This window comes from Saccostrea echinata, unplaced genomic scaffold (genome assembly GCF_033153115.1).
Source record: "Saccostrea echinata isolate AGI-Se365-2 ecotype Australia unplaced genomic scaffold, CSIRO_AGI_Sech_v1 ptg000023l, whole genome shotgun sequence".
Lineage (NCBI taxonomy): Eukaryota > Metazoa > Mollusca > Bivalvia > Ostreida > Ostreidae > Saccostrea > Saccostrea echinata.
Window position 1 is genome coordinate 5,493,105 of NW_026889772.1, and position 72,089 is coordinate 5,565,193.

A 72,089-nucleotide genomic window follows, 5' to 3' on the forward strand; every position below is an offset into this window, starting at 1 on the left:
ATCTTATATAAAATTTTGTGCGGTCATCATGACACAAGTCATGTTTCTTATTGCTCTATACTTTAAAGATGGACTTGCAGACAGCTTTCAAACTCATTTAAATTCAGAAAACCCGACGTCTTCTCTGTAACATGGTTTTTTTTTTTAATAAAAATCTCATTTGATAAGAAAAGTAGGGTGAAACAAAATTATTAGCAAACTTATCATAATCAATTAATGAGAGCTGATGCTTTCCAAACAACTGATTACCCTCTAAACTCTGAAATTCTACTCACAATGGTGCAAAATATTTCAGTAGTCTCATTTTTCAGATAATCGTCCAGGCAAGCTTTTTAAAAAGTTTCTTGTAGATAGTAAGAATTAAGACCACGCGTTTGTTACAATTTATTTAGACTCTCATTCCGCTTGCAGTCTTTTGTGCGTATGCTTTTCTTTTATCCATGGACCTGAAGCTTTCTGGTCGTGTATGTATTTTTTTACCTCAACCCATTGAGCTATATACAGATTAGCAGCTAATGCTTCGACTGAAGTGAGCGCACTGTAGAATAATTTAACTTTGTAAAATGATCTAGAATTATGTTTCGGGGCATTTAAAATTGGAATTTATAAAAAGAAAATCAAAGTATTTATATATACATGCATACATGTATTTGAAACATCTTATCCTTTAGTCAATCTTGGATTGTTGGATTAAAAGTGTTTTTTTTTTCAATTTACAATGTTTATCAAATAATAGCAGTGGTGTTTTTTTTTTTCAGTTTGTGGATTTTTATATACATGTATTCATTATATAAACGTATTTATGATAAATAGTCTTTCTTATTTTTTAATCAAGAAACAAAAAAAAATAGGCATTGAAAAACTAAATAGTTTAAAAGTAGCAATACTTAGCTTATCTACAAGTATTTCATTTTTTTAACGTAGAGTTCCGGTCATTTACCCTCAGATAAAATTAATATGAAAGACAAAAAAGTTCTGAAGAACAGAAATCACTGTTTCTTCCTTTAAAGAGGAAAATAATGCAAGTAAAGTGTTTAATTAATTTATCTTGGCCTACTTTAATGCTGAGAATACTTAAATTGATTGCAAATTAAGTAAAGATTATAATTTAATCTAAGGGCAGATCACTCTAACTGCTTAAAATTCTTTAGTGTGCAATGTAGGCCTTAAAGGTCACCTGAACATATTGAGTTACATACGGGAATAAGTTCATATGAGCTGGTAAAATAAGACTGAAATTGTTTTTTGGATTTTTTACGCAAGATAGCTACAACACAGTCGATCAAAATTACTCAGTCGTGAAAATTTACTTTGACTAACGTTGCTTATCTCCCTTAGCATATGACGTCAGTAAGGCCCAATCGCTGTTCAAAGCTATGCAATGTTTACAAACTATCATGTCATTTTGCAGCTTAATTTTGAAGAATATCATAATCATGGCTAAAACCTAGTATAAATATACGATCTTCAAACAAGCAAGCATTTCTTTTTTAAAAATTCCATTGCATATTTGCAAGATGTTTGCATGTTTTATCAATCAAAATGTGATCATTTTCATCGTTTGACACTTCGATCTTTTGAGAGAAAAATAAAGCAATCGGAAGACATTTTTTTTAATTTAGTAAAATTTAAGAGGCAGTCCACCAAAAAACCAGGCAATGGGTGGCACATCGCATGTCATGGATTTTAATTATTTTTTGCATGTAGACTTATTTAAGCCAATGTTTACACATGGCAACATCAAAATTTTTTTTAGTGTTCCTCTAGTCCTATTTTTGGTAAGTGCTTAATTTTAAGTGCAAAAAGGTCAACATGTTGGTTAAAAATTTACTAGGTTTTTGTTTTGATTTATTTGAAACAGATACTCAAAAACTGGATATGTCAATAAATATTTTTTTATAGTATTAACCCTTATCTTTTATAATATCAATGAATAAGACACCAATTTATATTTCTTTAGAAAAAATTATGTGGTCTATACTTGAGTTAAGCAAATGACTTAATGAATTCACTATCCAATTTCATTACGTTCTAAAATCCAATACATTTAAATGTCAAAACTTTCTCCTCATGTTATTATGAAAACAAAGTACAAATTGTTGAATCAATTTAAAAAATTAGTGGGAACAGGTATATTGAGAGAAATAAGAGGCGTCAAATTATCTACTTTTTATAAATTTATCCAAATTGAACCGATCCCGACCGGAATTATATAAAGAAGAAAACTACTATGATTTCATCAAGAAATTCGGTTGTTTTGTTTTAATATGGTTTACAAATTACTTGATTTATTTCTAAACATGTTTTCTAGGTGGCAATTACCATTAATTTGATTACTTAATAATTTTGCATTAATTTCGATCGGGATCGGTTGTATTTCAATCGGGATTGGTTTCTGTATTAAAAATTAGAAATATTTTCTAAAATTGAATCTTCGTTGTATTTTATCATAAGAATATGTCTGTATTTTATTTCTTTCCTGTGAGTTACATGTTTTTAGATGATTTTATCCATAGATTACATATATCTTAATTACTAAATATTTTTCAGGTCCATGAAAGTCTTTTTAATTACTTGTAAAACATCTGTTTGATTTCTTGATATACACCTATTTAATAAAATATTTATTTCATGTAACTATTAAAAGCAAATTTTAAGCTTAATAAAATATCTCATTTTCCAAGAAAAATAACTTTTTTAATTATCTGGAATAAAAAGAAAATCTTTTTAAAAAAAAAAGTCCTGCAGTGGCGAAATTATACATGCACGTACTTTAATCCAGCTAGTATTTTTTATGTGTACAGCCTCGGCTTTAATCCATTTTTTTTTTCATCCATTCATCATATTAAGGAATATTTTCCTGCTCTAAGAAATATAATTTGAAATAAATAAGAAAAAAAAAATAACACTTACATACATATAATCATGATAATAGAGCCCAGAAATGATCGCATGAAAAAAAGCGGGGGGGGGGGGGGGGTTCGTCTGGGCGGCATCCGTTTTGTAACTGGTTTGATAATAATGAGCTATTTGGAAATTTACTGACTTGTTGTAACTCCATATAAAAGTATAAGGATATGTGGAACAATTGTCAAATTATAAAAACGAAAATAAAAAAATGTTCCATTGAATCATCTGCCGTTTTAGTGTCAGCTTGAAGTGCATGGGGCGTCCAGCAGTAGTATTGGCAATATTTTCCTCATTAAGTAGTAAATTTATAGATTTCTATAACTTTTTTTCTATTTCAGTTTTAATTAAAGTCTAAACAGAATCTGAACCACCGACACTAATTGTAATCAACTATTGCTAATTAGTGAAGTGGGATGTGACGAGTACTTCCGTTCTAACAACTGCTAAAACTTATTCGGTCCGACAGTCGATCGTGAGCAATCGTATAATGCTGACTGCCGGCATATTTGATATTACTGCATACAAGTTAACATATTCAAGTATTAACAACACTTCATGAAGTGCACATCTCGACTTTGCTGAATATAATGTTGCGTAAGTCTGGAATATTCATCATTACTGAATACAAAGAAATAATTCTTAATCTTTTCACATCCCAGTTTTATCAGAAATGTTCATAGTAAATTACACTAGAAAAATTATTTTTAGGAATTATAAAATACCAGTATATCCATGTGCTATTAACTCATTTAAAAAATAAAACAATTTAATCCTATTATGATTACTGTAAAGACGTTTTGTACATGTATAGAATTATTTATCAATACTGACTTGTTTTAAAACATCTATAGCTGAGGCACCGCCCTTGAATAAAATAAATTCTGGATTACGATATTATTTAATGCACTCGGAAAAGTAATTGTACAGAAAAGAGAAATTATTTAACTTAACTTTTTTAAAAATCTTTTTCTTTGCACGTTTACATAAATTTACCAATTTCCGCGGAATATTTGCAACTATTGTGACGCAATATTAGATAGGTATTTGACGTCACCTATACATCAATGGAAACGTGGATTCAACTTGAATAATAAAGCAAATTTTAAACTAAATATTATGTTTGGAGGTGAAAATTAATTCCGTTTTTGAAAATAAACCAATTATTTTTGGTTGAACGATATTCTTTAGCGTATCAGTTCTAAATATCTCACAGGGGTTCTGATAGTAAGATGTTTAGCCAATTTCCCGATGCTACGGGAGATAACCCTTGCATCACAGAATTTCATAAAAATGACTGTCTACTTTGCAAGAAAACCACTATTAAAAATATTTTTCCCACTGATTTTATTTTTTAAATTGAAAGATGAAATATTTCTTGATTTAGTTTAGAGTGAATTATAGATCTGTTGAAAATGTATTAGAATTTACAGTTCTTTGTGTCCGACCTACATTCAATGGTTTATATAGGGGAATTCAAAAACACAAAACAAAAAGATATTTTAGTAAAAAAGCTATTTTCAAACAAATCTTTACTTACATTATTCCATATGGACTACATTAATATCGTTTTCAATAAAATATCAAATTTTCGTCACATTCGATGTGCCGCCTATTAATACAATACTGCCTGGTTTTCTGGTGGACTGCCTCTTAATACATAAAATACGAAAAAGGTAGGTATCTTTCCAGTCAATTTGTTAAAATATTTATCAAAGATCAATACTTATCATCGTATACAAACCTGTTTATTTTTCCAGTGTGTATTATATTTATGTTTTTTTTCTGTAAAGGATATAATTTCAAAAGTTTTATCATCTGTTAAAAAGGACATTAATGTTAAAATTGTAGTCTCGCAAATGATGGATGGATTTGCAAACTGATCACGGACTGTACTGTTTACTACTACATACCGATTATTTCAAAATTCGATATTGTAGAATCAAGCCGTGTCTGCACAAAGTATCGGCATCGTAACAATCTCATTTGGTCTAGGCTCAACATTTCTTCTTTATATATATATTTTTTTATAGAAGAATAAGATCATGTCATAAACTAAGGGATTCTATTTCTATATCGTTTTTACAGCAATATGTGTGTTTCGGATCGGGGAAAACGAAACTTCAAAGACGCTGACATTTTCAGTGGTTCACGCTTATCATGGACTTCAATACCACCGGCCTCGTGTTTATTTTGGGGATTCACATTAGGGATATTCCCCATATAAGTGTCATATTCTTCTTTAACAGAATATTATAGGCTCAATCAAAATTTTTATTCATATCAGAAAAGGTCACTTTTAATAAATTATTCTATTTTATGTTGCATTATGCGATTTTTCTTGGAATAAAAAACGACTTATTAACTTTTTTTTAATGACGATGGAATCCTTTTGGAATGTCGTATATGTGTATTAAACAGGGAAATATTTTTTTGTTTCTAAAGGTTTGATGCAGAGTAAGTAATCGAAGTTGTAGCTTAATTTAAGCGTATCCATCAGGATCATCCTCCGATAAAAAGCCCCCGTTTTGAGTTGCCGTGCCTTATTAACGACTCATTCAAACTGAATTGACTGAACTACGAAATCAGATAACTCACCTGAAAACATAGACACATTTACATTTACAAAAATAGCTTAAATTAACTAGATAAAAATATGGTAGAAATACATTAGTCTAATGCTCTGTTTACGTCAGTGGGCTCTTGTGACGTCATAAAACCACAAAATCAAGAACGATAAGCGGGTAAGAAAAGCAACAAGTGGAAAAGTTTTCACCTTTATTTTTCAGTAGAACAAAGGCCAAAAAATATTACTACTCGTAATTTATCATTCTTTCATAAGGGATGACTTCCGAATAGGATTTTTTATCGCCAACTTCTTACATGTATTTATGTAGCAAAATTTCCACTATCGCCTGCATATAGCGTTTTAGTCTCCTAACGTATTTGGTACACTAGAGCATGAGTAGATCAACTTTTAAACATGAGAGGCAGGAGAAAGTAGATCAAGTTGTTTTTGATCGGAATTGTCCGACGAACTGGATACATGTGTTTGCTAGGACAAATTAGCGAATTACATACCTGTATTTGTTCGAACAGATTTGGTGTGTTTTCTTTATATAAGACTTATCATTCCTCTGATAAAGGAGAGCAGCCAGAAAATCAGGAACGGTACATATATATTATTATAACAGTAACTTGATCCGAGGAGCCGTATCACGTTGAGTTGACAGGCGCGGATCATCAGATCAAACGAGACGCGAAGCGTCGAGTTTGATCTGATGATCCGCGCCTGTCAACGAGACGTGATACGGCTCTTCGGATCAAGTTACTGTTATAATGATAAATTTATTATATACCCCTTTACAACTAGCAAAGTATAATAAAAGGAAAACTTTTTTGTATCAATTACATAACTTTTATCCATTAAACAAACCATTTTGTCAAGGAACTTTTTGATGCGCGAGAATAAAAACGTCATATATCTGTGTACTACGTCATCAGTTTCAGAGAGGGGTGATATGGATTCAGAAAACCACAGTGTGGTGATCTGGAAAGTCGGATCACACTCTGTAAAATTAACAGTAACAAAAACAAGGAAATTGATGGGTATATAATAAATGTATAAAGCACACTGATGTTTTGCACTTTGGGACGAGATATGGATATCTGCATGATCAATTTTTTTTTTTTTACTCCATTCCTTTTAGGTTTCTGGGGTTTCGTGAAAGTTTTACTTGCAGTTTAGGTTCAAATTGCTTGCATCTCCATTTTTGCTTCCAATATGCAATGGATACTAGTAGTTAATTAATGCTTTTTCTTTCGGTTTTAATGAAAATATACCAAAAGTATCTTCAGCATACCACAATTCTTCTGATTCAAATTGTAAGATACCTTTGCTGTATGTCCGAAAATCACAAGCATGTACACGTTTAAAATCATTGACTTAAAAATATAGGCACTGAAACGCAACTTGCTTAACCGGTAGATAGACAATATAAACAATTCTCTCTCTCTCTCTCTCTCTCTCTCTCTCTCTCTCTCTCTCTCTCTGTAGAATATAAAAGGGAAAATTTAATTTAAAAAAATCTACATTTGCCAAATCCGTCGAATCAAATTGGAAGCATTTTCACATAGTGTAGATTGAAGTCGATTAATGTTGTCAATTTATCATATAGATACATCATTTTATTCGAAAATTTTTATGAGACCCACATATCATCCATGTATCTTCATCAGGTGAACATTTTCGCCCACAAACCTTTTGATTTATAATTCTTTAGTCTTTTTAAGCAAAAAGAAAAATATATCTCTAATAAAATCTACAAGTGGTCGTTATTCCAAGGGGATCATTTTTCTTCACGTAGGGTACCATATGCAGGTTTTAATTTTCTACAGACAAAAGGGGGGTCATTATTCGTCTTTACATCGGCGACAATACATGCAGTGAAGATATGTGCATATTGTTGCTGACGACAATACGTTCAACGACAATACATGTACGTACAGAAAGAGACTTAAGTACCGTCACAAACAGGGCCTTGATGTGGCTTCCACAGGCCCGTAGGAAGCAATTCCAGTTTGGGGGGGGGGGGGGGGGCACAGCCATACATTTTCAGTTGAGGGGGCACTATCAACTACCAAAAATTCCTTGACAAGCAAAAAAAAAAAAAAAAAAAGAAGAAGAAAAAAAGGTCATCAGACGTTTTTATTGAGGGGGCACAAGCATATAGTAACTATGTTTTCTATAGTAATCTATATATCGGCAAAATTATTGGAGGGGGGCGCCCCCCCCCCCCCGGTTCCTACGGCCATGTTCCAAACTCCCTAAATTAGCATATATCATGCATTTGACTACACTTCAGTTTTGAATTATTGACAAACTATACTCTTCCATGTACATGCATAGTGCAGTAATTAAGAGTCTGTTGAATAGAACTTGAATAATAAAGATGCCGTACCGCCTTAATTTATAATTAAATGGAAAACAAAAGGTTATGAATTATAAATGTTTTCCCTTCGCACCTTCCATGGACACGGTATACTTTCTGATAGCGCCCATCTACCTGGAAAAATCTTATGCCTCCTCGTCGTGTGATCGATTTCGGAACAAGCAACACAGCTGTCGACTTCTGATCGTATTTTTACCATATTTTCATACTTTTTACGACATACACGAGGGTATAATTGTTTTCTTACTGAATGGACGAAATTATCGGGTGTCTTCAGAAAATCATCTTCTCTGTCATCTTTGCTGTCGTTTTCAATGGAGAACATTCTTTAAATTTTCCTCATATTTCACAGAGTTTCATGGACGTTTATTTCCGGTGAAAATATTGATAACAGCGATTGAAAATTCTTTTGCCTGCGAGAGACAATTATCAAAGGTATCCTACTTCTATATTAAGAAATCAATATTCTTTTTCGGGTGTTTGATAAACCACGGGACAAGACGAAGCATGCAACATTTTAGGGCATCATAAATGTTAATATCGGACGACCAAGGTGTCATTCTACTAAGTGCTATACACTATCTGAAACACACATGTGAGGACTCCACGTGTTAGTACTGGGTATCAGAATATTTGGTCGGTTCTGGGCTACAGGTCGCCCATGATTGTGAAAAATAAACGGCGAATTCCATTTTATTTTCGCATGGGCTTCGGCATCAGTAAACAGGTGACGATTAACGAACGTCAGAAAGAAAGATACAGGTAGGTAATCAGAATATATAGACATCCATTAATGTCTTCTGTAAATATGGAAAGCTCTATTAGATATATCTTAAGAATTATCTGGAAACTTTGCCTTTTTTTTAATATCCTTCAAAATGGCAGAATATTCTCTCAGCCATTTTTTCTGCCACGCCCATCGTGATAGCACTAAGCGTCGTACTTTCTTCATAAAATCCAAATCAATTACTGTACCAGATCATTGTATGAATCATATCAGCTGTTACTTCTAGCTATTCTTCTGATAAATCTTCCTATATCGATTAACAATTCAAAAAGAATACATCTTCGCCTCATGTGCATATGACCATGGTAGTTAACAAACAGCCTTTAATGCCTCAAATGGAGATACAGACTCGTATTCGTAAATATCAACCTTCCAATTAAAAGTCTCAAAATCTGACAAAGTTTGAATTTTATCTGTCGGTCCTCAGACCGTACCCTATCGACCATTTAATGCCCAGCAATTAAATTAAATCTACTTGCTGATATGTTTATTTACCCGAGCCTTATTTCCTGAATAAAATTTGGCACTTGAATATTGGTCTATGTCCTTATCTCTAGCTTGTCCTTCTGCACTAAGAGGGTAAAGATCATTTTGTATAAAGAATATGGAGTAATGAAATGCTATTGGTGATTACATGGCGTATATCTCGTTAGAATTTGGATCCTGTCGAGGTGCAATTCCTATAAGACGATATTCTGTAAATTCTTTGCGCAAAATCTATAAGGAAGTAAGGTATGTTAGATATAAGTACATCAACCACAAGTTATAGGTTAGTCCTCTCTCTCTCTCTCTCTCTCTCTCTCTCTCTCTCTGATCGTTGAAAGTTGAGCTAGTTTGTGATTAAAGATATGAAATGAAATCTGGTTCAATATATGTGCATGTATTCTATTGATTTTTACTTACAACAAACACTGATGCTACATGACGAAGTTTTGAATTTTTCATGTAATAGATTCCTTTCTATATAGAATAAAAGCTAACGTGGGTTTCATTTCCACATACAATATAAGGTTGTTTTGAAATTAATATAAATTGCATAATATTATATGCACTTATTTTATTTTGGAAAGCAATATGTACATTAATATTGATGAAACAGAGTCTGTAAAAACGGAGAATTTTTTTTTTTTTTTAAATACGTCTGTGGGTTTTTTTTTCTTCTATCTGTTGTACGTGTTTTCTCTGATTTTAATTTTTTTTTTTTCTGAAAAAGGTAAAATCAATGGCGTATAATTGTTGTTGCATTAATCCTTGTATCAACTATAAATATGATCAAATGGCCCCTTCATCCACCCTGTTCATCACTTAACAAGTACACTGTATACCTGTACACGTGTTCAATAAGAAATTATCTCTAGAAAAATGTAATATGGAATACAAGGAAACGCCTCTGCTGACCCTGCCTGTTATTTACTCTGATCATCTATCTGGATTTAAACTTCATTTGTCTTAAAACCCAGTGTTGGTGTATTTACACATGCATCATTTTTCATATTGCTGTCCTTTGTAAATCATTTCACAGTGCCAGAGTCAAGAGGTTCATTAAAAAATAAACCTGGTTATCAGAACAGGAAATTGACGTACCAGTATTGTCCTTTAACCTTTGCTAGCATATGTTTTTGTTTGTTTGTTCGATTGTTTGTTTTTTGGTTTTTTTTTCAAAGGAGTTTGATTTAAGGTAAATGCGGGCGAGATTTATCATAATATGCATTAAAAAGTAAAATTTGAAGGAAAAAATGCCAAAACATGTATATATCCAACAAATCAGTACAATCTTGCTAACAAAATGCTCTAAAATATTTAATCTAACCAATATTTTATCATGTAAAAATACTTTTATTGGATTGGACATCAGGCACCATCCCTATATATATCTCCTCTCAAAGAGGGTCAAGCTTACAAGTGCATAGTATAATTATTAAATGTAAGGATTGACAAAAATGAGTACAACATAATCAAATACTAGTTTAAAAAATACTTTTGAATGTTTTCGTTACTAATGAAAAAGTTTTATAATCCATTTTTTTTATTTGAAGCTAAAAATAATGAATAAAGAGAGTCTACAATCTTTCATGTTTCTCGTCATTTTGTTGCTCACATTTTCCACAAAAGCCTCGTTTCAACCGAGGCTAGAAAAATCAAAAAAGTCATCTGACGAGAAATTACTTGTACAGGAGAACATATTTACCAAGAAAGAGATTAGGTACAAATAAAATTACGGAGCTCAGCAGTTTTGTGAGTGTGTGTGTTTGAAGAAATATACAAAGAAATGGCAATTCCATTTGGTAATGGCACCTGAGTACAGATTTTCTAGCTGTTGAACACCTGTATTTAAATTAAGAACTTGTCATTTCAGATCTTCGGCTATCGTATTCAGTCGTGTGGATGCTGAGGGTGTCCTGAAGTTTGAGTTGGTGGGGACGTATTTACTGTATCGGGACTATGAGAGCGACCATTTGTATTTATCCGTGAGGTAATCTCCCTTTTTCTTGTTTGATTCTAAGAACACTTATTAATTTAAATATACTCCCAACAAATCTGTCTTACAATTTATAGTAAAACAACTGCGACATCAAATTTATTTCATGTCAATTTCCAATTATTGTTTAACTGAACCGTCAATGATTTTACTGTTGAATTTGTATATAATGAAATGTGAAAAAATGTACCATATTACACAGATCCAGTGACATGGTGGAACATCACAGGATAAACTTTGAGGATAATTTGTATTACATGGATAACCAGCCTTATCCATATCTAGATTCCATCATTCTTTATCACCAACGACACAAACTGAACGGAACCAAACTCACTCATCATGTAAGTTAATGTTTCAAACTCATTTATCATGTAAGTAATTGTATCACACTCACTCATCATAAATATTTCTTGTATCACACTCATTCATCATGTAAGTAATTGTATCACACTCACTCGTCATATTATTTCTTGTATCACACTCCCTCATCATGTAAGTAATTGTATCACACTCGCCATTTAATGTTTCAAACTCATTTGTCAAGTAAATTCTTGTAGCAGATTCACTCATCATTTAACTTCTTGTATCAAACTCACTCATCATTTAATTTCTTGTATCAAATTCACTCCTTATGTAAGTTCCTGAACAAAACTCACTCATCCAATAAGTTCCTGCATCAAACTCACTCATTATGTAAGTTTCTGAAAAAAAAATGCTCATTATGGGAGTTCATATGCAACATTTACTCATCAAGTGAGTTTCTGTATCAAAATCACTCATCGTTCAAGTTCATGAAGCAAACTCATTCATCATGTAAGTTCTTGAATAAAAGTCAGTCATTATGTAAGTTCCTGAATAAAACTCTCTCATCATGATATGTGAAGATAACAAACAGTGAAAATACTCAAAAGTCCACTTAAACAATACAAATTATGAGCAGAGCCATTGCTGATCTATGAAAACAGGGGTTTGATCAGGTGCCATGGAGGAGTAAGCATCCCTTGTCGATCGGTCACACCCGGGTGTGGCCGCCATGTGCTCCTTGTCATGGTTGGGCAAAGGGAAAATCTGTATAGACAATTCAGTGTGAAAGCAACGGCCCAAAAATTTGTACGAAAGACATCAGTCAACTTTCACCAAATGATAAATTGTATCTACAATCAAGGTCACCGTATTGTCCATAGAATATGCGAAATATTGACGTCAAACGAGATTCTTGACACCCCTACATCATCAACCCACTGTCAACAGCCTGTATCGTTTTAGAAATTGTTCGTGTGTAAAACATGCTCTTGTGTATTGAATCAACTGCGAGACATAAACACCACACGCAGGTGATATCGGCACACTGCTACTTAAACAAGATAAGTCAATGATACTAAAGCTAAAGTCGTCTCGTTTATCATAAGTTTTACTTGTTACTTAGTTGGCACAATTTCTTTTTCTAGTAAAACATCCAAATATTAAACAGATGTGGTGTCCTTTATTTCAAGTTCAATGGGATTTATCGAATTAGCGTAAGAATGAAACTGAATACTGTGAATTGTTAATAGTAATTGACAAAACGTCCATGATATATATAAATATCGAATAGAAGGCCACAGCAAGAGCCTTCTTCTTTTCATGTAGAAGCATTGGAACAAGCTCCGCCCCATATGAACACAAAAGTAGGTCTGTCAATAATGGGGCACAATAAGTACCCATGGGAATATTCTAACAGATTGTTGGAGGACCTGAAATCCATAAACGACATATATATTAGAGTCAGAATGTTTTTAACGAAGTAAGTTTGCAGATTACCAATGACAAGATGTGCAAATGTATGAATTCCATTTTTATGGAAGAAACATTTTTATGTTGTCAAAAATTCTGGTAATCATAAAAGTTCTTTTACAACATTCACTCATCATATAAGTTCTTGTGTCAAACCCACTCAAATTATAAGTACCTGCATCAGACTCACTCATTAATTAAGTTCCTGGATAAATCTAACTCAATCATATTACCGTAAATCTGGAAATTTTTACTGTAGATAATTTTTTAGCAAATTTGCGCGTGCAATGCATTCGCAAAAATATATTTCTTAAAAATAAATCAACAACAAAAAAATAGAAAACAAAAAATATTTGCTATTTTTAACAAGATGAACAGGTGTTCGTAAGCAGTGGTGATTTTAAGAAACCTTTTTATACTACAAGCTAATTATCCGTGATAATTCGTGCGTGAGAATGCCTTCACTACATTCAATATCGTTCGATGGTTTTTACAGACAGTATGTCTCTTTTAAATTATTTCTCTAAGAAAGAAAGGCAAACAAACGTTATTATTTGATGGTTAGTTAAAGCTGACATCGTTTTATATATTTTATGCACAAGCGTGATTTATTAAAATGTAATGAAAAATTTAAATAGTTTAGATGTTTTATCTCTTGTAATATTTTTGTCTGATTATTGAACATTAGCATTGTTTAGTATTGTATGTACAAAATTTTTACTGTATGTACATGCGTAATTTATTGTATATACATGCGTAATTTATAATCCGATTATTGAATGTTGGCATCGTTTAATATTGTGTGTACAAGCGTACCATGTGCGTAACTTATAAATTGCTATGAAAATTTTAAGCGCTTTTTAATGTTAGCACCAATGTCAATTCGCAAAATTTTGAAACGTAAAAATTAATGTACAGCTTTTTGACCCAGATTCGCAAAAATAAATCGACGTAAAAATTTCCAGATTTACGGTAGTCCTTACAAAACTCACTCATTATGTAAGTTCCTGTACAAACTCACTAATCTGTATCAAACTCAACCAGCATATGAATTCTTGTATCAAGCTCACTCATCATATAAGGTCTTGTGTGGATTTCCTTCATCATCTGATTCACTAATCATTTGATTCACTAATCATGTAAGTTCTTATAATCTTGTAAGTTCTTGTATCAAACTTATTCATCATGTAAGTTCCTCTACAAACTAACTCATCTGTATCAAACTAATTCATCATGTTAGTTCTTGTATCAAACTCACTTATCAAGTACGGTCTCTATAAGATTCACTCATCATGTATGTTCCTGTACAAACTCACTCATCATATGACTTCTTGTATCAAACTCACTCATCATGTAAGTTTCTGTAACAAACTCAATCATCATGTACGTTCCTGTACAAACTTACTCATCATGTAATTTCTTGTATCAAACTCACTCATCATGTACTAAGTTTTTGTATCAGATTCACTCATCATTTAGGTTTTTGTATCAAACTATTTCATCCTGATAATTACAGTATCAAACTAATGTAAATTCTTGTGTCAAACTAACTCATCAAAATTCTAGTACAATAAAAAGCATTTCAATTCTTGTTTGAAACTCACTTATTATATTAATTTCTGTATGAAATATGAAGAGAAAGAACAGTAATCAAGCTCAAAAGTCCATTGAAACAATACAGATTTGAAGCAAAGCAAACACGAACCATTAAAAACATCAGAGGTGGGATCAGGTGCCATCGAGGAGTAAGCATCCCCTGTCGACCGGGAAATTGTTTCCTCCCTCGGGGAACCATAAATTTGCTATTTCCCTCATACCCATTCCATAACTGTATACTATTTCCGTTTCAGGCCCCTCTCAGTGCTCGCACTGTGAAGGCGTTTACAACAAAGGTTATGCGTCACAATGGAAATCTGTCACAAATGGAAAATGACCCAAATGTCCACAATATCCATGATAAATCTCATTACATTGCCAGTATAGAACATACTAACGATGACGTCATCAAAACCCGGATATCCAAATCTAGTGGTAGGTTATGGATTTCTGGTACAATGCAACATTCTCTCAAGCGTATATCTATGCCGATTCCGGAAGTTTATCATCATCTTGGAGATAACGACAGTAGACTGAAACAGAGTTACAGAGGAAGTACAAATTTCTTATCAAAAGCTGATAGTTTTGGTGATCTGAACGGAGACATATTTGATTCTTCGGTATCCGCTAGAAAGCGGTCTGATGTCACGGACAGTGATTGTGATTCAGTAAACATCGATGACGAAGACGTCATACATGACGATGAAAATATCAGAAACTTTGACGATGAGGAAGATGACGGTGTTTTGGTTTACGATACACACTTATGATATCCGAAGTTTTTTTCTTACCCCCAAAAATCCTATTATTTTATGTATGTTTAAGAATGTCATAATCATATATTTATAAAAGAATGTATTATGTTTTATGTTTTCAAATAATGTTTTTCCTTCTTTTTTTTTAATGTTTCCACTTCTATTTCATTCTCCCAGCAGTTGTTTTTACGAGTTGAAAGTCATTTTCTAAAAAAAAACAATTCTTGATGATTTAGCTCTAATTCCTAAATAATGCATTTAATATGTAAATTTTTATTTTACTAGATGGACAGTTTACAACATGTTACATATATATAATACCACATTAACATACCTTCTTTACCCAAGCATTATGAGGCAAGCCGAACCATATTCCAGATGTTAATTAATACTCTAATATTTACAAATTTAATGAAATATTAAATCTTTTAAGTTAACAACCTATATTCAGATAATTATATGTAAAGTTCTCTTTAACATGTACATGTATTTGGATTGTGATTAAAGTTTTATATATTAAGTACATGTATTTGTTTTTTATTTTCCTGGTTGCTGTATCATCAATAAGCTTTAAACAAAACCCAATAAGGTTTGTCATTTCCTTGGCACTGCAGCCTAAGAATCCCGATACGTCGGCAAATGAAAAGGTGCCTAAGATGTAAATATGATAATTTCCTAGAAGGTATATTGTATATCTGGATGCTTTATGTCCTAAGACGCCAGGCAAGAGAATAAAATTGTAATAAAACACATAATAGCAGCAGAAATACGGATGGAAATCAGAAAACAATTGCAGTAGATTTCAGGAGACGCGCTTTAAAGCTTTCTCACTTAAAATGGATAGTTTGCTGGTGTTAATTGTCATCATGTTTAAAGTTTTCGGTAAGTATAAGTTCCTTTATCTACAATGTATCAATCATGAAGGCCGAAGAACATGAAGAATGTGAAAGTAAAGAAAATCCAGTCGAATGTACGTAAAGCTCCCAATTTCGGGTTTCATATGGCTTACATCTGATGACAGAGATTAAACTAAATGTTGCAAATTCAAAATTGTGATTGACTTCCTATGTATGATGGTTTAAATGACTTACCTGACTGTAAAAGTTAATCTGCGTTAACTATAAAACTGTGAAAGAATTTAATCAGTAGGGTTTTTATTTTGTTTTATTTTTGCTTTGTTTTTTGTATATTTTTCTCTAGAAGTCTACTCGTAGTTTTCAAAATGAAATATATGAAGATAACGAACAGTATTCAAGCTCAAAGTCCATTAACTAATACAAAATAGGAGCAGAGCAAACACGGACCTCCAAAACATCAGAGGTGGGATCACGTGCCATGGAGGAGTGAGCATCCCCTGCCGACCGGTCACACCCGCCGTGTGCTCCTTGTCATGATCGGTAAATAACGGAAAAATCCTTCGACAATTCAGTGTGTAAATAATGGCCTAACAATTAGTATGAAAAACGTCAGTCAACATTTGACTCAGTGATAAATTGTATTTGCTGACAAGGTCATTGTATCGACCATAGAACTTATGAAATGATGACTTTAAAAGAGACTGCTGAAATTCTTGTTTCATCAACTTGTTTGTCAATAATATACCTCGTTTTAGAAATTGTACATACGAAGAGCATGCTCTTGCGTATCGAATCAACTGAGAGATATATACCCCGTATGCAGGTGGTAAAGGTATATTGCCGCATAAGTAAGGTAAGTTGACGATTGAAAAGTTAAAGTCATCAAGTTTATCATAAAGCTTGGTTGTTAGATTGTTAGATTTTTCAAGTAAAATATCCAAATATGAAACAGATGTGTCAGACTCTGTGGTATCTTTTATCTAAAGCTCACCGGGATATATCGTATCGACATAAGAATGGAAATAACCATTGTTAATTGACAATACGTCGTCGATATATCTAAATGTCGAGTTGAACGCCACAGCAAGTGTTTTCTTCTTTTTACGTATAAGATTTTGGACAAATTCTGCTTCATATGAATACAAAAAAAGGTCTGCTAATAACGGGGCGCAATTGGTACCCATGGGAATTCCAATAGATTATTGGAAGACCTGGCCCCAAGACCATAAACTAATTATAGACTTAAGTCAAAATTTTGATTTTTATTTAATGTTTTTGCTTAAAAAATTGCAATTTTATATAAAATTCAAATTCAAATATATGATGAAAATTTTGTTTCATTTTCAAAATTATTTCAAAAGTTATATTGGTTTGAAATTTTAACTTAAGTCTGTTCTTTAGTTTATGGTCTTGGGGCCTGGTCTCCAAAAACCACATAGACATTGTCAATCAGAAACTCAAGCATCTTTTTAATGTCAACTTCAGAGTACTTTTGTGCACAGTCAGAATGTTTTTTAACAAAATAATTTTGCAAATGACCAGTGACAAGGTAAGTAAATTTATGAGTTCCATTTTTATTGAAAAAGCAGCTGTCAAAGATATCAAAAAGCCTGGACATTAATTTATCGTGGGGAATGGTTGTGTATAAAGTTGAAAAGTCGTAAGTTTTTAAGCTGTTGATTTTGGTGGATTCTTGTGATTTCAAATTTTCCAAAAGTTCCTTGGTATTTTTAAGTATCCACATCTGATTTACACCACTTCTCGAATATATTGTTGCACAGTACTCTTGAAGTTTCTCCTTCACTACTGTTAATATCTTAGTGAGGAGTAAAGAAAGAGGCTTGGTAGAACATTTACTGGAACCCACTATGTATCTTTGTTTGTAAGGATTAAAATAGTATTTTTTGAAATAATTTATAATTTTATAAATGTACTTACACACGATATTGTCCCTCTAGTGGTTGAAACATGTATTAAAAACTACTAAAATATACATGTTTTGGAATTAGTAAGCTTCAGAACTATTTGGGAGTAATGAGCTACAGACCTTTAATATTTTGAGGTGTAGTGATCTACAGATGTATTTGAGATTAGTGAGCTACATACCGGTATTTTTTAAATTGGTGAGCTAAAGAATCTTGAGATAATATAGCTAAATGATAGCATCCGGTAAAGTATTGATTTGATTTCTTCAGTTTTGTCCAAATCAGACGGTCAATGGGTGTGTCGAGAGATCTACTGTTACTCTCTTTTCACGAAATATGGGGGAATAAGCTTTCATGACGCAATGATCAGATGCAAGGAAAACAACTCATCCGTGGCTAGTATCCACAGTGAGGAGGAAAAGAAGTTTGTGGAAAATATCAGGTAGTCACCGTAATCCCCCGTCTCTCGCTGCTCTTGTCTTCATCCCGATAATTTTTGAAACGTTTCAACTTTTTAAGTAAAGAAATTTAAAAGAGAGCTGATATTAAGAAAATGTAACTCTTTAATTGGTTGCGGGGGCTTTTTTATTAATGGTAATTAAGTAAGGTGTTAATAAACAAAATACATATATTTGTTTAAAAGGAGATCAGCGATCTTTTAAAAGCGTGATTTTAAAACCATAATGTTGCATTTTTTCCAAGACATCTAGGTTGAGTTGTTTAACCTATGTAAACTTTCTTCCACAATTAGTTCGAGCAGGTCGTTATTACAAACAAAACTGGTAAAAGGATGCAGCTGCTATTCCTCAATTTTGAATATAATGACCGTTAGCATACTTGATTCTGACCATCCGGCGCGCCCGGGTAAACCGGCGATGACCGGCGACACACTTGATTCTGAGCCGGGTGAGCTGATTGAGCCGGAAAAATTTGATAGGCTCGGACGGCTTCAACATGGCGTCCTTGGGGATAGTAGTGTTGAAAGTTATATGTTTTAAGACGTGACTGAAGCTTTTGATCGAGGTACGCATGTGAAATGAACATATTTGCAAGAAGTGTAGTCCTTTTCTATGCTAGATAATGTTTTACGATAGAAATACAATATTTCTATTACTTTACATGAGCCTTTTCGCTTTATTCTAAGAGCGTACCGGGGTTTACCCGGCTTGGTTCGGCTCAGCCGAATTCTATCACAATCAAGTATGCTACATTATTCTGTCTTGCAGGATGGAGTCTGTGGGCATGCCAGTGTGGATTGGTATGAGGAGATTCTTAAAGGAAAAGAGATGGGTAGATGGGTCGCCTGTAGACTTTTTACCAAGCCCTGGGGGTTACCATTCTGCTAGAAACTTAAGTATGAATGCCCTTAACAAGCTACTTTCTAAGAATTTGATTGGAAAAATTATTAAGAACCATTCGGCTCTTTAAATCTCCCTATTCACGTGATTTACTCCGTCCTTCCGTTTTTGGGCTTTAACAAGCCTGAGGGTATGAGTTGCAACTTAAATTATTAATATATATGCCATCATTATCTCTAAGCAAAATCGACCTTAATTTAGTTTGAAGGGGAGATAAAATTATCGTTTGCATGTTTTATACTATATTTTCCAGATATGTATTGTATCAAGTCTAGGATCTATTTACGCCGTTCTAACATACATTAGTTCTATGTTCTGAAATTGTGATACTTTTTAAAATCCTATTCTGTTCTAGACACGTGTATTTACATCAGTAGTGACTGGTACGAGGGAACGTGCGACAACAATTTGTACTTCATCTGCAAACGTGAAGGTTGGGAGATATATCATTCATAACACAAATCTCACGAATATAAAGATAGAAGTACATTGTAATCCGATACCAAAAGCCATCAATGATCAACAGTTTATTGCAATACATACAGGTTTTACAAGTACTTCTCTACACAGTCATTTATCTTCTACATCACTGCTGTGAACAAGTTTCCTTGCGTCCAAAAGCATCCCTTCCCGACGTTGGTACCCAATTCAAAGAGTATCATTTTGAATTTCCGATTTACATTTGCGCTACAGTGATGCTAGATAGCTAGAGAGAAACTATTTCCAGAATCAAAACCTTCAGGTCAAGGTCAAAGAAAGTGATAGTGTGACAGGTGTTCACACAATTCAAAGAGTAAATCGGTCCTACACTTACTATATAGAGACGCTTGGTGGCCAGAAAATGTTAAGGACAGTAATGAGTGTTAACCTTATTGTAAACAAAATATAAAGAGGACCACTTGAGCTTACAGTTTTGTTCCAGATATGTTTAACTTGTAACTATAGACAGAAGCAATGTTAGGACCAAAAAGATCAGAGGTCAAGAGAAAAGGAAGTGACGAAAGTTTGCTTGTAAATTAGACACAGTTTATTTATTGCTATTAGACCATAGTGTCGTATATTACATGTTGTTAAAGAGATTTTAAATAGCAGGAAAACAGAGACATTGAAGAGGTCAAACATTTGAGAAAGGTATCGGAAATAAAGCGCCGTTTCTTATCTAAGAAACAGAGTTCGAATGAAATCCATTTGTGGGGAATGTTCATGCTCTGCTTTGCGGTACCCTTCTTTCTGACATCATAAATAACCATTGATTTCTAAACTTCCGTTATTTATATACAATTAGATTAATGTATGTGTTTCCAATTCACAAGCACACATTTACATTTACTTGTATCTATATTAGATAGATAGATAGATAGATCAAAAACCCCGTTATATTTTACAATTTCTATATAGTTGATGAGAATTCAAGCCACTTGACAAATCAATCGATGTCGGGATCCTCTACCATCGTCATCGAGAGATGGTCAAGTGAGCATAGCCTGGCAGTATCTGCGTCAGATACCATGACAACAGCTTCCGTATCTGACGGACAACGCAGTGCAGAATCAAGAAACAACAGAAGCCATGCAGATTCGTATGACAAACGACAATTTGAAGAAATACTGGAGAGTCTAAAAGTGAAGAGGAAGAAAGCCAGTACACATAGTACAAAAGAAGCTCCCGGAAGTCAAGCCATTGGGGCAGTCGCCATGTTAATTCTGTTGTTGATGTTCACGGGGGTTATTTTACTAGACTTGAACACCTTCCAGCAGAACTGGAGAATGTTTCGTAGGAATGTGTCTGATGTACGTTATCACTCTCAGTGAGAAAAGTCTCAGTACATAAATATTTTATTACACATACATTTGTAATTTACATGTAATTAAAACATGCACACACCTCAATCATTCATAATTACATGTATATAGTTGGTACACAATAAACTAGTGCACACTTCCTTAAACAAAAATCACTGATGATATACTCTCATACAATTTCACATAAGAAGTGTTGATAGTAAGACTGTATGACTATGAAATTGTATCACATCTGACAACACAATGCCCTTGCACCCTGCATTTAATTGTTCCTGCAGCTTGACTGAGTAGACAAGTACATCTTAAAAGATAATATCTGTACTTATTTTTAATTTGAGCATTAAAGACATTACAGTCATATTTACAAAGTAATTTGTTAAAGTAATATTAATGCTACAATTCAGTGAACTACATTGCACAAATTATTCCTGCTTTTTATAGGAACATTTACATATTTGATGTTTCATATGCTTCTATGGTAACTTTTAAATTTTTAAAGCATTCACAAAAATTTTAATTTATCTTCACAAAATAAATTTCTGTAACATCATGTAATTAGCAAGGTTGTACAAAAACCCTTGATAACAAGTATACAATGGTTCTTCCTGAACATTGAAATTGCGAAAGATGATCACATTATCTCAATTCTCTCCAGAAAATTTGAAGAGAAAAAAAGTCTGAGATTTATAGAATCTAGAGAATTTTAAAAAAGCATTATTTGCATCTAATAATAAAATGTACATTCATACACCAAATCTATAAACCCAAAACTTTACAATCGACAAGAAAATGAACTGATCAATGTCCTACTTGAAACACTTGGCATAATGTCCTACATGAAACACTTGGCAGATGAAGCCATGGCATTAAAACAGTATCAAAGCACTTATAAATAAAAAAAAAAACTCACAATATTGTACTTAATATGGCAGATTAATGAGGGATTCTGCATATTTCTCTTCATGTCTTTCAGACATTTCTTAGAGTAGTCCTCAGCAGTTGGTGAAACATGATCTTAAAAGTGAAAGCCATTTAGCTAAGACACAAACAACCAAATTACTAAGTCAATTAAATTGACAATATTCACTTCCTAATATACTAAATAGAAAGTACCACATTAGTGGACCTGGCAAGCAGAAATCTCTCAGTGAGTTCTTTCGTAGCAAAGAGTTTTTGAAAAAGAACAACTCAAATATGCGTACTGTGCAATCTGTGCTACATCAAAATTTCAAATGAAAATTTTATTGTAAAAGCCTATCCTTAAGTGAACAAAATTGTACCATGTACCTTTGTAAAAAACATGAAATTTTTTTCAATGTTTTGCATGTTCTGAAGAAAATAATAAATGTTTAAACCAAGACTGATGTACAAAAATTGTAAAGGATACATGTAGTTCAATTAATTTGTGGGTCTAACTTGATTGAATTTCGTTAAAACTGATCATTTTCATGATTTTATCATTGTTTACATCCAGATTTTACAAGAAAAAAGTTACAGTTACACTGAATACATGTACATGAACAAAAAAAATTATTATAAAGTTCCACCTTCTAATGTTTTTCCTGTTTATTTAAACTGCTTCCAGAGGTACAGACCAGCACACACACCCACTCCTAGGAAAGCTATTCCATAAAACTGATTCTGAGGAGTCCCAAAGTATTCCACAATAGCATCCTATTGGAAGAAATTAAAGACAAAATACTTAATGTTGATATAACATCTTCATCGTGAAATTATACACAGTATACTTATATATTTTATATGGTATATCAAGTATATAATTATAACAAAGTATCCATTGTTTACCTACCCAGCCTCCCCTTTCTATGATCCAACCAGCCACGTAGTCTGTGATAAAATTTACCACCCAATTCACTATGGACCTGATCAGATTTATTTTGCTTAGAGCCTGAAAAAAAATTATTTATTAATTCATTTGATAGAAAAATTCTACTTGAGTCTTCATCATTTAAATGAAAGAAAACTTCTAATCGGCTTAATGTGCCAATAACATGATGCAAGGCTCTATAACAAAGATGGATATTCTCTTAAAAGGTGAAGATATGTGACAGATTCAAGGAAAAAAAATTGCTGCGAGTTAAATAGGAGACAATCAGAATTTATTTTAAATCAATGAATTAATTTGGTTCTCTACACAAGGTGCTTCTTCTCCTCTGTGTGAAATACAATCAAAGGGATAAAACTAAACAATTCTAAGCCTAAAATGTTTTGCAGTTATCTCCCTTATCATGCACAAGACACAAGTTTTCCAGATCATCTGATGGGCACTAATTGTGCTTCTTTATCAGCTGCTTTTTATATTCCTATGAGGCAGAATTTATTCAAAAACTTCTACATGAGAAGAAGACACTTGCTGTGACCTTCAAGTTGACAATCAGATGAATCGACAATGTTTTATCAATTCAAAATACAATAAATCACTTTTTATTTGCAAGAATTTTATTTTTGTGTAATTACATGAGACTCTTCTTGCAAAAATTTCATTCTTGTATTGATTTGTATTACATGTATTAAAGATTAAATACAACAATAACTGAAATTCATGAATTTTTTTCCTCCCTTATCAATACCAAATAACTATCTAAAAAATATAGTGATCCACAGTGGTTACTTCCATTCATATGTAGACTCAGTATATTCTAAATACATCCCAGTGAACTCAAAATAAAAGATCCCACAAAGACTGGCATGTCTGTTACATTTTTGGATATTTTACCAACTATAGTTGATAGGGCCAACTAACAGCTAAACTGCATGACAAACAAGCTTTTCAATTTTCCCTTGTTATCTTTCCTTATTTATGTAGTAATATTCCACACCCTCCTTTAAAATCAGCATTTTGTAATTCTATGGTCATTTTAATGACCTTGGTAGCAAATACGTCAACCTACAAATATCACTGGGTCATATTTTGACTGACATATTTCATTCCAATTGTTAGGCCTTTGTTTTAACTATGGCTATTTCTTCTACCTGATCAATACAAAGGGCTCAAGGCAGATATGACTGGTCTACAGGGGATACTTACTCCTCCTAGGCACCTGATCCCACCTCTGGAATTTCCAGAGGTCCCTGTTTTACGTCCTGTTCACAGATTTGTATTGTTTGTAGGTTTTTTGAGATCGATCACTGTTTGTTATCTTCATGCACCTATTTCATTTTCTTTGTATTCATTTAAATCATGTATTGGCAACAGATATAGATGTGGATTTCAGTTCTGGATTTTTTTTCTCTCTCAATTTTTTTCACTTTACTGGATTTGAAAAATCTTGGTTTACACCTCCATAAGAAAAAATCACTTGCAAAGTCTTTATATAGTGTAAATTTTTCAATGCATTTCAGTGAGTTAATCAAAAATCACATGGAAATTGTATGGTGTATATGATGTAAATATTTACAGTTTTCAGTGACTATACACTTGTACATGCTGTATGATATGACATAAATATTTACAGTTGTCAGTGATTGTACATGCTGTATGATATGATGTATATATATACAGTTGTCAGTGATTACACATGCTGTATGATATGATGTAAATATTTACAGTTGACAGTGATTACACATGCTGTATGATAATACGTAAATGAAGTTTTTAGTGAATACACCTGTGATTACCTTGACAGCCATTTTATAGGCAAAGTAAAACAGACATCCAACTCGACCCCAGTTGTACACACCATCCGCAAAAAAACTATTGGCCACATTTAAGAAAGTTTCATGGTTTGCACTTGGATTTACTTGGTCACACAGACTGAAAGGAACCAATTCACATGGAAATACATGTGTAACTTGACAAATCTATATCACAATAACTTTTCATTCAATAAGTAATGACAAACTATTTGCTGGATCATAAACATGTATCAAATAAAAGTATTTAGAACTTGTTGTTTCAAACTGTTTTTTTTTTATAAGAAATTGAGTTTCAGCATACATGTATTAACTTAGAAATATATGCCACGCAGTGGAAAGACAATTATACAGTTGAGCCTTAGTAATCCAGATGTCAATAGTATGGATACCTTACTTTATGGGGAACAGAATTTACATTCAAAATTGCTAATTATAAATTTACTCAAGAAAACAAGCATCTGAATTACTGAGCCTCAGCTCTATATGGATTTACATACTTCTGAATTTGTTCATTTCTGTCCAGCTCATCTCCTATACAACGTAGAGCTCGACCAATTTCTCGAACATATTCTAAGGGAGGGCCTAATAATGATAAAACAAAATCTCATAAATACATAATTGTTTAATTTTTTCATCACAATGGATTCAAACCACAGTACATCATTTAACTCATTTAAGTAAAGGTTGGTAGCATTTTTTTTTTCTTTAATCAAAACATGGTACATAAATTCTTCAATCATAGAGAGAGACATACGTACAGAACCATTGTATATAAAGGATTGGTAGAGTTATTGGCCCTTCATGTTTTTAAAAATAAGGCATATAACACCTCAAGTTATTGTAAATGCCTTCAAAACCCAACCAATTAGAAATACTTCGTAGTTTATCTCTATTTAGGCAGCAAATCTTTTATGAACATAGAATATCATATGGCAAATCTTTCCCCTGTGCAATTATAACACTGAATCAATGTAAAGCACTTGCCAGGTTACTTTTGATATCTTTATTGATATATGCACTTTAGCCATTTCATCCAAATAAAATAAACCTAAACATGTTTTAAACCATGGTAATATTGAGGCCTCAACCAAAAGTATGGAAATTCACAGAGCACTTCAACATTTTGATTCCTACACAGTTTGTACATACCAGCTCAAAAAAATAAAATGACTTTGTAACTTGGTGCCCAGAGAAGTTACAATAACCTACTCCATCATCAAGAGAGGGTGGCAGGAGATGATGGTTTTCTTAGCTGTTGGGAGGGACCCCTCTCCACATAAAAGAAGAATTAAGTACCTTTCATTTATTTGAGAGAGTTTGGAGAGCTCTGAAAATATTTTCATGGAAACTCTAAGCTTTTCAAAAGGGACTTTGTCTATCAATGTAACATTGTGTGCATGAAACAAGAGGCCTATGGGCCACATCGCTCACATGAGCACTTTGGTTACAGAAAGCAGAAATCAGTTCAAAACTGAAAAGTTTAAAAATATAAATAGCCCCACCCTACCCCCAATGGTTGATGATTGGAACAAATTTACTTCCATATTAATATGACTAATTAAAGCTTAGCTGTTCTTGAGAGGATTTTTAAAGATTTTTTCTACATATCCCCATGTAAAACTTTGACTGCATACCCGAGGGGTCATGTTTGAAGAAACTTGAGTCTACAGAACCTGACAATGCTTCTGAATAAATATGACTCATCATGGCTCTGCATTCCTTGAGAAGAAAATTTTCAAAGATATTTCCTACACCTTCCTATGTACAACTTTAATTCCCTGTTTTTGCTCCACCTTAACCCAAGGTCATAATTTGAACAAACTAGAATACACTACCTGAGGATGCTTCTGTTGCTAGTCATGAAAAGAAGATTTTTACAGAAATTTACTACATATCCCTATGTATAACTTTGTTCCCCTGTTGTGGCCCCACCCTAACCTAGGGGATCATGACTTGAACAAATTATATAATGATGCTTTCACATAACTTTCATCTTTTCTGGCCCAGTGGTTCTTGAGAAGAAGATTTTAAAAAGCTGCCATTAAATACACACCAATTCTTAATTATCTCCCCTTGAAAGAGGGTGTGATTCTTCTGTGAACAGCTTGAATCCCCTTAATCCATGGATGCTTTGTGACAAGTTTGGTTGAAATTGACCTAGTGGTTTTGGAGAGAAAGATTAAATTGTGAAAATTTTATACCAACAACAATAGACAAACATCACTCCAGTTTTTTGCTAAAAAGTACCAACAGCATGTACAATGCATTAAATGCTACCTTTTTCTGCATTTTATGGTTTAAAAACTTCTTACAGGCCTAATTTTATATAATGGATTGTAGAAATCAAGGCTACATGGGAGAATCATTAAAAACATTAACTGAATGGGTGTACCTCGGTGTTAACATTGACTGACTTATTGTTGTTATTGGGTCCTGTTGGTACAATGGGAGAATTGTGGAAATATTGACTGAACTGTTGATGTGATGGGGTCCTGAATGTATAATAAGAGAGTTATAGAAAACAATAAGAGAACCTGTTGGTATAAAGGGGACCTGTCAGTGTTATGGGATATAGAATCATGACTGACCTGTTGGTGTGCCGGGGTCCTGCAGATCCTCCATGTGTAAAACTTGCTCCTCCTCCCTCTCACTTGCCAGGCGGTCCTGTATAAACTGATTGAGAAGAACTCGTGCTTGCTGCCCCACCTCATCCTTACTAAGCTGCCGTGACACTCCTGAGGGTTCTTTACAAATAAAAACATTATTTATGCTTGTAATCATAAATTAATCATAAGTCAAAGCAGATAAAAGAGGAGCAAATCAGTTATAAAATGTCAGAAAGAATGAAAATTTCTGACACATATTATATGTTTACAAGAAATACATGTAGTAGGAAAACACACACAGTATATGTAAAAGTCTTCATTCTGCACCAAAAAAGAATACATGTAAGTTGTTGGTAATCAATACAGGATAAGATAAGGAAAATTTATTGATGTTGCTACACTGAGACAGCTTTCATATGAATTAATCCTTATTCTTTCAATCCCAATAGTAATCTGTCTGACATACTTTAGATATATCAATATAATTTTAATATTATTTGCAGCTATGGGCACAAAGTGTTGCTCTAGTAACAAACTGTGTTGGCCAACACAAAAAAGGATAAAATTTGCGATGAATGGCATACTGATCAAAACTTTTTGTTGGCAAAGTTCTGAGATTCAGATGCTGCCTCAAGTATTAGAACACTGAAAATGGCAGACAAAACACAAAAAACTTGATTCATTGCACTTCCTCCTCTTGAAGATATATCTGAGGAATAATGTCAAACAGTCAACCAAATTAATCTTAGATGATGACAATTTTTGACAACCCAATGGGATATAAATTAAGAAATGTAGAAAGGTGCTCTGGTGTGTATTAATGTTCACCTAACAGAAATACTGCTGCTACACCACCATCCAAACCCTTCCCTCCTCTGATCCACCCCATTACAAATAACAAATTAGTGATAATAAAAGATTGTTTTAAAATAAACTAGCTTAGCAAGATAAATTATGAAATGATGCTAATCTGAATGTCTCCATTTTCTTTTTTTTTTTAATAAATGGACCTTTTGAAGAATTAAAATAAAAAATCAATTGGATGCAACACCTCTTACTGACATGCCTACATTTTATTTATCCACTTGCATATAAGTTCATGAAATTGTGTTAATGAGTATTTTTCCAGTTTAGATTTTAAATTTATGCTAAGCACACTCTTTTGAATAACAACTCCTAAAATGCATCATCGTGTTCAGGGATCAAAATCAGCTTTTTTCATCACAGGATAAGTTTGGTCTGTAGATATAATCTACAGTTAACGTTAAATGAATGAATTAATGCCATTTTCTGTGCTTTATTTTGATCAATTTCTGGGCCATGTGAGAAATTTCAATTGGGCCTATCCGTTAGGACTAAAGAGAGCTCTTACAAACTGTTGTTGTCAAATAACAACATCTCTGAAATAATTTGTAATCATAATCATGTGTTACATTCAAAGCATTTATTTGATACAGATTTTTGACTGAATGTAAAAAAAAAAGGAAGAATAATTTTTTTTTTAAAAGGCTGTTGACACACAAAGCATTTGTGAGATTCTGTGTAATTTTAAAATTACAAATAACACATAACTGAGAAAAAACAGGTTATCAGAAAATCGTGGTTTACAAATCACCACTTGCTAGGATTATTGAGTGTAAAATTACTTCACTCGCATTTTTTAAAAATCACTTGTAAATGGTGAGTCAATTTTCAACCTTGCATATAAATCATACAGTGTGGGAAGCATTCTCTTGTGTCTTTAGTTTTAGTGTAAACTAAGGATGAACACTAAGAATTAAGTAACTTGCAGGTCCTTGGTACATTTTTTCCCCTTTTCTTTGCCAATGATTGGCATCAAAATAATTTAAAAAAAACATTTCTTGAATATAAAAGGATTCATACTTCAAACACTGACTATACTTCTTCACTGGAACATTGCATATATCAACTTACACAGCATCACAATTGATTTAAATAAAAATGAAACTGAAAGACGTGTACAAATACAAAACTTAACAATGAGGATACACAGAAGTACAAACTTTTTACAAAAGGTCGAAAGCTGTCAGATGAAGTCATGCTAAAATTTATTATGGTGCGAAGAAGTTAAATTAGATTAGTATAACGGGATTACTAGCTTTCTAATCTAAACCTCTTTCAATCAACCTTTCTGGATCTCCATTTCCGGTTTAGGGAAGTGAATAAGTTGTACCATGAATTCTTTCTGTACATACAATCTCGAGCCCGACCGTATAATATACCAGAGAGCCCGAGAAAGTAAGCACCGCCAATCCTAGAAATTGCTTGACATTTCGCTAGTAGTCCCTTTATATACTTTTTTTTTTACCTTGTTTGGGGTATGTAGCGGTTGTCAAATTATTTTATATCTTTCGATGCTTACAGAATACATTGATATGTAGAGCGTTATTGTATGGATCTGAAATTTTTTTTAGCTTATACAGATTTGTACACGTATACTAAACTGAGTATTCTTATCAAAAGATAAAAATTATTTTAATATGAATATATCCTTATGAAATATTTTTAAAAGTAAATAAAAATTAACAGTTATTAATTGCTAAATCATAATTATATACATACTTAACTAGATATATTATGCTTATGAGCTAGAAAGTCACAGTGTCGAATTTCATTGTAAACGCCATGTAATCATGCATCGTTATATTTCTCAATCTTTTTTAATTACTAGTTTTTCAAAATGCGCCATTAAAATACTGGCATAACTAGGTTGGTTTTGTTTGTTTGTTTATTTCTTTAAGCCAAAAAGCTCATCAGATTTTATACACAATATAGAGCATACAAAATAAAACATTTTTCCAACTGTATGATATACAAAACAATGTTGAAAATCTAATTAACATGGTGGTCGGGGCGGGGGGGGGGGGGGTGCATATAGCACCACGAAAGTTCGGTAAACCTATGGGAAGAGACAATATTAATCATAACAGTTACATGTATAAATTAAGGCCTTTTTCCTGCGTATAATATTTGGGATTAGGATCCCAAGAATAGAGTTGGAATCCTGCTTCAGTACCCAATGAACAACGTGAATAATCCAATGCTATAAAAACAGCGCCACGAGATCCCCCCTCCCCCCTAAATTTTTGTGTTCATGAATTTTATGTAGAAAAACGCAATAAATACTTTTGTTAATAACTATGTATAATTGCTCAACATTTAAAACTGAAATATATATATATGAAATGATTTTACTCACATGACATGACCAGTCCGCTGCCTGTATATATCTCATTGATAGGGACACTAGAATAACCATATCTGTTCAGTGATATTAACAAATCAACAAAACTTTGGGCTGGAACCTTATTTATTAATCTTAATTAAGAAAATTTGAGAAAAGGAAGACTTTAACGAAATTTCGAATTTCTTTTCACAATCTGATGATTGAAAAAAAGTAGACATAATGGAATACCAAGAGGAGAGAATATGCCCCCATTGCAAAGTAAAAGATGTGGAAGATGAAATACATTTTCTTTTATGTTGTTCATGATATTATCCTTTATCACCGACTCTTGCTGCCTCTTGTTGATGTGTCAGGCATATTTTATGGGTTCAGATGTATATAATAATGTACATGTTTTCACATTAAGTATTGATCAAATATGCAGATGTACCTTAAAATTAATTATAACAACATATGTCTACATATGAAATTTTAAAAATACCACCAATGTACTACTTGGAGGAATTACTCTTCGTTGTATGTTGTCTATTATCTCTTACTCTATCTGTAATTATATATTATATGTTTATAAACTGCTCATTTGGGCCCTGACTTGGTAACAAATCTTATTATTATTGTATTCTATAAAGATCAATGTATATTATTTTTATAAACATCTTCATTCTGTTTGTTGGAAGAATTTGAAGTTTTAAACATGATCATGAAATATGACAATAAATAAATTTATTGTCAATTATATAATTATAGATCTATTTTGAAAGTTACCTAACGATTACAAATTTTATCTGCCTTTATAGGTATATAAACTCTACAGGTATTTACTTGTGACCTTCCTGTTTTGTGAAGTCATACATGTACCAAAATGATGTTGATTCTTTGAAAAAATTATGTACATTTATTACAAAAATTAATAGTATGGTCTGTTCTCCCTAGCTAGCTTAATTAATCTCACCTTTTGCTTTATTCACTGTATTATGTACGACATGCTTTTATATGTTTATGTACCTCGTGTATCATTTACATGGTTTTGAGAGAATAAATTGAATTGTGTATATGTATATACTCTTTGTGTATGGGGTATGAGGGGGGATTAGTTCTCTGCACGGCCGTCATTGCCTCGGGTACCACTATCTAAAACTAAGCCCCTTCATTTACCTGAGAAAAATTTCAAAATATTGTTGACATTGTTGTATTTTAGTTTAAATAATTTGGGTGATATCTTCATTTTGCTTTGGACGGTAAGTTTCAGGGTAGATCAGATTCTATCAGAAAATACGTCAAACACCAGTCAAGTGATGGAAATCAAATCTGATTGATAGTTTGTAACAATTAAGATTTAAAAGTAAAATAATTTGCACGAACTTAATGTATCAAAATTTAATTAAGAATTTACAAAAGCTCCTTATCTTTATAATAAGAACATATATTTGTTTATTTGTTACATTGGCATTGGTATGTGTTTCTTGAGCCAAAGCAACCTTATCAAACGATAGACGCATGCGCTCCATTAATATGAATGGTATATTAATTTGATTCTCCAGATAGCATTCATTTTCACCAAAAGTTTCAGATTAAGGGATAAACCGTGCTCTTACTGGAACAAATATGAAATCTTTACTGTTTTTACTTCATATCGGAATCCACATAGGTACATGTATATTTAACTCTCTCTCTCTCTCTCTCTCTCTCTCTCTCTCTCTCTCTCTGCTTATTTCATAAGATATTTTGAAAACGTGCAGCAAAATATAAAAATTCAAAGAACTCTCTCTCTCTCTCTCGTGACAAAAGATTTACGTTTGGCTAAATTATACGAGATATTTTTAAAAACATGCGAATATATAAATATAAAATAATTCTGGAAACTTTTTGCTAGAAAAGAAATATTAAAACCCGTTTCATGAGTATTAATAAATAAGCAAAATAAAAAAATGGAACTGTTAGTTGTATCAATATTCTTATCATGTTTATGTAAAGCATAAAATCAATAATAATAACTATAACTCTTTTGTGTACGTTTTCCCACTTTTTCATGTTCCGCTCCTTTCTACCCCCCCCCCCCCCGTTTGTATCACTAATTTTTTTTTTCACATTCAGGTATTTGAAATTAATATTGGGGTGTTAGATATACGTTAGGTAGAAATCATGTTGAAATGTGATAATCTGGTTGAGTAAAAATAAATAGGCCTATGTAAATGTCTAAATTTACAGTTTTTTTAAATATAAATTTTCTTTTGTTATGATTTATTTATACAAACATCAAAAAGGAGAATAAATTCGATTACCTGATTCTTTTAAGAGCTTTAATTATTCTTTTAAAAATGCACTGGATAATGTAATTTATATATAGCAACATTTTCAAACCAATATTTATAGAAAGGGAAAAACTCAATAAATGAGAAAAATCTTCTTGGGCGTCAATTTAATTTTCACTAAGATTAAAAGTTCAATAAATCATCGAAGGCGCTCTCATTTAAGACACCTTTATTAATTCATTTAAATAGATAGGTAGACAGGGACATTGGCTAGGAGGAATTTCTATTAATATCCATTGTTAAAAGTATGACACAATTTAATCACATTGGTCAGTTAATTAAAATTTTCAGTCGTGAGAAAAAAAAAATCGAGGTTCGTGTTCTCGTGTACAAATTATTTCAAAACTTCAGTCTTCAGTTATGTTCCTTATCTTAAAATAAAAATTAAAAACATCAAAAAAGCAACTTATTCTATATTGAAAAAAGGGACAAGTATCTCTGAAATTCATATGCTATACACAGTAACAGCTAATGGCCTCAGTTTCGGCACGTTATAACGAATAAAAATTAATCAGAAGTCTAAAAAGCTGCAGTATATACATGTTTGTTTGTTTGTTTGTTTCTATGTTGTTTAACGTCCCTCTCGTATGGAGACGACAGCACTTGCCCGTGGAGAGCTGCAAATTTTGTCCTATACTCGGCACTTACGGCCATTGAGCAGTGAGGGATCTTTTTCGTGCCAGCAACTACTGCGACACGGGACCTCGGTTTATACGGTCTCATCCGAGGGACCGGTCTCCACGTCCCACAGTGGAATTCGAACCCGTGACGTAAGGATCATTTCCTTACTTCGCGACTCTAGAGCAGACGTTCTAACCACTGCGCCACGTGTATACATGTAAAGCATGGAATATATATATATATATATATATATATATATATATATATATATATATATATATATATATATATATATATATATATATATATATATATATATATATATAATTTTGTCTTAAATTTCAGAGTTCACAGAGGCGACTTGCAGTGACAAATTTAAGGTGTACCCCCATCATACTGCCTGTCTGTCTCGGTCACCGGATTCCAGTCCAGGTACACACTTTGATGTTTTCTGATTTAAATTAATCCAAGGATTTATGTCACAATAAGTACGCAACCTCGCGCCATTATCAGGATCGCCAACACTTGAGCGTAACCATCAAACACTGTTTCTAATTTTTAACAAAATCTTTGACACTTAAAGATCATTTGTGCTATAAGATAAAATAAGATTTTATGAGTTTATGCCCATTCAATGTCTTCACACGTTATTGGTCTGTTACCAGGTTGCAAAACGTTGTGATGAACACAATAAATGGTTTAACAACAGATTACCCCCCCCCCCCCATATATATATATATATATATATATATATATATATATATATATATATATATATATATATATATATATATATATATATATATATATATATATATATATATATAGTGGGAGGGGTGCATATTAGTAGAGAGGGAGAGAGCTTGAAGGGTTACATTTCGAAACATCAACGAGATGCTCATTTGTCTTCAGGGATTCTAATTATGCAATATCTCACACTCATCCACCCACTTTTCCCACTGCTTTTACTTAATTTCAATGACTATTAGGGAGTGTGACACCACTGGATGCAGTGACCGCCCACAATAAATATCGAGGAATAGCCGCCGCCAAAAACGGCGCCCTCAACATGATGAAGATGATTTGGGACCCGGAAGTGGCCATGGTAGCACAGAAATGGGCGGAAAACTGTAAAACGGAACACGATGGAAACAGAGAGCGGTTTATTCCAGGTAAGTCTTTTCCTGCAGAGCGTAATTTCAAGGCTGATTAAAATTCAGATCATATTTGATATATGTACGAGAAAGGAAAGTGATATGAATATAACAGAATTGCATTTTTTACACAAATCAGAAAACAAATTGATAAATGCGCAAGTCAGACAATAAATTGATCATGACGTATCTTTACAACATCTCTGTTACGCTTCGTCAATTGTTCTTTTATCTTTATTTTCTTGAATAAATTCTGTCCTCAGAGTTGCATGCTTTGTAGAGTAATTCCTTTAATAAATCATATTGAGGACATCAAATACATGTAAATATCAAAATGTCCACTTAAATAACGATTTTTTATCACTTGTATCAAAAGGAAGCGTTTGGCAACTAACAAATAAATGATTAAAAGATAGAAATAAATAAAAAATTATGTTGACCCTTATACATGAATTTGCGGTACTTATACACATAGCAGACACGTAGTATTGTTTTTGAAGGAGGGGGATGGGGGAGTCCAAAAAATGACAACTTATCTGAAAAATCTTTGGCAATCAAACAAAATAGGGGGAAAATTATCCAGACTCGAAAATCCTATTTCGTAAATGGGGGTTGGGTTGGTGGTGGGTTGGGTTGGGGGGCAGTGCCCCCCCCCCCCAACACTACGTGCCTGCATCGCGAGGACCAGGTAGTTTAAATGTTATAATGGTAACGGAATATGGCTGAAATGTACTGAAAACATCGTAAAACCATTGTATAGGTCGCTTTACGTTGGGACAGAATCTTGCATACAACCATTTTGGCACCATGACGTGGGACGATGTGGTTAAGTTGTGGTACGATGAGGAACCAGATTTTTCGTATGGGGGAAACAATAACGATTACATGAAGATCGGGCATTATACACAGGTAAGTATATATGTAGGTATTTGGACATTATACACAGGTAAGTATAGATGTAGGTATTTGGACATTATACTCAGGTAAGTATAGATGTAGGTATTTGGACATTATACTCAGATATGTATCTATAAAATTATGTGGATATTTGGACATTATACACAGATAAGTATACATGTATATCATTGAGAAATGAATGGCTGATAAAGTACGATTAAAAAAAAACCAAAAAAAAAAAACCCTTGAACTTTATTGTACATACGATTCCTATTTATGGAAGTTATGTAGACCAGGATTCGTTGTTAAGGAAGTAATAAAAAGTGCATGAAATGACATAAGCAGGATTTGATAGTTGAATGAACTAATTACGTAAAACGTATTCTCGTCTTCCTTTGTTTTGCGGAAGCATTATTGCCATTGTCCAAGTTCCTTATTCTATTGGTAAAACCGTTCTCTGTTAAATGACTTACTTTTAATAAATTTGATGACGAGTATTATAGTTATATGTTTTGTGTAATCTTTTATCTGTGTCCCTCTTCCAGTTGGTCTGGGCCGAGTCCTACATTCTCGGTTGTGGCTACAGTAACTGTAGTGGAACTCACTTCTACGTCTGTAACTATGGTCCAGCGTAAGTATCAAAACGTCAGTAACATAGTGTGTCGTCAGTAGATACATGTACATTTACATGTAGGCGCTAAAAGTAATTAAATTGGTGACCTTTTTGTTATATCTTTAATCAGAGGAAATAGTCCATCAGCTAGACTAGGAACACCGTACGAGAAACATGGAGCACCTTGCAAAAGCAGCGATAGTACAGGATTGTGTGGTAATAAATCATAATTCAGTTGTACAGCATGTGTATAAAAATTCTGCATCACTGTAATAAAATAAATTTAAGCGTTGGAAATATATAAACTTAAGCGTTGGACATCTTTTTACTGTGTTAGAATTTACATATGCATGCATATTGTGATAATAAATTCTGGTTCTTGATATGGTCACAATGGCGTGTTTAAATTATCATAAACATGTAATCCTTGTAACATTTTAACAATATATTATTGACAATTTTCTCTAGTTTGTCCTGGGACAACTGCATGCGAGGGAAATGCCAAGAAGAACCATACCACCTGCGCATGCTCCTGTCCTAACACAAATGTTTTTTCAGGGAATAAATGCGAACGTAAGTGTTTAAACCAGAAAATACTAGCAAATCAACAAAGATTATTTATTCATTTATATGGTATAAAATTAATCATCCAGGTGAGGGGCGGATCTATGAATAGGTGGGGGGGGGGGGCTTAGTCTCCAGGAGTCTAGAGATTTTGTAGGGTTCTAAGTACTAGACGTTTTTACCATTTCTTTTCGTCTTAATTAAGATGAGAAATGATGAAATCAGGAGTATTTTAAGGTCGTTGTAGAATAAAAGGCTAGAAGTCAAGCCTTAAGAGGCTCCTGCCTTGCAAAAATTTAAGAAACAAAGTCTTTTATTTACATCCTTATATTTGATGAAGTAATAAATTCTTTTAAAATTTACTCTTTTTATTAATCCTTTTTATCAATTTTAAATGTTTTAAAAAAAAGATAGAATGTTCAAGTTCTGGTTTTGAAAATTGATCAGTAGTTTACATGTCATAATTGAAACATGGGCCAAAGTTCAAGGAAGCTAACAAAAGGTATTTTCAGGAAGAGGTAGAAAAGGCTCCGAAATACGTTTTTAGACTATGTCTCAATTTGCCGAAAGTGACAAATCCAACAAATTAGACTCTACAATTCACTGGTATCTGTTGACTTAGTCCGAAATATCTGACATTTTCCCGGCTTTTATCAAGATTTTGATATTTTGCGTGCCAGGAAAACAACGTTTTCCTGGCACTCAAAATATCAAAATGGTGAAAAAAGCCTGGAAAACGTCAGATATTTCGGACTACTGTTGACTTAGATGTTAAAATACAGGTACGAAGAGGCAAGATACCGAGACAATACTAGTTTATCAATAAAACTGGAAAAAAATTACAATAAAACAAAAATAAAACTTGAGGTACCTTGAGCATTGAGTTCACAAAATGACTTCCCCACTCTCGTATGAATATAATAGCTAAATACATTTCTTGGCAGTATGTAAATGAGATTCTGTAAAAAGTCTATTGAATTTCATTCAAGGGTTTACGAGGAGCTGTGTTAACAACATGGGTAACCCTTTATTGAGTATAATGGAAAAGTCCATGTTTTGCCATGGGAAACCCCAAAAATAGATCTATCTCTCCGATCAAAACGTATAAATTAGGAGATGCTCGATGACATTATGTAATAAAGATTCTGTAAAAGTCTCATTAAATTTTATTCAGTGGTATACATGTAGGAGGAGTTGCGGATAAGAAATGGGTACCCAATTGTTAAAAAAAGATTAAAGCAAAGTTCATGTTTTGCTATGGAAAACCCTAAGTATTTTTTCCGATCGAAACGTAAAATAGGAAGTGAAAATGGCACTATGTAATAAAGATTCTGTGAAAATGTCATTAAATTGCATTCTATGTTGAAAGAGGAGTTGCGGATATAAGTGATGGATACCCCAAGAGTAACAGACGGACGGACACCCCCATCACTATATACCTCCACTTTTCAAGTGGGAGGAGGGTATAAAAAGATGCATGAGTCTCGAAATGTCGATTTTGCAAGTATGTATCATTTTATTACACCATTGGCTTATTAAATATCCATAAACAGATAAACATTTTTAGGTAACGAATCATTAGCTTAAATTAACCATTGTCCAATATCATACATGTAACTTATTTTTTATGCCCCCGCGTGAGAAGTGGGGGGTATATATAATGATGGGGAGTCCATCTGCCCGTCCTTCCTTCCGTTACACGTGGGGGTACCCATCTCTTATCCGCAACTCCTCCTTTACCACTGAAGAAAATTTAACTTTCTCAGAATTTTCATCAGATAGTGCCATTGTGCACCTCCAATTTTACGTTTTGATCAGAACATATTTGGGGTTTTCCCATAGCAATACATGGACACTGCCATTCTTTCTAAGCTATTGGGGATACCCATCTCTTATCCGCTTCTCCGCCTATATTATTAAGTAAAGTTTATTGAGGCTGTCACAGAATCCTCATTACATAGTGCATTGTGCACTTTTTACTACTTTTGAACAGACACATAATGGGGGGGGGGGATCCATAGCAAAACATGGACACTCATTCTTCTATTATATTGGGGTACCCATCTCTTATCCGCTACTTCTCCTATTTCACTGATTAATGAGACTTTACCAGGATTTTCATTCAGTAGTGCCATTATTGTGTTCCTCCTACTTTATGTTTTGATCAGAGAAATTTGGGCTTGCCCATAATAGCAAAACACGGACTTTCCCATTACACTCATATGGGAGCAGGGGGTATCATTTTGTGAGCTCTGTGCTCACATGCAGTCTAGTTTCATTTCACTGTAAGTTTCAACAAAATGCATAAATTTGACAAACTTTTATGCAACATAAGGTAGTTTCATTCATATTAAATTATGGTTAAAAACTTTCCTTTTCCTGCTATATCGTCCTGTGATTATGTTTTGAAAAAAGAATCTTCTGTTCTCCTCTTTTCATGATCGGAAATGGGAAGAGTATTTCGATGTAACTGACAAAAAGTTTCATTACACTCCAGAATCGATCCCAGTGGGGAAAGTTTCGTTACACTGCAGAATCGCTCCCAGTGGGGGAGGGGGGACCGGGTGCGCCCCTTGAAATTCGATCCGCCACTGCAGATTTTAATTTTTTCAGTGACCTGTAGCGGACAACAGGACCCTTCATACTGTCCTTTATCTTATAAGAAGGATCAGTGCATAAGACTGAGTAACGTGGCGTTCGATTGTCCATTCCTGTGTAACGTCTGTCCATGTGAGTATTGGTACAAGGTTCTCATGCTTGTGTTACATTAAAAGTTTAAATCTTAATTTAAACCTAACTGTAACACATGGTTTTTACAGATATATTTCATTCATAATAAAGAAAGTGACCTACCTGCCTAGTTCTCTGATGTGGGTAAAAATTGAACACTTTATATTCCACATGGTATTGACGAAAAGCAACACGCTGAAGTTGTATTTTAAATAATATATATCGGTTAACTTTCTACTAAAAAAAAATTATTTGATTTTCTACTAAAATATGAAGCTTGGAAAACAACAGAGTTTCAGATATCTAGTTGCACCTATGTTACAGAAAATCCATAATAATATTTTAGATGATTGCCAAAAAGATTAAATTTATCAGTAATGATTTTAAATGGCCATATAGGCATCTTATATGAATGTGCAATTACGTGTATGCTGGTATCTAAAATTTAAAGAAGGCTTTTGGCCAATAATATATGTAATACTAGACTATCTCCACTATATTAATCAATTTAAATGATTCTAAATGTCTAAAGTGTACTAGTAATTAAAAAAAATAATAAATAGCACCAAATTCTTTTACTTTTTCCAAGATGCCGAAAAAACTTACATTGAAGGCAGCACAGCACTACAGTGTGTAAAAACTGGAGGCTGTACAAGTACGGTTGGCGGATCTAACAGTGACGGCACAAGGAACAACGGAAGTGGAATAAAGGGGAAAGGTTCAAAAGGAAATAGTGGGACACAAAGTGAAGCACTCTGTTCATTTGTACTGTTGGCTGCAGTATTTTCATATATGAAATCTTTTGTAGTTTAGGGACTAAATTGTAATGTCATATATGGCTTCCTGGTGTAAGGGAGATAATTCAAATTACTCATCACCTCTGTTTTGCTTAGACTCAACATCTAGTATTTTTATGTTCTGTATTGCTGTTATTTCATGTATTTTCTTGTCCTCTTGAGTGTTACAAATTATGCTTGTATCTATGTTATGCCCCCAGTGTGACCATGATTGGCAAATAAATTCTATTCTATTCTGTTCTATTCTATGTGTTCAGATGAATTGATTTGTTTTGTTAAGAAAGAAAGAGATTCATGATTAAATTATTTATAGGTTCATGTATATATATATATATATTTCTTTAACTGTGAAAAACATGGAGCTACTTAAGCCTATTTATTTCAAAGACAAGGAACTCCAAGTGAACGTAACGAAAGGTGTTGACCTAATATCAGATTATGATTATCTGTTGAAGCTAGCAAAATTGTATCAGATATTCTGTGTGTTCAAAAAGACAGGGATCTTTGGCGGGTTTATGTCAAATCCTTAGAGAGCAGATCAAAACTTCTTCAAGAAGGTCTTGATGTAAGAAACAAACACATTAATGTTTATGACAACAACCCTTTCTCCGCAGGAATCAAAGATCCATCTGAACAGGTATTAAAGATAACTGTCAAAGGTGTCCCGCTGTCAGTAGATGATGATGAAATTATGAAAATGTTAAACCAATTTGATCTTAATTTCACAAGTGACTTGAAGTTTGAAAAAATAAGACATCCTGAAACAAGAAAACAAGGAAAATGACCGAGATCTTGAATGGAAATCGCTTTATATATGTTAGAGCGCTCCCTGAAGGCAAATTTCTACCCCGAACATGTAGATGTGCTGGCTTGCAGTGTTCCATCTACCACTACGGACAGCCTTCTAATAAGCGTACTCCACAATGTACAAATTGCTGGGAAGTATCCCACTATAAGCGAGACTGTCCTAATCAACCTAGATGTAAAGCCTGCAAGAAGGAAGGACATTCCCCGGGAGATGAGATATGTGACCAGTACACAGAGCCTTTGCCCAAAGTTGTCTTGTTTGCAGGAACTTCTGTCGAACTTCTATCCTTGCGAACTACTGTCGAACTTCTATCCTTGCGAAATTAAGGCTTTCGGTGTTCAACACAAATCATCTGAACACGCTTTTCAATATGTGAAGGCTATAAGAACCGGAGATATACCCAGGGCCAACGCTATCCAGTCTGCGTCTTCTGCTCTTGATGCAAAACGGATTGGTAAGATGATTTCGCCCTCTGACAGCTTCGAATCTAACAAAGTTGCTCTGATGACCGAAATAATGGAGGCTAAATTTGATCAAGTGTCAGATTTTCGCGAGGCTCTTCGTAAAGAAAAAAAGTCGACAATCTTCGTTGAAGCAACCTATGATGATTATTGGGCATCCGGATTGGACAAAGACGGAACCATCCACACATTCCCCTCAGCATGGCCAGGCCAAAATAAATTAGGGGAAATCCTCGGAAACGTCCTTGTATCCCATTGTAGCGACAAAGTACGTAATTCCCAGCGTTCTAGTTCTACACCGCGCACGACAAAAAACTCATCTCAGCTCGATATATCCTGTATGCTATCAGAGCTTAGAGCCCCAGAAAAGCGCGACAACTCTGGATCTCGCAAAAATCACAAAAAAGTCCCAAAGTCAGACACACAGTGACAGTTAAAATTATATGGAAATATTTTCAGTGTGGGACTTTCATATCTACTGCTTTCCCAATAAAAGACTTGAGAGTGAACACTTCTTTGGATCAACTCTTATAGGTATACTCATACTTAATTACAGATTTTTATCTTAAAACACTTAAAATGGCTTCCTTAACATTTATTTCAATAAATACAAGAGGTTTAAATTCTAAAGAAAAAAGAGATAAATTTTATAGTTGGATTTATGATACAAAAATTGATGTCATTTTAATTCAAGAAACACATTTTGTTGAAAAAAATGTTTTTCAATATGATTGTGCTTGGAATGGAAAGTCTATACATTGCTTCTCTGACTCTGCATTTAGCAGAGGGGTGTCTATTTTATTTAGAAAAGGGATAGATGTGGATATAAATAGTATACATAGGAGCAGTGATGGCAGAAAACTAATGGTTAATATTAATATTGGTGATATCACCTATAGTTTGATAAACATTTATGCGCCAAACAAAGAAACATCCAGGATTGATTTTTTTTTAAAGGTATGAAAAGATTTATTATAAATAATTCAACCAATGCAAGTAATATTATTTTATGTGGAGACTTTAATTGTCACATGGACGGAATTAATAATGATAAAAGTTCAAAGGTTTTAAAAGAAATTCTTCAACATATGGAATTGACAGATTTGTGGAAGTATAAATATGTAAATCTTAATGGATACACATGGTGTGATGCAAACAACGTCCCCAAGAGTCGCATAGATTATATTTTTATTAGTTCAACTCTGTTGATGAAAATAAAACAACTTTGTCTCCGTAGAATTCCTGATACTCATAATAACGGCACTAGAATGTCAGATCATAGAATATTAAAATTTGATTTTTCAATACATAATAACGAGCGAGGAAGGGGATACTGGAAACTTAATACTTCACTTTTAGAGTGTAATGAATATAAATCCCAAGTTAATGAATTGATCAAAGATATAAGTAAAAGAGAAGGCACTCCTATTGATAAGTGGGAGTCCTTGAAACGGTCGATCAAGGATTTTTCAATATCTTTTTCAATTAACCGTCAAAAAACCTATAAACAATTAATATTTCACATTGAAAAGGAAATTACGGAAATTGAAAATTCACCTCATAATTTAATAGACATGAATAAAAAACGCATTCTAGAAAATCAATTAAGTAACTTATACGATAAAAAAGCTCGAGGGGCACAAATCCGATCACGCGCAAAATGGGTGAGTGATGGTGAAAAAAATACCAAATATTTTCTAAGTTTAGAAAAGAAACACCAAACCAACAATGTCATCCAAGAAATTTTAAACGATAAAGATGTTCTCAGCGATGATGACGATATACTTGGTGCAATGTGTGATTTTTATGAAAATCTTTATACTTCAAAATTAGTGCCGAGCGATGATATTGACCTATATTTAGACGGTTGTAATGTAAATTTATAAACTTTCTAACAAGGATAGAGACATATGTGATGTTTTCCCCTCAATATCTGAATGTAAAGAAACAGTTATGAATATGAAATCAAATAAAGCCCCTGGACTAGACGGAATACCAAGCGAATTTTATCAATGTTTTTGGAATCAATTATCCCCTTTATTTTATGAAATGTTAAAGGAAATTTTCTTGAATGAAGAAATGACTTTTTCTCAAAGACTCGCAGTTATTTCCCTAATACACAAAAAAGGGGAAAAATATCTTTTAAAAAACTATAGACCAGCAGGGATGTGCAATTAGCATCGCTCGACGCCCGGGGCAACCATTTTTTGGGGTCGGGCTAGTGGTTTTCTGCATGCAGGTAGCCCCATGGGCTAGTAAAAATTAAAATATGAAAATCACTACTCAAGACTGGTATTTTCACTCATTTTTTGCGATTAAATACACACCCAATGAAAAATCTCTAGGCAGCATGCTCCTATTGTTCGTAAATCTCCATAATCTTGTCCATTTTGCAGCACTTCCTGGCTTATTCACTTCCAAAAACGATCGTTTTTTTCTAATCCGAATTTCCTCTATTCATGTGTTTATGGTAAATAAAGGCAAATATCTCATTAAATTATTAACGATCACTCAATCAACTGAAAAATAAGTGTTATGTGCTTTACATAAAATATTTTTCCAGTGTATTTTATAATTTAAGAAGAAAAAAATGATTTCATTCGTTTTAGATGAGCTAGTGCAATGCACAGAAAAAGGAAAAATAATTTTAAAAATTCATTTTTATTTTTTATCATAGTTATTAATTTATACATGATCCAATTTTACTAGTTAGTATTAAACTTTCATTTTAAAAAGAATGACCTTAAAACCCTTATACTTTTTCAACAATAATTAAACTATTTTTTTCAATATTAGTTGTTACTTCTCCCCCTACATTGGGGCTAGTAACTTTTTACTTGGGACTAGTAACTTTATTGCTGCCACTAGCCCGTGGGCTAGTACTTGATTTTTTTAATTGCACACCCCTGTGACCAATTAGTCTTACTTACACAGACTTTAAAATCACCAGATGAAATGGCAGGGATATTAATCAATAAGAGTAATTGGTTATGTGAATATAAAATAATAAAATCAATTTTCAAGAAATATGAAGAAAAATATGATTTCAATGTGTGTCAACATTATAAGGAAATGTCATTAAATACCCCATGCTTTAATAAATATTCAACAAAATTCTTTTATAATGAATTTTTAAAGAGCAAATTTCAAGTTCCAGTTGTGCAAGCAAAATATAATAAAGAGTTTAATATACTTAAAAGCGACTGGGAAAAAAATCTATATAAATAAGATAGAGTTAATGAAAGATAAGCAAATCGCGGAATTTAACTATAAGCTAATAAATAATATACTATCAAATAATTATTTTGTAAGCAAGATAAACAAAAACTCTAATTACGTATGTAAAATATGTAGCGAAGTTGTAGAAAATTCAAAGCACCTAATTTTTGAGTGTGCAAATGTGCAGCTTTTATGGAATAGAGTGAGTGATTTTCTAGGTTTTGATGTAAAATGGAAACACATATTTTTTGGTTTTTACAATGTTAGAAATGAAACCACTGTCATATATAATTTACTGTTGTCTTTTGTGGCTTTTAAGATATATAAATATAAAATTTATTGTCGATTTGAAAATGTTGATGAAACAGCTGAAGGAATATTACTTGATTTAAAATCTTGTATTTTAAAGTATTCTGAAATTTTACATGCTGTGGGAAATACAAATTATTCCTTATTTATCAAAAAATTATTAAGAAAAATGTAGATGTTTATGTCTTTGAGGGGGACCAGCCCTCGGGACGTACGTAAGAAGGGAGGTAAAATTAGAGACTCTGAGATGGTGATAGATTTACATCCCTTCTATATATCGTAGATATATATTGTTTACATATGTAATGTAAAATACCGATGATTTTCCTCACAGCTATACAAAAATTGTTAATAAGTAGGATCTGGAAAATAAATTTGAAAATATATATATATATATATATATATATATATATATATATATATATATATATATATATATATATATATATATATATATATATATATATATATATATATATATAATTGTTGGTTGGAAGATTAAGAATGTCTTTGTCTATAAAATATCAATCGTTTTATCTATTAAAGTTTTTGTCAATTAATTTGTGATTCTTAACCTCCTATACAGCATCACATCATATACAAGTAGAGCTAACATCAATCCTTCTTTTTTTCTAGTCTTAAACTTCTTATTAAAGAAATATTCACAAGAGTTCGAGGTGAAAAATCGGTTATCTACCCTAATGGACTACCGTAGTAGTCTTTAACGGAAGTTACACGGGGTTTTGTTTAAAATAATATAAAGGACAGGTGAAAGCACGCAGAGAGTAAACAAACAGCAGAATTTCACTTCCTAGATCGGTTACACCGTGATCATTTAGAATGGAGGAAAAAGTAAATACTGGTATGTGAAGGAGATTTTTAGTGTCTTATTTTTTAAAATGATAATTGCATGTAACCATACATTTTTGAGATATCATTTTGATGAATGAAATTATACAACAATTAATTGAATTATATCATTTAGTCCAACATGTGCAAACTGAAACACCCTAGTCACGTTTGATTTCTATGAAACACCGTTAAGGTCAAGATCTAGTAAAATGAAAAGTGCATACATAGTACCAGTGTCCTCAAATTTGAGAAACGAATCCCTTTAATAATCCATTAGTACAATTACATGTATATAGCTTAATAAATTAAGTTACATTTATAATATCGAAACATAATTTTTAGGTAAACTCAAAGAAACAACATATTTTAAACTACCCTTTTCAATGAAAAATGAAGAAAAATCGGGTATAAACATGGGATTTTGAGAAATCGGTATATACACTTTTCTTTCGCTAGATCTTGACCTTAAGACGTTCAATTCAATTATTCCCAGACATTTTTGGCTCACCTCGACGAAGTCGAGATGAGCTTATGCTATACCCCCGGCGTCGGTGTCGGCGTCGGCGTTAGCGTCGGTGTCCCGGTTAAAGTTTTAGGAGCAAGTCCCATTCCCAAGTAACTATAAGCCCTATCTGGACCAAACTTGCATGGATGATGCATCTAGGGATGGACACTACCACACCTGCTTCGGATGCTGGATCTGACCTAGATTTTCCAGACGAGTGACCAGGTTAAAGTTTTTGGAGCAGGTCCATTCCCAAGTAACTATAAGCCCTACCTGGACCAAACTTGCATGGATGATGCATCTAGGGATGGACACTAACGAACCTGCTTCGGATGCTGGATCTGACCTAGATTTTCCAGATGAGTGACCAGGTTAAAGTTTTTGGAGCAGGTCCATTCCCAAGTAACTCTAAGCCCTACCTGGACCAAACTTGCATGGATGATGCATCTAGGGATGGACACTACCACGCCTGCTTCAGATGCTGGATCTGACCTAGATTTTCCAGATGAGTGACCAGGTTAAAGTTTTTGGGGCAGGTCCATTCCAAAGTAACTAATGATAAGCCCTACCTGGACCAAACTTTCATGGATGATGCATCTAGGGATGGACACTACCACGCCTGCTTTGGATGCTGGATCTGACCTAGATTTTCCAGATGAGTGACCAGGTTAAAGTTTTTGGAGCAGGTCTATTCCCAAGTTACTATAAGCCCTACCTGGACCAAACTTGCATGAATGATGCGTTTAGGGATGGACACTGCCACACTTGATTCGGATGCTGGATCTGACCTAGATTTTCCAGATAAGTGACCAGGTTAAAGTTTTTGGAGCAGGTCCATTCCCAAGTAACTATAAGCCCTACCTGGACCAAACTTGCATGGATGATGCATCTAGGGATGGACATTACCACACTTGATTCAGATGCTGGATCTGATTTAGATTTTCCACATATGAGACCAGATTTAGATTTTGGAGCCGTCTCATTCCCAAGTGACTATAAGCCCTACCTGGACCAAACTTTCATGGATGATGCATCTAGGGATGTACACTAACAAACCTGCTTCAGATGCTGGATCAGACCTAGATTTTCCACATGAGTGATTAGCTATAAAAAATTATGGCCTGTTATGATTAAACTTGCATAGATGGTGCATTCAAGGATGAAACTTCCAGACTTGCTTTGGATGTTGGAACTGACTAAAATTTTCTTGATTAGTAAACAGTTTTTTGAGCAGGTCTATTTCCAAGTAACTATAAGTCCTACTTAAACCAAACTTGCATGGATATTGATCTTGGGATGTACCCTAACTAGAAAAAAAATATGATGTGAAATTTGCCTTACTTATAGATAACATTCGTCGAGGTGAGCTTCGTAATCTTTGATTACCTATGTTTTTATAGTGTATATCTTTACATGTAAATGCATGCCGTTGTTATACATTTGTAATTGTGGGACATGAGAGTCTGGCACACCTGCAAATTATAGCTGTGCTGTTTCATCAAATCAGCCGAAGTGGCTTACAGTACCTTGAATAGTTAGCTAGCTAACATTGGGTCGTATTTTTGGCTGACGTTTTTCATACCATTTGTTACACTTGATCTTTGTTTTATACTAAATTTGACGATATGGACTGTTCCGTGTACATGATCAATACATACGGCTAAGGGTGGGTATTACCGATCAACAGGGGATGCCTACTCCTTCTAGGCACCTGATCCAACCAATGTATTTTCGGGGGGTCCGTGTTCTAGGCCCTGTTTACAGATTTGTATTGTTTGTAGATTTTTTTGAGATTAATCATTGTTCTCCTCACCTTTTTATCCTTACCAACTCCAACTCGTTTAAAGTCAACGTTTTGCAAAATTCTATGGTCGATACAACAAACTCGTTTGCAAGTACAATCTGTTGTCAAAGGACAGATGATACATTGTCAAGCAAACTTTATTAAAAACCATGTTTATATAAGTAAAATGAATAAGTTTTAAAGCATAAGATTTTAATTTTTCATTCAAGTTTTCACAACGATGTCCTATAAAGTGATTTTGAAAATGAATATATTTATAAGGGTGTTTGCAGAAAGGTAGAATTTGAACATCATAGTAAGTTTGCAAATTCTTAAGATTTAAGAAATTTCATATTTGCAACATTTACAACCTAAATAGGTCCAAAATATATACCAATCCAGGCAAGTCGAATTTGACTGTCGGTCGTCTGAAATACAAATTGTTTGGTCATTATTTTCAAACTGAATTGTCTACAGAATTTTCCGTTTACGAACCCTGACTTGGCGGGTGTGACCGGTCCGCAGGGAATGCTTACAGTGTACTTCTACATGGGACCTGATCGAGTCTCTGTTTTTAGATGTTCGTGTTAGCATTGATCATAATTTACATTGTAGAAATGAACTTTTGAAAAATGTTCATCATTTTCACATTTCATGGTGCACCTTTGCTTTTGAATTGTCTAAAACACTTAATTCATTCTGACAAAGTCTCGAGGTCTTATCCTTTACATTGAGCACATTGGTAAGTGAAACCATTTAAAGAACAAAATGAGTACTTTCACCGCGGCAATCTGCTAAGTTAAAAAAAAGTGTTAACTCAGGATAAACATAATTAATATTTGTTTAGGCATAGGATTCTTTGCACGGCATATAAAAATACATTTATGATTAATGTGCAATTTAAAAAAAAGTTTCATTAAAAATTGTGTTCCAGTTTTAGAAATTTTCTTAGCTATATAGTGTATATAGAATGGTGATATAGCAATTTTGCTAGTTATAAATACTTTATTTCTTTTTCTTAAGAAGTAAAAGCCTCAGACGTGTGCAAGATGACAATTACCAACATCCCATAATCCTCAGACCACATGTTGTATCTCATTAGTCCGTCACCAGAATGGTGGACAAAAAACTTGAAAACTTAAAGTGTTTTTAAAAGAAGATCTTCACATTTTTATTAACAAACAAAACTTCTATAATTCAGTGATAATTGTCACAAAAGAGAAGATAGACGCATGGAACGTGCTGGATTCTCACAACCCTAACCAGATGGAATGTCCCCACTGTCAGAATGGCGTTGTTCCGGTTGTCGTTTATAAGATGGGCTTCCTGCCGCCTCTTCTGACGTGCTTCATGATTGTAACAGGGTGGGTATAGAACATTTCCATTACTTCCCTCTGATTTGAAAGGACGATTAAAAACTTGCACTTATTTTATTTATAATAGCTCTGCTTGCTGAGATTTACATGTAGCCCTCAATGTGTACTCTTTCTTTTTGGAGTTAACGGTGGATTTTTTTCAATGACTTTCTTTTACGTTTTACAGTATTTTTATTATGTTTGCCTGGCTTCCGTTATTGGACAGAAGATTGAAGACCATTATACACTACTGTCCTACCTGTAACCGTGAAATACGACGTCTTACAAGGTTTTAAAACATGATTGTGACGTAAACCTTTTGTTTGTGTTGTCCATTCTATAGCATAATGTTGAGCTAACTCCCCAAACAATCCATTAAGTCACCTGTAAGTGTCCATTCTTTTTGGAAAACTGTCTATTCTTTTTAAGAATGGACAGTTTTTAAAAAAAAGAATGGACAGTTAAAACAAACAGAATGGAGAGTTACAGGTAAACTTTGGAATGCGCCCAAGAGGAAACAAAAACAGATATATTAAATACGATTTAATTTACAGGTAAATAATAAAAGAACACGGAGATCCAAGTTAATCCAGAACACAAAGTCTGCACAGCATTCGCTCGATTTTATACTTTTGAATCCATGAATAATGACCATTATTTCAATACATGTATTCGAAACTGAATTTTCACAAAACTTGAATTTAAATGACAAAATTTCACATTTGATTTAAATTGCGAAAACATCATTCCCTTGAGAAGAATCCATTTTAAAATGAAGTACGGCTTATAGTAAATCCACCACAGAGAAAACAGTTTGCACCATGAGCACTACACTGCTTCCCTAGAAAATAATTAGAATTGAAACATTTCCAGATTTGAATTGAAATACATTTTCAGGTCGACGTTTGGCTCATGGCTAATCCAAGACTCAGAACACAATTTGCATATCACCATTACTCTGCTGCAGTCAACATTTCCTCAAAAATTGAATTCAAATAAACCATTTCCAGATTTGATTCGAATTTGATTATCTGTATCTGTCGAAGAAGAAATTCATTTTTAGGTCAAAGTTTGGCTACTATTTTCTTTTACTATTCCCTATTCCCAGGTCCAACTATCACTGATTTTGTGCATCTTTTAGTTCATTAGATTTTGCTTCTGTCATATACTCTCTCCATCGGAGGAAAACATGCATACCTTTTCAATGCAAACTAAAAACTGACTTTGAAGCGTCGCATATGCATCCTTGTATAAATACTAGTATCCCCCAAAATCCACCTGTAACTGTTCATTCTTTAGACAAAAACCTTTAATTTGTTATTTGCATTTGAAAACACACTGACTATTCAACAAATTGCTGTTCATCCCAGCTTACCTGTGACTGTCCATTCTGTAAACAATGAACTTGTCATTGTATGTGTGCTACCTGTCATATCTGATACCAGAATTGTACATTTTTTTTTAATTCTTAGAACAAAGGAAATCATGTTTTAAGTAGGAGAAAGGCCTCAAACTGTCCATTCTGTGAGAGAAAGAACTAATCTCGGGCCTACGGCCCTCGATTAGTTCTTTCTCTCACAGAATGGACAGTTTGAGGCCTTTCTCCTTTACGTAACATACACTACTGTCTTACCTGAAACCGTAGAATACGACGTCTTACAAGGGTGTAACATATACTACTGTCTTACCTGTAACCGTGAAATACGATGTCTAACAAGGATACGTAACAAATTAAGGTTCTATAGACAAGAAATATCATCCTCTTTCGCTTGTTAAGGCTGCATTATGTGTCAACAATCCCCTGTATTTAAGACTGTAGCAGTGGTCAGTATTCACATGTATAAACACTGCTCCAGGAAGCCCTTGCTTGCTCGTTAGATTTCATTTCAAGACCATTTTGTTTATATACCTGTACATATACAGTATATCATGCTGAATCAGAGAAACATTGTTTTTTTTTTTTGTATTTTTGTTTCTCTATTTTGTTATCCATTGCATCCTCAGTTTACCTCATCATCCATTGCAACCCAAAGTACTACACTGGCTGAAAATTTTCCAAAAAAATAAATAGGGGGGAAACTAGGTGCGTTTGTTCATACATGTGTATGACCTGAAAATATTTAATTTGCCATCATATTTTTATTTTTCATTTCAAGGTATAAAACGTAGAAATCATGAAACCAACTCAACCAATGCTATCAATAAATGCCATATTTGATTTGCAATTAATGAACTTATTCACAGTCAACCGATATGTGTGTCGTCCTTGAGAGCAATATTAACCCTTCCCTTTAATTCTCGGAGACGTTTACTATATAGAAATCTGAGGAAGTCGATCTCAGTTGATGCAAACAGAAGCCACGATAGCAAACGTACAAAGACAACCTTGTCCAAGACCATAAACTGAGAACAAATACAGGCAAACTTTAGGTTTTGAATTTTTTGACTTTTATCCAACAATTATTTCTTTAAAAATGCAAGTTCGTATATTATTGAAATACAAATAGATGTACTCGATGAAAATTAAAATAATTTCACAAGTTACACTACTTTGAATGTTTACTTTACAGTATCAGTCTGTGCATAATATACATGTATGTAAATAATTCCATTAAGAAAACTCCATTATTAATATTTTAAATACGTTTCATTATCATAAGAGCTCTGCTCTCAAGTCTGAAGTCAGGAATTTATTGACCAAAATATTGGTTGTCAAAGAATTTACCTCTCTATGTCTTGAAAACGGGACAGTACTATTTTAATACAGAAGATGCGCTGAAAATCGATTACATTGCAATAAATGATTCGATTTGTTTTTGTTTTTTGTTTTAAAAAAAAAGAAGAAGAAATTCCAGCGTAATGTGCGCGTAATTGTATACAGTAAACCACGCAAATAACGAAGCGCCAGGGACGGACGATTTTTCTCCATTAATAAGCTTCATTATGAACTTAATTCTTTATATTCACATGTTTTAAGGTCAGACGATACGTTCCTCAAATATCTGTTTTGTATATCTTCGTATTGTGTGGAAAATATTCAAAATTTTAATTACCTTCTGATTTCTAAACTGGTTTCTAATTGTCTTTAAAAATTGAAACACTAAAAAATGTGATATTGGCAAATTAAGTTTTTTCCAAAAGGATTTTATAGGAAACACCATCGTCTGGTATCTTGCACAAATGCCCGGTAAGGTACCTCAATTTTTTTTTGCGAGTAAACATGTTAAAGGAGCATACTTTAATGACAAATTCTGAGAAAAAAATATATATTATTGAGGAACGTATCGTCTATCCTTAAAGACATGGCGAATGAAAACCAATTCGCTGTAAGCGTCAATTCATATATGTGCGTTCACTTTAATCGTGTTTTACTGTACTAGTACATTGTTGTTCAATTTAAAATACCAGCATTTATTAAAAATATTTTCTCAAATCAAGTCAATGAATGTTTCCTGAAACCAATTATTTTATAATTATGTATAAAGTAGTAGCACAAAGCTATCGGAGTACATTTTTGGTATTTGATATTCAATGTCAAATAATAGAATTGTTACAGTGTAGAGCAGTGTGTATATACAGAAGGAAGAAGAGAGAACAATGCCAATTAATAAAAGGAATCGTTTTATTAATAATTTGAGGCCATTTTCCTGTTCTGAACTGAACTAACAGTAACTCGTTGTTGACATGCATGATTTATAGCAATCTTTTGATATTTTTTTTTTTAAATCTCTGATCATTAAATTGCAGTGCGTTTCTTGAATACTAGACGAAATGCCCTTATGTTTTACACTGGAAGTTTCAAAATAACCACAAATATGGCATTGCAAGAAATACGTTTACTTATTGTCATGAAACAGTTCAAAGTATATGTAGTAAAACAAATTACAGTGTATATCAATAAATGTGGTAATTCTACAGAAAAAAATATACTTTTCATAGAAACGTACAGATTGTCATGCATGAATGTTTTTCTCTCCATCTAAATATTAATATGCACCATCTGTAAGAAAATCTTTTAAGCTGAAAGAATGTACGTCTGAACTACGTATGAATTAATTTTTTATATAAAAAATATTTGAAAAGAAAGGGACTTTTTTGCTAATAATACAAATTTGGATATATAGACATTTTATGAAAAAAGTTTTCCTTAGGCAACATCAAACTTCAATAATATTTTATTTATGACCTTTAAAATATAAGTTCGATTCTGTAGAAATAATTTTTATTAAGAGATGATAAGAATAAAAATCATTTATTTTAAATTTCATTATTAAGTACGGGAGATTTTGTACAATTCTCATTCGTTTTTAAGAAACGCAACAATTGTAAATAAGTCTAAAAGACATCTGCTATATCTATGTTAATTAAGATTTATATATGTGTATGTATAATCAGATGGATCTATATTATATAAATGATTTGAATGTTTATCTTAATATTATGCATAGATTCTAATTTTTGTGAAAATAATCACAGGATTTGATGAAACAAACGGCGTTATAATATACCTTACGTTTACCATTGAACATGTGTGTCGCCTGTAACATATTTTTTATGATAAATCGATTGAGGAGGGATTTTATTTAATAGATGTACGAGGTGGTGGGTTGGTAATAAAGTAAATTTTAATGCTATTTGTGAAACGTAGAAAAAAGTTTCATTCCTTGTGGTTTTGTTAATGGTATATGAACTTAGATCATATTGTCAGACCAAGCTACTGTTTTCTGCTGTTTATGTCTTTGATAGCGACCCTAATGTATAATATCAATGTGATTGCTTTTACTTTTCTGTATTTCTTTTTTTTTACAATACTGTTATTTATTTATGGAAAAAAGTGATATTTTGTCACAGTTTTAAAGAATATTAGAAGTGCGAGAGAAAAAAAACCTCTTGATTTTTCTTAATTCTTTTCACGAAGGGTGTTGTAAAAAAAAACCTATTGTAAGACAGAGAAAATAAATAAACCGTCCTGACAGAGATTAAAAGTGTCAACGTTTCTCCAAATATGTTGTTGAAATCCATGTTTACTATGTTTTCAATATCACAATCGCTAAACCATGATGTCTCATCTCAAATTTGACATCATAGCCTATGACACTGTGCTAGGAAAAGGCAGAGGCAAATAAAAAAATCAAAGGGAATGATTGAAAATTTTGTAGCTGGATATGGAATTTATTTCACGAGTGTTATTGGATTTTTGATAATTTCACGAGTGCGAAACACTAGTGAAAATTTAAAAAAAAATGTCCCACTCGTGAAATAAATTTCATATCCAACTACAAAACATTGAATATCCTCTATTTATAGTTTTACTGTGGTTTACGGTATTGAGACACCAATGCTTGATTAGAAAAGGCATTTGTTTATTAGCGTCTTGACATTCTTCTGTGGTGAGCCCAATTTGTGAATCATTTTTTAAAAAAAATAACACTCAAATTTCTATAAAACATCACGTACAAGTACTATCTGTTCAGTGACTCATGGATGTACGTTTTTGTTTTGAACATATTTTATTGCATGAATCAAAAGGATTAGAAACAATTTACTGGTTCCTCTCTTTATATATAACAATTTGTCATGCAGTTGAAATAATATACAGAAACATTTATTACATTTTCAACAGTGAAATACTGTGATTAATTTATCGAATAAAAGTGATATTCTCTCACAGTGTAAAAGAATACCAAATGATATTCTCTCACAGTGCATGTGTTAGTAAACTTAGAAAGTTATTAAAAAATAATTTTCAGTCTGTCATAAGATAGAGATAGTAACTAAACCGTCTTGATAGAAACTAAAACTGCCATTTTCTTCCCAAATATGTTGCTAAAATCCATGTTACAATGTTTTCAATCTCACAACTGCTAAACGTCTCAACGGCTCAATTACAACGTCACAGCCTATGACACTGTGTTAAGAAAAGACAGAGGCAAAGAGAAAATTAAAAAAATGTAATAAACAGAAAATTCAATGTTTTGTAGTTGAATATGGAATTAATTTCACTCGAAGGAATTTTTTTTAATTTTTACTCGTGCTTCGTACTCGTGAAAAAAAATATATATAAAAATCATGTCCCACTTGTGAAATAAATTCCATATCCAGCTACAAATCATTGAATATCCTCTATATATTTAACAGAAGATACAACTGGAAATTCTGTTCAATAACATAGCAATCGAAAATCTACAGGTTTCATCAATAAATTTATGGAAAGCATCAAATATATTGATATTAGTGGATGGATGTTCAATTTAAATATTATAATTACAATGTACATAGCAGAAGTTATTTCTTTTAACTGAGTAACTCTATCCCAGTAAATTAGGAGTATATTTTACAAGTAGAAATAGAGAATATTTAATGTTTTGTAGTTGGATATGGGATTTATTTCACGAATGGGACAGGATTTTCTAATATTTTCACGAGTGCGAAGCACGACTGAAAATATGAAAAAAATTCTGTCTTACGAGTGAAATAAATTCCATAACCAACTACAAAACATTGATTTTTCTGTTTATTACATTTTCTTTAATTTCCCTTTGCCTCTGTCTTTTTTTAACACAGTGTCAGGCTGTGACGTCATAGTCGGGGGCAACATAATATACTGTATATACATGTACCTCACAGTGACACTACGTTTGACTTATGATACACTGTATCTATTTGCTTTTGTACGGACCACATTACACCGTAAGTATAAACCTTCGAACGGACACATAATGACTCTACATTTGACTAACTACTAGTATATATTACACTGTGTTTATTTGCCTTTACACGGACAACATAGTTAACTAATATCTGACTAATTATAATACACTGTATCTATTTGCTTTTGTACGGACCACATAACACCGTAAGTATAAACCTTCGTACGGACACATAATGACTCTACATTTGACTAATTACTAGTATATTACACAGTGTTTATTTGCCTTTATCCGGACAACATAGTTAACTTACATCAGACTAATTATAATACACTCAACCTTACCTTTTTACGGACCACATTTGACTGATTATTATACACTGTGTCTATTTGCTTTTGTAAGGATCACATAGTTAACTTACATCTGACCAATTATAATACACTCTATCTATTTTTTTTTTTGTGCGGACCACATTGGACTTATTATAATATACTGTGTCATTTGCTTTGTACGGACCACATCAGACTAATTATAATACACTGTGTCTATTTTTTTTATGTACATACCACATCTGACTAATTATTATACACTATATTTGTATTTGTGCGGACCACATAGTGACTCTACATCTAATTAATTATAATACTCTATACATATTTATTTGCCGCTGTGCGGACCATACTCTGTATTTGACTAATTATTATTACCTACTTGTATGTACGGACCATATAGTGACTCTACGAGGTGTGATCAAACAGCTCGGGAACTATCTCCGTAACTCCACAATCACAACTCAGATCAGAATGAAATTTGGCAGATATATAGTCATGAACATGATCTATAAATACCATGTGTTGCGTAAAAAATTGTTTAATGTTTATGACGTCACACTGTGAAAATGACGTCAGTATGTAGATGACTTTTGGCTGACTCAGTCTTACTCAAGCAAGGAACGGCTGTAAAGTTTAACGTAAATCTTGAAAAATCTTTGCAGTAATATATAATAATTTGCACATGGTCTACGAAGACAAAGGACTTGGCAAAAGTTTAATTAGTAATTGGATTGATTCTTTTAGTGAAGGAAGGAAGATGATTAAAAATATTATATTCGTTCTAGGTGCCCAGTGAAAGTAAGTTGGAGATCTCCTTAGTTGAGCAATTTGTATTGAAGTATCTCCGAGTCACATTTGAAAAATAGTCGAATATCTTAACAATAAAATAATTCTTAATCCCCTAAAATTTTAGTTACTTTAGACTTTTCACAGATTAGACTAATTATAATACTGTATCTATTTGCCTTTTTATGAAACATATAGTGACTTACAACTGATAATCACAGGATGAAAACTAGATTTGTTTCAAATTCTGTCATTGAAACTTTGTGACTGAAAGGCTTTCATTTGGTTGACACTTATCTTACGATGAATTCTTTTGAATTCTACAGTGATATTCGCAGCTGCTCACTGTATATTTAAAAAAAAAAACAAATTTACTACAGGTACCTACTGTCCTGTTTTGACCATAGAATGAAATATGGAGATAACGAACAGTATTCAAGCTCAAAGTCCATTAAAACAATACAGATCGGGAGCAGAGCAAACACAGACCCCCAAAAACAGAGGTGGGATTAGGTGCCATGGAGGAGTAAGCATCCCCTGCCGACCGGTCACACCCGTCGTGTGCTCCTTGTCATGATCGGTAAATAACGAAAAAAAATTCGTCGACAATTCAGTGTGTAAATAATGGCCTAACAATTAGTATGAAAAACGCCAGTCTGCTGATGACTTAATGATAGAATGTATTTTCTGACAAGGTCATTGTATCGACCATTGAACTTACGAAATGATGACTTTAAGCGAGACTTGTTTGTCAACAACTTACTTCGTCTTCGAAATTGTTCATAGAGCATGCTCTTGCGTATCGAATCAACTGAGAAATATACACACCATATGCAGGTGATAATGGTATATTGCTGCATAAGTAAGGGAAGTTGTCTATTGAAAAGTTTTAAAGTCATCACGTTTATCATAAAGCTTTGTTGTTAGATTACAATTAACGTCTTTTTCTAGTAAAATATCCAAATATAAAACAGATGTGTCAGACTCTGAGGTATCTGTTATTTCAAGCTCACTGGGATATATCGTGTCGACATGTGAATGGAAATAACTCTTGTTAATTGATAATATGTCGTCGATATATATATCTAAATGTCAAGTTGAAGGCCACAGCAAGAGATTTCTTTTTCTCTTGTATAAGATTTTGAATAAATTCTGCTTCATATGAATACAAAAATAGGTCTGCTGAAAAGGGGGCGCAATTGGTACCCATGGAAATTCCAACAGATTGTTGGAAGACCTGGTCTCTAAAACCCACATAGATATTGTCAATCAAAAACTCAAGCATCTTTTTAATTTCAACTTCAGAGTATTTGTGAGTACAATCACAATGTTTTTTAACAAAATAATTTTGCAGATGGCCAATGACAAGGTAAATAAATTTACGAGTTCCATTTTTATTGAAAAACAAAAACAGTTGTCAATGATGTCAAAACGCCTGGACTTTAAGTTTTCGTGGAGAATGGTTGTATACAGAGTTGAATAGTCGTAAGTTTTAGAATAAATTAAGGTCTTTTATAGATACATGAGATCAAATGTAATTTACACATGTAGCGAGATTGGTGCCTGTAATTTCTGCGATTATCCACATGTGATCTACTGACGTTCTAATTCTCTCTTTCTAGCGATGAATAATTTTTGCCAAGTTACCTTTTAATTTTAAGTATGCTTGAAATTTTTCATTAAAGATGTTTTATTCGGAGATGAGGGCATTTTGAATATTAATAAAAACAAATGTTTCCTGTACCTTTAAAAGAAGACAAAAGATAAAGATAAGGTTAATGAAATGGAACTTACCACACAACCTTTATATTAGTTTTTGTTACATAAGTATCTCAGGTATGTAAGATGAGCAATTTAAATTTAGATTACTGTTATTTTGAAGATTTTTTTCTGGTCTGTAACAATGCAGCTTTCAGTCTTCATATGAAAGGTTAAACAAAATAAAGTGACAGCTTAATTATTGATGCAAAAGAATTGTTAAAACATATTAAATGATTTTTCAATGCGCACCAATTACGAAATTGGTTTTTGATAATCCACTGAAACTTGATGACAGAATTACAGACTTTTGAACAAATTTGCATTCTAAAACAAGTCAAAAGATGTACCTTTGTGAATAATGGTAGTAGTTGATGTTTTCTATATATAGATATAATTATAAAACCATGCTAATAAACTGTATATTAATTTTCATTTCTTATTTTTGAAAAAAAAAATGAAATCAATTTCCTATCTTTGATAGTATGCGGCTTTTTATCATTAAACTATACCTGTTGAAAAATACAAACCATAAATAAAAAAAAATTAAATTAAAAATACATATACATGTATATATATGATTGCCTAGTTTATTAAAGCTCTGTGATGGTAAATTCTAATATCAATCAGTCTGGATGTAAAAGGTGAAGATAATTTGGTACAGTGACCATGCCCTGGGGGAGACGGGTGAAAGACTTGCCAGACAAAAGACTTGGTGTCTTCGGGGATGATCAACACTAAGGAGGGAGGAATGTGGCGAGTCAGGCAGGTTCGATCGCCGGTGGCCGGATAGCTCAGCTGTAGAGCACCTGACTGATGAATCATGTGTCCCGGTTCGAATCCTAGTCCGGTCCGTCACATTTTTCTCCTCTCCTGTTACCAAGGGCTTAGCTAGGGGATATTGATTGTGGAAACAAATAAGGGCCGGAGTTGAAACCGACTTAAGGCTCCCAATGGATCCATGGTGAAGGCCTATTGGGGGTATCCGGGAGCAAAATCCCCAGAAGCTCGTGGGATTTTAACATTTCTGACGGCTTAATGTGAACTTCCGAAGAAAGGAGATTTAAGGAACATTAGAAACTGAAAAAAAAAACACCAAAATCTGAAAGCTTTTAAGATCTGAAGTTACAAATCCTTGTACTGATATTGGTTGAAACGATTCACTGCAGGAGTCTATAATAACTACCTTTTTATAACAGAATATGATTTCTATCCAATGAGTTCAATTAAATAATTTAACCATGTATTTTATGGGTTCGCTTATTGTCTTAATTATTTTTCAGTTCATTCCCAAAGTATAATGAATAAAAAATTGAGAATCTCATCCATTTCAAATATACAAATTTGTTATCATTGCCAAGTTATGGATATCGTATTGTTAACAGTATATTCCAGGTTTGAAATAACAATAATCATTTTCATTCATACGATTATTCGACACATCGTACTTAACGTGAAATTAAGAACACTACAGAGTCTGACAAAGCTTCTTTTAATTTGGATGTTCTACTTGAGAAACTCATTAATTTCAAACAACAAAACTTTGTGATAAACGTGATGACTTAAACTCTTTCATCGTCAACATTCCTAATTATGAGGCAAAATACCATTATCATCTACATATGCTGGCTGTGTTTCCTATCTGATTCGATAAACAGGAGTATGTTCTACGGACAACCAGTTCTAACCGAGGTAGGCTAGTGATAAAATTAGCTCATACTACAAGGATGTTAAAAATTTCGTTTAAAAACAATGTAAAAGGTAGAGATAAAGAGTAGTGATCAATCTCCAAAAAACCACAAACAAGACAAATATGTGAAGAGGGCATAAAAAACGGACGCCTGGAAATCCCAGAGGTGGGATCAGGTGCTTAGGAGGAGTAAGCATCCCCTGTTGACCGGTCACACCCGCCGTGAGCCCTATGTATTGATCAGGTAGACGGAACTATCCGTAGTCAATTCAGTACAAAAACAAAGGCCTAACAATTGAAACAAGTCAGCCAAAATACGACCCAATGATAGGCTATATTTACTAACAAGGTCATTATAACGACCGTAAAATTTATGAAATGCTGACTTTAAACGAGGCTGTTGAATTCCCTGTAACATCAATTTACACTGTAACAGTGAGTATCCTTCCTAGCTTTAAAAATTGATCGTACTCAGAGCAAGCTCTTGAGTAGCGAATAAGATGAAAGACATAAACACCATAAGCAGGTGATCGTGGAATATTACTACATAAATAAGGAAAGTTGACGATAGAAAAGCTAAAGTCTCTCCTTTGTCATATTTCGCAAATTCTATGGTCGATACAATGACCTTGTTTGCTAATACATGTCGTTTGGTCAAATCTTGAATAACGTTTTTGAAGCAAGTTATTAAGACATCATCCTCATGGAGAATTGTTTACGGAGCAGTACGTTTACCAGATTAAGACAAAGGCTCCAAAGTATGTGACAGGTCGAGGGTGGATGCTTACTCCTCATTGTTTTTTTTAGAATGATTGCTTTTAATAAAATGTTATCTTCACATGTCATCAATCTTCTTTAGTCTATTACACATGTTACATGAGACACGTGAGATACTAGGCATTCATAAAAAGAGTTCGATACTCTGTGATGCTTTTGAACTACAATATAGTCAGAAGTTATTACTTCACAGCAACTCTAATTCAAAATTAACATTAAAAAAACTATATTCCAGTTTTTCACTAACTTACTAGAGTTTGATATACTGCCATTTATCAGTAAATACACAAAGTTGATAATCTACATTTGACTTATAAATTATTCAATTTTCCAATAAGGAGCCAGACTCGACTTATTTGGGTCAGTGAAGCCTGGATTAGTTGATTAAAGCCACTGAATGAAATGTCAGTGAATTAGATTAATATTCAGAATTTCTCCGAATCATTCAATGAATTAAGATTTTTACAGAAAAAAACCCAGTTCACTTTTTTTTCAGTTATTAATGTAAATTTTCTATGATATAATCCTCCTTTATTTAATTTGATCTGCTCGCTATTGTTTATTCAATTATTTTGAGTATATTCGTTTTGATTATAATAGTAAAATTCAAAGTGAAATTAGAATTATTTTTAACAATTAATCTATCCTTAGTTTACTCAAGTCATTGTTTGGTTAGAAAATTGAGATATATCATGTAATTTTGTGATATTATCGTTTAATGACTAACCACATGGTCTACTTTAACAAACCCTGCCTAGAGATGTCAGATTGATTCGAATTCTACACCTATATGCACTCTTCAATACCAATTCATGACTTTACGAGAGAAGACTAGACAATATATATTATTTTTCTGCGGGGAGATACGTCATCACCATGGATGTTCTGGGTCTCATATCCGTCATTTTGCGGTAACCGTAAATCATTAATTTTTTCTATTAGCATGAATTTGAATTCAATGAGAAGAATGAAACATAGGTGACTATTAAAAGAGCAAACCAGAAACAGAGCAAATGCAAATCATTTCTTAGGCATGACTATAACAGTCAATCATACAGTCCTAAGCCATTGATGTTTCTAATTAGTTTATATATAATGTTGATAGGTTACGACATCAGTTTTTAAACCGACCCTACCGTCAAGAAGAAAGGACTACAAAAAGAAATTTTAGGTCGACAGGCAAGAATCAAGGAGACGAACGATAAAAAATGTCCTTTCGGTGTGTTTGTTTACTGCTTTTGGTCGTATGTGATGTAATAGATGCACAGCTGGATTGCAGCATAATTTTACATGGGACATATGACTACATCGTCGGTAAGTCTTAAGCACTGTATGGTTTTATTTGCAGAGATATAGCCACTACGCAGAGAAAATATAATGCCAAATGTATTCAGCAACTCCTTTCGTTCGTTTGTGTGCAAATAAGCAACATTTATTAGTTTGAATTCCAGTGAATATGCCTGTATATAATTTAATTCACGGCAACCAATTTCCTCTTCATTGTCCCGAAGCTTTATTTAACGAAATGTTTTTAGAAAAAAATCTTTAAACAGTGTTTTTGTAAAACCTACGCACACTTTGATGTTCAATCAAAATACATGTAGCTAAAGGGAAATGTGTTTGACGTTTTAATATCAATAAATATTAATTGATAAGATTTGGGGAAAAATTATACAGTTCTGTTATATGATCAAATAAATAAGATAAATATTCTAAATTAATGTTTAAAAACTAACTGTACTTGTTTCCTGTATTGACTTTTGTCGAAATAAAACTGGTCTCTCTCTGAACAAATTTTTTTGTTACTATAATTTTAATCAAATATCTACCTTCGAAGCTGACAACTGAGTTAAATTCAAATTGTTTCCATAAATTTTCCTGTAATTTATTATATTTATGATTGAGTCTTTATTGATCATTTAATAAATTGAAGAAAATAACATTAATTGTATTATCTCTTCAAATGGACTTCATTTCTTTTAGTGATTTGTTTAAAGCAGGTTAAATCATACATGTATAAATATTGTAACTGACAGTTCTTTTCAATTACTGGAGACACTACATTGAGGAGAATTAATCATAGTAAATCGATCAATCAAAGTGACAGGAAATTCATAGGATCTGATTTAGGATATCTGTGAGTTGATTCAGTATAAATGAATCTACATATGACATTAATCTTAAAAACGATAAGAATTGTATATGCCATTATTTAATTAGTCTTGTCAGAATATCACCATTTAATTAATGAGATTTATCTTCAAAGGTGACATTTCTGCCACTGTGTTGTTATCTTGGGCAAACAAAGTTTCATTAGTAACTCTTAATTGTCTACTTGTTTGTTCCAAAACAGTAAATTATTTCACTTCTTTTAGAATAACCTTATTAATTACATCTCTGGAGTCTGAAGTGAGTGCAAATATGTTCCATGTATTCAGCAAACGCCAATTGATACAAAACTATCATCGGCTATTTCGACTGTAAAGCGACTAGAACTATCCTAAATGAAACTCATGTATAATAATATATTGACAACGATAATGGTGTATGATTAGAATAAAATGTAAAAAAAAAAAAATAATAATAAAAAAGGGGGGGGGGGACTATACAAAAGTTTCTTGGTAAAAATTCTGTATTATTTGATCTGACGTTTATACTTTCGAAAAAGAGTTTCTCTTTCTTCTTTGTTTGGGGGTGTTCTCGAGTCTTTTACAAAATAACTACCACAAAATGTAAAATCAATTAGAGAAAATTAACAATAGTTAACTGGTATAATTACAACATGCATGTATAATTTTGAAAAAATGAATTGCAAATATTAGCTTTTTTACTGTCTATTTTTAAGAAATATTCTTTGTTCGTGTACTAATTTAGTAGGAAATCGTTTTAGTTGTAATAATTAATTTTAACAAGGATGCCTTTGTTTTTGAGGTTAACAATAAAATTGCAATTTATATACATTGTCACTTAATTATAAAACAAGTCATATTTCAAAACCAAATGCAAATTTAAGAAAGAAGTATGCAATCCAAAACAGCAAAGGGTCAGTCACAAATTACATGGAGTCGGATGTATTAAACAATGGTAACAATTGTAAAATATTAAATTTATTTTCTTACAAAGGGATTTTGAAGACTTAAAAGGCCATTTTATTTCCGATCTGCTTCGCAGTACAGTTAAGGTGCGCAATGGAAATATCGGCATTTTTTGTGATTAAAAAGATATTCTTAATCTGGATGGCGATTCTTTTCAGTACTTTATTGATTTCCGACAAATGTAATTATTATTAATAACTACATATTGAAGACGATAAGATTTTATATTTAGACTTGTCACGTGATGCGGCAGTCACGTGATATAACACATATACTGGCAATATTGAGGTCACCTATAAATTTCACTAGTGCAAGGGCATAATCAAGTTAAAATTCTAAATTTAGAGTATAAATATTTTCAACACATATCGAAGTTTCTGAAAAGTGCTGCGATCCTCTATAGATTCTGCTATTTCATTGTTAAAATCATATTTATATGACCGCATTCTGTATTTTTTGCTGGTCAACGGCATTAAATATAGATATAATTAATTCATTTTCAAGATTTCATCAGGATCGCAGCACTTTTCAGAAACCTTAATGCTTCTAGAGTTTATATGTAAAAGCTTACTGTGATCCATTGAATGTATGCCCTTGCACTAGATCGATTTATTAAGACCCTTACATTACCCTCCGATGTACTTGCATACAAATATACGGTAGTATCAATTAAATAGGAAATATACGGAATATATATAAATAAAATCATAAAAAAGACATCGCATCCAAGTTAATGGCCTCTTAAATATCTTTAAATAATATTTTATTTAATTATAGGATACATTTTCGGTGTTAAAATATCTCTTGATCCGCCTCTCACTGCATACAAACTGCGTCAGGTTTTACGAAATGACGTCACATCGACAAGTGCATCGCGATCAGTGACTTGTTTATACCTTGCTATGTGGAATTTAACTAAAGACAAAACAGCATGTTATAGTAAGTTTAGATTTAGATTGATGGTTTCCTATAGTTAAAAATAGCAAATCATTTCATTTTCTAGTATTTTTAAGAATTGTTGGTTTTGTATGATGTCATAGTTAACTTTTCCCGTACAAATTAGGCTCCGCCCCCTTTTTGTAGCCTTAACTGTGCTGCGTTTTAAAAACGTTTCAGAACTCCCACCTTTACCTCTCCGAGTGACTTTATTTTACCCTCATGATAAAGTAATTAATTCAATTCATTGTTTTATTTATCAAATTTTTTCACAAATCGACGAGCACTAAAAGCAATTAATTTAATGAACATCATTATGTGCCAATGAGTTGCACATGGAATAACTCTTCTGAAAAACCACAATTCAGTATTCGCCGATAGAAACTGATTCATGATGACGACTTTTCCTGTCATATTCCCGGATACGGTAGATTTCATGCTGGACAAATTTAAGATAAATGGATGATTGAAATTCAAGTTATTTAAGAAACTACACGACGCCCTTGATTTTTCCCTAAATAGTTAAATATGCTTGTCAGATCATTGCATGAGCCAGATAATTGAGAGGCATTCTATTCTAAATATTGTTTGTATTAAAAAATAAATAACCCTATTTTATTCCTTTATTAATTATATAATTAGAAATATTTACTACTTTGAAAAAAAAAATCATATAACCTACCTACCAAGTTTGATATATAAGAAAAATAGCATATTGGACTAAATAAACTTACAATTTTACAAGAAAACAATTGGTATCTTGATTGGAACTTCTTTTCTGGCCACTTAATTTATATATTATATTATATTATATTATATTATATTATATTATATTATATTATATTATATTATATTATATTATATATATATATATATATATATACATACATACATACATATACATACATACATATTAGTATGATGCTTAAGTTTTGTAATTTACAATGTGTTTATAAATTTTTGTCTTATCGAAACGGGTGATTTTTGGTAAATGGAACTTTAATGACATGATTATTGCAAATATACCATGCTATAAAGATACATACAAAATGAGGTTAATCAAAACATAAATCCTAATTTTATGTGTTCTCTCCTAATAATGATATGTTGCATGTATGATTTGTTTGAAATTTAAAATCACAAATAAGATCGCGCGCATATTTTGTGGTGTTCGTCACTATTTACGGCAGATGACGACACAATGTGATTAAAAAAGATGAAAAAAAAAACATGACCAGGTAGCAAAGTCTGTAAGGTTATTAATGCAGTTTCTTCTTCTGTAAAGACCGCTTACGATAAAATTATATGTGGTTGAATTAATTTTATTCAATCTCCAATTTAATTGATTTTTTCCTTACGAAAAGCACACAATATAAAATGACAATATAATATACCTGTGAAAGAGTTCAGGAAACGAACATCATTCAATGAATGTCTCTTGTAATCAGACTGTCTAATTCTGTAGTGGGCGGTGGAACATCCGGGTCAGTTATTGCCTCTAGATTGTCAGAGGATCCAGACATCCGGGTCCTTTTATTGGAGGCTGGAAAAGCGGATGACGAAACATTTGAAAGTCACGTGATCGACACCCCAGGTCTTTCCAACAGCCTCGTCGGAAGCAGTGTAGACTGGAAATACGAGACAGAACCTCAACAGCATTGTTGCGATGGCGTCAAAGACAAGGTATATCCCACGAAGACCTAAATTATGGCCTCACATAAAGTACAGTAAATGCAGTAAACGTATAATTGGTCAAATTCACATTTTTGTTATAACTAAAAAGATGTGCTTTTTATCCACACTTGTTTTCATAAATATCTTCATTGAGGAAATGGTAAAGAAAACAAGACAAGATTAAGATGTATTTGGTTTAAAAAAACAATAAAGCAAATCTTTAATGTGAGAATACGGGTTAGTGAAATAGATATTTTACTTAATAACAGATTTTTCTTCACAGAAAGTCAGGTTATCACGTGGAATGGTTTTAGGAGGTACATCAGCGATTGATTCAATGGGACACATCAGAGGAAGTGAGCACGTTTTCGACGAATGGGAGCAGTCGGGAGCAGAGGGCTGGAACTTCACTGGTGTAAAAGATTTCTACAAGATGGCAGAGGATGTGAACATTAAACGCGTTCCACTGACAAGTTTGTATAAACTATATAAAATCTTAAATATATTTTAACTTTATGGGTCTATAAAGATGCACGTCATTGTACTGTCCAAACAGAGTAATATTCATATGACTTTCAGCTCACAGAGGACAATGTGGGCCTGTACACGTTATGGAACAAAAAGATGACTCCTTGAGGTATTCTATGTTTAAAGCTGGAACGACAGAAATGGGCTGGCCAGTGGTGGAGTGCAATATTGGAGAGAACATTGGTAACTTCTATTAACGTGCTTTGTGATTTTTAATCATCTTAGAGGTTGTCAAACAAGTATTAAAAAGAATCAAATATCTGAAAGGAGATGGGCGAGCATAGCGTGCAGAAAGCCTATAGCTTCAGATATATCAAAATCATGTTCAGTTTGTGAATTTAGTATTAAGAGTAAAGTTCTCATTATTGAAATTTATGAAATTATGATAAACAAAACTTTTCTGAGGAAAATTTTCTCGGCAAAATTTATTCTTTTATTTAAAAAATTAATGTGGTGTTCGTTGGGTTCGAACCCTAGCAATAAAAATCCTAAGTATCATTTTCTTTCGAGACTATCACGCTAACCAACTAGACTACACAAGTCCTGATGAAGAGTGGCATTTAAATCATGTTTGTGATATGACCCTTGACTTAATGGACTTCAAGTATTTCTCGAAAAGATGCGAATGTTATGTCATAAAAGTATATTTTTAAGGTATAGTGGGTCATTGTTCCATATTTTTGGTAATCAAAAAATGTATATTTTTATGCAAACTTTGAGGAATAACTTTCAAAAAGGTGGAGCGAAGACCCACTCATATCGAAAAATAGTGTTCTAGTATGAGAAAATGACCCTTTTTGTCCGCTTTAGTGTGTGTCTAAAATTTCACAGGCAAATAATTTCAATCTTTGAGGGATTCTTGCAAATTGTAGAGATTTTACATAAAGCATATTTTAGTATTAGACGACATGTCAAAGAAAATTTTGATATAATTAAAATTTATTTTTTCATCTTCATGTTTGTCACACTGTAGGTTTATCGCTCGTCATGTTCACCCATCTCCTTTAAGTATTTTCCACTTGAACTATAACAGTCTCATCATTTTGTCATTTAGGTCTTTGTCGGAGCCAGCTAACAATAAAGCATGGGAATCGTATCAGTTCTGCAAAAGCTTATCTTAACCCCGTGAAAAAAAGGGTTAACTTAGATATCCAAACAGAGGCAAAAGTTGTAAAGGTTTGTTATCGATTCTGGAAGCATTATATTTGTATGTGTGTCCCTTGTTTTAGAAATGTCATTCATAGAATATTGATTCCATTTCCCTTCCAGATCTTAATTGATGAGTATGATCTCCGAGCAACTGGAGTGATATTTGTCTACAAAGGAAAGGATTACACCATCAAAGTGCGACATGACGTTATTCTGGCCGCTGGTCCCATAGAAACACCTAAACTATTAATGCTTTCTGGCATAGGAAAACCAGATCATTTGTCTGCCCTGAATGTAAGTTGTAACAAAGTCATTAGGAGAGGAAAGAGAAAACCAAAGAATCCTGATTAGAATAATATTAATAAAAATGAGTTCTATGAGAGACTCTATGAAAATGAGGATAGTTTGAATATTCTATTCCAGATAACTGTTTTAGAGGATTTACCCATTGGAAATAATTTACAAGATGGTTACGTAGTGCCTCTACGGTTGTACGTTAACCTCCCAACATATCGACCGGACAAACCCATGGAAAACGTACAGAGATGGAGAGATTACATCTATCTTAGACGAGGTATGTAGAATGTAAGGTATGCAAGTGGAAGGTTTCCCAATAAACATGCAAAGTCCATCGGTAAATAAAATTAAAAAAAATCGGTCATCGAACTTCTGGCAACTTTTTAATGAACTAATTGCTCCATTTACACTTTTATTCGTCTCGCTTATAAATGCATTTTGTTTTTTTAAAGGTGAATTAGCAGATGGACTCCTTGATGCACATTATTTTTTGAGAACGTTACCAAGCAAACCAACACGATATCCAGACATTACAATATCTGTTGTCAACATGTTGCCAGATAATGACCACTCACTATTAATGAAGATGAACGTGGGAAAACATGTATGTACACGTGTAATCGTGAACTCGATAGTTTTACTTATTTATCTTCATCTAGGGGCTCTCAGATCTTTATTTGGATGTGTATGATTTCAGTTGAGAGACACTTGGTATAAACAAGGAAGAGGGAAGAATGGTGTCTTGTTGGAACTAACTTTAATGCATGCTAAAAGTCGTGGAACAGTCCGACTTAGAAGTGCTGACCCCAACGACCCACCAATCATAGACCCCAACTACCTAGCAGAGTCTGAAGATGTGGAGGATCTACGAAAAGGTAAAGAGTAGAGGGTGGTTAACAAGGATTCAAAATATCCAATTCTCAAATTGAACTACAAAAACTTTCTTTTTATTGTTGTTGAAGAGAGCTTCTTTGTTGCTTTGCAGGTATTGAATTCATTCAAAGGCTTGCCAAAACTGGCGCATTCAAAGCAGTGAATTCGGAGTTAGAGGAGAAATTTGCAGAATGCGGAAATCACCCAGCCAACTCTCAGGCTTTCTGGAGGTGTTATATTCGATATTTAGGATACAGTTCAAACGAACTTGTGGGGACTGCACGAATGGGTAGACTAGAAGACAATACTACAGTGGTAGACAGTTCTTTACGGTGTGTACATGTATATTGTCATATTTTGAATAGTTCTTAAGTGCAGATTCAATAACATTTCCAAAATATATTAACGAGATATACCTTTTCCTAAATAAGATGAGTATTTTATTTTGTATTTTATTTTCTAAATCTGACTTTTAGAAAGTGCCTTAAGTGTGAATATAATTTCTTTGCCGGTGCATCTTTTTCAGATGACAAGTGCAAATGGTTAAGTAAAATGTGAAAATGTTGACATTGTATTTTTTGGCAGAGTAAAGGGAATAAAGGGTTTGAGAGTAGCAGATGCATCGATAATGCCACAGAGTACAGGAACAACTCGAGCGTCGGTGATCATGATTGGAGAGAAAGCTGCAGATATTATTAAGAGAGATTTCAAAGAGTCTAAGGAAAACATCTATAAGCCCCATGCATTTATAAAAGCAAGTAAAACAGCAGAAATGAAAAATTTAGATCCACTTACATCAAGCATTTATGACACAAAACAATCTCTTGTCAAACTTGAGAACACGAAACCTCTAGATCCAGTGACATCTCCACTGAACACGGCATCAGAGACTGATCTGTTGAGTATGTTTGAACAACTAGTAATGGATCCCATTACAGATCCAAGCCCACCTCTAGGAACCGAAGCAGGAAACCTGGGCATTGGTACTCATTTAGCCTCGGGGATCTTAGATAAATCTGGTCGCCTTTCGGAGAATGCTTTATTACAGATTGTAGGAGCTTCATCGGGATCCACAAAATCGACAGCAGGTGAAATATCTGCTTTGGCAAGCACTCAAAATGCTGCTGATCAACCAGCGGATAAACCAAGTGCGACGGCTAATTTCGTCAAGGCCGCAAGAAATACTATCAAACAGGCAAAGAGTCCACACATTAAGGATTCTGCAAGTCCAGATATTTTCTCAGAAATCCAGAATCTTTCTCTAGATTTGCAAACTACTTCAAAAAACAATAAACCATCTCTTTCACCTAAGGTTAATACGTTGAGTATTGAGAGATCCAAGATTCCAGCAACTACCAGAAAAAATCCTGAAAATTCTAAAGCAGAAGCAACAAAACAAAAACCAGTTAAGAAAAATGGGAATTCAATAGTTAAACAGAAATCCGCTCAGTCACATCCAAAAGTAAAACACCGTATAATTGATATGCATTCAATAATGAAAGGGCAGTCTGCTCCTAGTTCAGTAAAAAGAGTTATTGATATGCATTCCCTTTTAAATAGTAAACCGACTGTCTCTGTAGATGCTACAAATCCTCAGTTACCGCTTACCCTTGATGGTGTCCTTAAAGCAAATAGTGAAATAAAACGTCCACTGTCTGCTTCCCTTCAGAGAAGTCGTGTGTCTACTGAAGGCACCGAATCTTTATTTGACAATCATAGAGAAGTGTTCCCTAGCAGGGAGCCGGATGTTCGAGGTTTTGGAAGCAGTGCTGGTTCACTAATACCTAATACTTTACACACGAGAAGATCAAATCGCAGGCGAAATGCATTAACAGGAAGTGTCTTTCCATGAAAAAGTAAACTTTATAACTAAAACAGACTCTTTAACTAAAGGGAGAT

The 72,089-nt window shown here is 33.1% G+C and overlaps 6 protein-coding genes across 7 annotated transcripts in view; 5 read left to right on the plus strand and 1 right to left on the minus strand.

Annotated features, from left to right (window-relative positions):
* The first annotated feature begins 8,076 nt into the window (after positions 1–8,076).
* LOC133191102 (uncharacterized) lies at positions 8,077–15,392 on the plus strand. The gene is made up of 4 exons (XM_061326793.1): positions 8,077–8,621; positions 11,003–11,119; positions 11,328–11,469; positions 14,752–15,392. The coding sequence occupies exons 1-4, from the start codon at positions 8,521–8,523 to the stop codon at positions 15,265–15,267; spliced, it is 876 nt and encodes a 291-aa protein (XP_061182777.1). The 5' UTR covers positions 8,077–8,520; the 3' UTR covers positions 15,268–15,392.
* Positions 15,393–19,276: 3,884 nt separating this feature from the next.
* On the plus strand, positions 19,277–21,203 carry LOC133191624 (uncharacterized). Its single transcript, XM_061327371.1, has 3 exons — positions 19,277–19,388; positions 19,748–19,825; positions 20,791–21,203. Exons 1-3 carry the CDS (start codon positions 19,277–19,279, stop codon positions 21,201–21,203), a joined length of 603 nt encoding a protein of 200 aa, XP_061183355.1.
* Positions 21,204–21,209: 6 nt separating this feature from the next.
* Positions 21,210–29,651, minus strand: LOC133191103 (apoptosis regulator BAX-like). Of its 2 annotated transcripts, none has more exons than XM_061326795.1 (6): positions 29,606–29,651; positions 27,440–27,595; positions 25,349–25,433; positions 24,834–24,969; positions 23,005–23,103; positions 21,210–22,868 (listed from the first exon to the last, which is right to left on the minus strand). In XM_061326795.1, the coding sequence occupies exons 1-6, from the start codon at positions 29,619–29,621 to the stop codon at positions 22,761–22,763; spliced, it is 600 nt and encodes a 199-aa protein (XP_061182779.1). In that variant the 5' UTR covers positions 29,622–29,651; the 3' UTR covers positions 21,210–22,760. The 2 variants fall into 2 exon arrangements, with proteins under 2 accessions (XP_061182779.1, XP_061182778.1); XM_061326794.1 differs by having other exon boundaries at positions 29,482–29,630.
* A 3,573-nt stretch (positions 29,652–33,224) lies between these two features.
* LOC133191625 (cysteine-rich venom protein DIS2-like) lies at positions 33,225–40,576 on the plus strand. Its single transcript, XM_061327372.1, is given in 9 exon segments — positions 33,225–33,246; positions 33,944–34,030; positions 34,588–34,770; positions 35,513–35,661; positions 36,195–36,280; positions 36,393–36,499; positions 36,731–36,835; positions 39,440–39,556; positions 40,146–40,576. Coding segments are annotated over 9 exon segments (1,080 nt in total). The 3' UTR covers positions 40,370–40,576.
* Positions 40,577–45,902: 5,326 nt separating this feature from the next.
* LOC133191105 (cell death-inducing p53-target protein 1-like) lies at positions 45,903–51,147 on the plus strand. Its single transcript, XM_061326797.1, has 3 exons — positions 45,903–46,012; positions 49,492–49,654; positions 49,833–51,147. The coding sequence occupies exons 1-3, from the start codon at positions 45,991–45,993 to the stop codon at positions 49,939–49,941; spliced, it is 294 nt and encodes a 97-aa protein (XP_061182781.1). The 5' UTR covers positions 45,903–45,990; the 3' UTR covers positions 49,942–51,147.
* Positions 51,148–62,779: 11,632 nt separating this feature from the next.
* Positions 62,780–72,089, plus strand: part of LOC133191104 (uncharacterized GMC-type oxidoreductase Mb1310-like) — a 10,914-nt gene continuing 1,604 nt past the window's right edge. The window contains exons 1-11 of the mRNA XM_061326796.1: positions 62,780–62,952; positions 67,135–67,352; positions 67,627–67,816; positions 67,923–68,054; positions 68,926–69,047; positions 69,141–69,314; positions 69,444–69,594; positions 69,770–69,921; positions 70,015–70,192; positions 70,303–70,522; positions 70,776–72,089. The exon at positions 70,776–72,089 is cut by the window's right edge and continues 1,604 nt beyond it. Coding sequence (XP_061182780.1) covers positions 62,847–62,952; positions 67,135–67,352; positions 67,627–67,816; positions 67,923–68,054; positions 68,926–69,047; positions 69,141–69,314; positions 69,444–69,594; positions 69,770–69,921; positions 70,015–70,192; positions 70,303–70,522; positions 70,776–72,042 — 2,910 coding nt within the window. The 5' untranslated portion in view covers positions 62,780–62,846 and the 3' untranslated portion in view covers positions 72,043–72,089. The remainder of the gene's footprint in view (positions 62,953–67,134; positions 67,353–67,626; positions 67,817–67,922; positions 68,055–68,925; positions 69,048–69,140; positions 69,315–69,443; positions 69,595–69,769; positions 69,922–70,014; positions 70,193–70,302; positions 70,523–70,775) is intronic.

Coding starts and splice junctions, on each gene's coding strand:
- LOC133191102 (XM_061326793.1), top strand. CDS start 8,521: ATGATTGTGAAAAATAAACGGCGAATTCCATTTTATTTTCGCATGGGC. Junction 8,622..11,002: donor CGTCAGAAAGAAAGATACAG/GTAGGTAATCAG, acceptor TTGTCATTTCAG/ATCTTCGGCTATCGTATTCA. Junction 11,120..11,327: donor CATTTGTATTTATCCGTGAG/GTAATCTCCCTT, acceptor CATATTACACAG/ATCCAGTGACATGGTGGAAC.
- LOC133191624 (XM_061327371.1), top strand. CDS start 19,277: ATGCCAGTGTGGATTGGTATGAGGAGATTCTTAAAGGAAAAGAGATGG. Junction 19,389..19,747: donor CCATTCTGCTAGAAACTTAA/GTATGAATGCCC, acceptor ATTCTGTTCTAG/ACACGTGTATTTACATCAGT. Junction 19,826..20,790: donor CTTCATCTGCAAACGTGAAG/GTTGGGAGATAT, acceptor ATTTCTATATAG/TTGATGAGAATTCAAGCCAC.
- LOC133191103 (XM_061326794.1), bottom strand. CDS start 29,518: ATGACTTCATCTGACAGCTTTCGACCTTTTGTAAAAA. Junction 27,596..29,481: donor CTTTCGACCTTTTGTAAAAA/GTTTGTACTTCT, acceptor TTATTTGTAAAG/AACCCTCAGGAGTGTCACGG. Junction 23,104..24,833: donor CCTATAAAATGGCTGTCAAG/GTAATCACAGGT, acceptor ATTTTTTTTCAG/GCTCTAAGCAAAATAAATCT.
- LOC133191105 (XM_061326797.1), top strand. CDS start 45,991: ATGGAGGAAAAAGTAAATACTG. Junction 46,013..49,491: donor GGAGGAAAAAGTAAATACTG/GTATGTGAAGGA, acceptor TCTATAATTCAG/TGATAATTGTCACAAAAGAG. Junction 49,655..49,832: donor TGCTTCATGATTGTAACAGG/GTGGGTATAGAA, acceptor TACGTTTTACAG/TATTTTTATTATGTTTGCCT.